This window comes from Camellia sinensis, chromosome 8 (assembly GCF_055761805.1).
Source record: "Camellia sinensis isolate YWXY chromosome 8, ASM5576180v1, whole genome shotgun sequence".
In the NCBI taxonomy this organism is placed as follows: Eukaryota; Viridiplantae; Streptophyta; class Magnoliopsida; order Ericales; family Theaceae; genus Camellia; species Camellia sinensis.
The window spans coordinates 17807004-17879092 of NC_138968.1; the positions used below are offsets into that span (position 1 = coordinate 17807004).

A 72089-nucleotide genomic window follows, 5' to 3' on the forward strand; every position below is an offset into this window, starting at 1 on the left:
CCCCAAGCCTTTATAGGAAGCATCACTGTACACTTGAAACCCATCAGTACCGTTGGGCAGAGTTAAAATTGGTGCAGTTACTAACTAGGGGTGAGCATGGTCCGGATTGGACCGGATTGAGGTAAAACCATGACCAATCCGTTATCTACGGTTCTTGAAAAATTGAAACCAATCCAATCCGTTTAAATCATGGAACCAATCCGAACCAATCCATTTAAATACGGATTGGATCGGTTTAGGACCACAGATTCACATAATTAAATAACAATATATATATATATATATAACACTTTAATTTCATAAAAATATAAACATAGCGCTATATCAGTTCCACAATAGCAACATGTTTTTCTATAATAGTGACATACTATTCTAGAATTTAAACAACCATAAGAAAATTGGTTTCACCATAAGTATTTAGACCATTACAAATTAAAACTAAAAACTAACAAACAAAAGTAATAAAAGAAGATATTATACGGTTTTAGGTTTGAGTTTAGATTTTATATAGAATAAGAGAAGATACTATGGAGGAGGATGTATAATAAAAATATAGACTATTTGTATACGGTCCGGATCGGTTCCAATCCGGAACCGTGGGGTTCAATCCGAAACCAATCCGTGGACTACGGATTTTTAATTCTTCAATCCGGAACCGAACCGCGGATTCAAAAAACCAATCCAAACCTATCGGATTGGACTGGACTGGATCAGATTACGGATTTCACGATTTCCTTACTCAACCCTATTACTAACCTAGTTTTCAACTCTTGGAAAGCTGCCTCTCTTTGTTCATTCCAGTCAAATGGCACATTTTTCTAAGTTAACTGAGTCAATGGCATGGCAAGCTTAGAAAAGTCTTTCACAAACCTCCTGTAGTAACCAGCAAGTCCCAGAAAACTTCAGACTTTTGTCACATTTGTCGGTCTAGGCCAATCCACGACTGCTTCAATTTTTTGAGGGTCAACAGAAACACCATCCTTATTGATTATATGTCCCAAAAATGCCACACTGTCAAGCCAGAATTCACACTTGGACAATTTAGCATACAGCCTCTTCTCTCTCAAAATCTACAAGGTAGTTCTCAGATGGTTCTCATGTTCTTCCCTGTCTTTAGAATAAATCAAAATGTCATCAATGAATACAACAATAAAGTCATCCAGATATGATTTAAACGCCCTGTTCATAAGATCCATGAAAGCTGCAGGTGCATTGGTCATCCCAAACGGCATTACAAAAAATTCATAATGTCCATATCTAGTTCGGAATGTAGTTTTCTCTATGTCCTCGGCTCTAACCCTTAATTGATGATACCCAGACCTGAGGTCAATTTTGGAAAACACTTGGGCACCCTGAAGTTGATCAAACAAGTCATCTATTCGAGGCAGAGGGTATTTGTTCTTGATAGTCACTTTGTTCAGTTCTTGGTAGTCTATACACAATCTCAAAGATCCATCATTCTTTTTGACAAACAAAACTGGAGCGCCCCAAGGTGAAGTGCTCGGACGGATAAATTTCTTATTTAACGGTTCCTAAAGTTGAGTTTTCAATTCTTTCAATTCAGAGGTAGACATTCTATAGGGAGTCTTCGAAATAGGTTGTGTCCCCGAAAACACTTCAACAATGAATTCAATTTCTCTATCAACTAAGTCCCCAGGTAAGTTAGTTAGAAACACATCGGGAAATTCATAAGCAACAGGGATAGTTTCTACATTAGTTCCATCAGATGATGCAGTCAGTATACAACATAGATAACCCCTACATCCCTTCCTAAGCAGTTTCTTGGCTTTCAAAGCTGAAATTAAATATGGAGGAGAAACTACCCCATTCCCAGTAAAAGTAATTTCAGGCGTACCCGGTGGTCAAAACACAACGGATTTACTTGCACAGTCAATGGTAGCACAGTATTTTGTCAACCAGTTCATTCACAAAATACAATCAAAATGATTAATGTCCAAGGGTAATAAGTCCACATATAACATCATATCGCCAATCATAATATCACATGCAGGATAAACATGAACACATATCATAGAACTTCCAGACGGCGTAGATACAAACAACACATATGTCATAAGTTCTAATGGTCTAGTCAATTTCCGAGAAAAAGCATGCGATACAAAGGAATGTGTAGAACCAGAATCTATCAGTACACATGCATTTTGAGAACATACAGAGAGTGTACCTGACACCACAGTATAGGTGTTTGGTACGTCACCGGGCACTAAGGCAAACACTCGGCCTTGTCTCAGAGGTTCTTTCCCAGTATTGGCATTTGCATTTATTTTGGTCACAGAGGCGGATCCAGCTGAACTTACCGCAGGACGGCTAGTAGTCTCAAACCTGAGCGGGCAATCTTTCACTACATGGCCTGACTGACCACATCAAAAACAAGCACCGGATACTCGGTAGCACACACCCCTGTGCCTTCTACCATAATCAGAACAGACCGGGATAGACCCACTACTCTGACTCGAGCTGCTTGTAGACCCTGTGTTTTGTTTCTTACTGACAAAGGACCGGTCTCTTTTAAAACCAAACCCGGATCTTTTTTTCTCTCCACTCAGTTGCTGTAGTTACTGGGGCTTTGCTTTGTTTCATGGCGGCTAGGGTGGCCTCTGCCATTAAGGCTCTGTCTAGAACTTCCACATAAGTAGGCAATTTCAGGACGCCTACTCGATCAAACACCTCTAAATCCAGTCCACCTTCAAACTTCCGTGCTTTCTTGTAATCAGTATCCACCATATGTGGAGCAAACCGTGCCAGTTCGGTAAATTTAGCTTCATATTCTGCCACAAACATCCTTTCCTGTTTGAGTTCCTGAAATTCAGACACTTTTCGATCCCTGAAACATTGGGGAAAATATTTATCATAGAAAATAGCATTAAACTATGCCCACGTCATATTCCCGTTGCCACTTCGGATCAGTAACCACCACCTGCGGACTTCATCTTTCAGAGTGTAGGTGGCTAGGAGGACTTTTTGGGTTTCAAAACAAGGAAACACCTCATACAGTTTCTCCATTTCAAACAACCATGTCTCAGCTTTCAAAGGTTCAATTCCACCATAGAACGTTGGCGGTTTCATTTTCATGAATTTCTGTGTCAAGTTGATGATGTCATTATTATCTGCCTCAGTTTGTGCCGGTGGAGACGGTGGGGGTAAATGTTGTTGTCTTTGCTGTTGTGTCAAAGTTTCAGTCAATGCTGCAAGCATCTGTTCCATTCGACCCATGCGAGCCTCTGAAGATTCACTTACATCACTTCCCCTTGCATTCTCTATCTTACTATACAGACATCAAATGATAATAAACACAGGCATAATTTTATTCATTCCTTTCAATTCATTTATTCATATTACATTCAATTTTCATGTTTATTTAGATTACCACACACTCACACATGCAGATAGAATGCCCCTAATTCTTACTAGGGCATCCTAAGCTCATACGGACCTGTATGTGCGGTATAACGCGTGCTCTGATACCACTCTGTCACGACCCAAACCCGCCCCTGTAAGTTAGGCATCGTAACCGACCAGTAATCTGTGGATTACCAAAGGCCTCTGAACAGATAAGCATATAATAAGGGGCTGCGAAAACAAATATATAAAATAGACAAGGTCCAATGAGCTGTGGTAACGTACATGAGACAGTAGATTTTAAAACATATATATATACATATACATGAGCATGCCAGTCAAGGACGCCAATATTTACAGAGTATTTACAGAAGTGTACATCCCAAGACCTGACTTTATAAAACAGTCACATAGACTAGCATGAATACAAAAACAGCCAAGGCATTAAACTTCGATCGGAACCTCCTCGGGAGGCACAACGGTTGGCTGACAAAAACAAAACAGAAGGCCATCAATTCTGGCCTGGGTCACACGCCGGCTCACCTACATACATAATATAAACTGTGAGCGAAAGCCTAGTGAATAATAACAGAGTAAATGGGTTTTAATGAATTAGTCCGTACAGATTCAGAAATCATAATTCAGTTTTGTATGAAATCCATAATTGGTCCAGAACATATATAGAAATAACAAGTCATGCTTGAGTTTACGTGATACATCCATTAGCAATAACAGAGCAGATACAGAACAGAGGTAGACACGTGAGGGTTACAAGTAACCATTTCCTTAAAGGAACCTCCGGATCCAGGTAACAGAACAGAAGCCGAGCCCCTATGACGGGGCCTCTGGTACAGGTAACAGAGTGCAGACGGATATAAGTTCCATAAAGGAACCTCCAATACCGGGTAACAGCTAATAGATATCACATGATGCTAAGGATGTCACGAATACATATTTCAGAAATTAGACAGTCATTCATTGTACAGAACGTAGCACTTTAGAAAAACAGATCTTATTTTATCGCACAGAAAATAAATACAGTTGAACGTAACTTTACTAAGTTATTACTCGCAGTTGGCCTTGAAATAAATAGACAGAGTAGATTAGTTAGACAGAACGCGACACTTGACCTACATAACACATAACAGATACACACTTGAAACACACGTTCTAATTGTACAAAACTTACATCGTTGGCTCTTAGTGTGTTTCTAACCTTTAATCCTCATTAAAGGGTCTTAAACATGGCCTAAGAATGCCTAGGATGGAATGAGGATGCAAAAATGTCTTGAAAACCATTTCCTAAATTTTGCTGAAGATAAGGTCCACGCTCGAGCGTGGATTACCCAGCTCGAGCGGACATGCAGACATTGAAGCTCCGCTCGAGCATGAACTTCCTCGCTCAAGCGGACTGTAAAATCGACAAAAGTACTGGATGCATGATTTTCACGCTCGACGGGCGCTCGACTCCCGCTCGAGCGTAAGCATGAGACTCAGAGTCTCGCTCGAGCGTGGGTTCCCCCGCTCGAGTGGACTGTAAAACACACAAACTTCTGCGTATATGCATTTCACGCTCGAGCGTAACTCTCAATGCTCGAGCGGAAGTGCATGTACTCAAGATTCACGCTCGAGTGTGGGTTAAATTTTTGGAAAATCCAGATTGACCTCCAAGCATGAAACTCAACATTTAAAGCTTTAAATTCAATCCTTTTGGGCTAATTTTCTGGAAAACACTTTAAAACTCATAATATGACATGTTTCAAAGATCAAGTTGCAAAATCAAAGCCCAAAGGTAGTTTAATTAAACACAAAACTTCATGATCATAATGTATATGTAACATGCAAGTGTTCAATTGAAATCAAAGCTTCAAATACTTGATCAAATGAGTCAATTCACTCAAAAACATGATGAATTCATGGATCATAGCTAGAGTATAGGCATGCATGTAAGAATTCCCATGAAAACAACCTCAAAACACACTAATGTGTACATGCATGCATGGATTACTACCCAATTCAACATTTTAAGCCATATCTTGGCTCTAGACTTCAATATTATCCTAGACCATGCAAGACACAACTTAAACTCATAATCAAGAAGATGAGTTCTTACCTTAGGTCTTGAATGTTAAGGTGTAGGAGCCTAATTTGTAAAACCTCTTCAATTCTTCAAATTTTCCTAGCCAAAACTTGTTGAAATCAATTCTCCTACTCTCCCTCTCTCACTCACTCGGTTTTGGACTTGAGGGAAAAAAAAATGGCTGAAGAGTTGTGATAATGCCAACATATATAAATCAAATAAATGGCTCATGGAATAGTCCACTAAGTGGCATTTGTGTAATTAGGCAACCTAATGCAATTCAACATTATTTAATCTAATTTACACATTCCAAATCGAATTTTAATTAAGCCTACCATAAAATCACATAAAATCTAACTAGTATAACACACTAATCAATTTCTGAATCAGTCACCGATAAGGCTTTCAATTCGCAATTCAAAGTCAACACATAAACATATCACTTTATAGCAAACAGATAGAAACACATAATTAATGCAATACATATGCAAATTAATCCCAGATTCCTTCTAAATTACTGTTAGGCATAAATAAGTGCGGATTAACATTAATCAGAGGTCGGGGTTATTACATTAGTAGTTTAAACGATATTTTTTAATTTAAAAGAAATTCTAGTTTGTTTTCCAAATTGACATGCATCACAAAATTTGTCTTTTTCAAAAACAATTTTTGGTAAACCAATGACTAACTCATTTTTTAAAAGTTTGGAAATTAAATCAAAATGAACATGCCCTAATCTTGTACGCCAAAGCCAACTATTATCATTTATAGCAGATAAACATTTAATATTAAAATAAGAAGATAAATTATGCAAATCAAACGCATATACATTCTCATGTCTATAACCTACAAATAAAGTTTTGTTTTCTAGGGTGTTCTCAATAGTGCAATGAGTTTTCTCAAATACAACTCTATACCCTTTATCACATAATTGACTAATGCTAAGTAAGTTATGTTTTAAACCTTCAACAAGTAAAACATTTTCAATAATAGAAGAAGGATTTTTACTGATACGACCTACACCTATGATTTTACCCTTGATATTATCGCCGAAAGTCACATATCCGCCATCCTTTGGTTGGAGTGTAGCGAACATTGCTTTATTTTCAGTCATGTGCCTCGAATATGTACTGTCGAGATACCATCTATCGTTACTGGATTTTGTTTTGAAACATACCTACAAAAATTTAATTTTTCTATTGGTACCAATATTTTCTTGGGTCCATAAAAGTTAGAATTTGTCACTCTTAAAATGTCTTTAAGGACCAATATCTTTTTTATTTTAGCAAACGGATTTCTTTTAACTGGACATGAAGGTGAAATATGACCTTTCGTACCACAAAAATGACATGTGAGATGAGAGTGACTAAAAGATGCATACACAAAACTATATTTGACAGTTTTTACTTTTGAAAAAGGTTTATATCCAATTCTGGCTCTACCAAAAGTACGATTTTGATTTTTAAGAATTTTATCTAAAATCTCTCTACCTTGAGTGAATTTTAAAAGAGTATTTTTCAAGTTTTCAATATTTTCTTTCAAAACAATTTGCTCCTTTTTTTAAGACTTATTTTCTTCTTGTAATACAACTATTTTTTTCTCAAAAATTGAAAACTCTTTTCGAGTTAAAATCTCGTTTTCCTTTTTCATTTTCATGGCTTCATTTTTTAAAGTATTTATCTTGGAAGTTAAGGATTCATTTTCTTTTAATAAACTTGAAATCATTTTCTTTTGACAGTTACTTCTCAAACTAAGTTTCATAAATTCAGCATATAATTCATCAAAAGCTGATTGTAATTTATCAAACGTAAAAGATTTGTCATTTACCTCATCTTCGTTTCCAAGTGCCATTAAGCATAGGTTAGCAACCTCATTTTTGTAAATTTCGGTTTCTGAGTCGCTTTCATTGCTATATTCTCCCCATGCTGCAATCATGGCTTTCTTCTTGTCTTTCTTGAATTGTTTCATAAGTTCCGGACATTCTGATTTGTAGTGTCCAGGTTTGTTGCATTCGTAGCAGGTAATTTCATATTTTTTGTGATTTTCTCCCATTTGAAAATCCCTATTGTTGAAATCTTTTCTGAAATTTTTTCGCACACCTTGTTTCTTTTTCACAAACCTTTTAAATTTCCTAGTGATGAATGTCATTTCCTCATCATCATCAGAATCATCTTCTTCATCCTCTTAATGTTTCGAGGTGGATTCGAAGGCTATTCATTTCTTCTTGTTGTTGTCCTCCTCTTCTTTTCCTTCTTGTATTGTGAGCTCATGAGTTAAGAGAGATCCCATTAACTCATCTAGACTTAGCTTTGATAAATCCTTGGCTTTGGTAATGGTAATGACTTTTGTCTCCCAACTTTTTGGCAATGACCTAAACACTTTTCTTACAATTTCAGCATTAGTGTATATTTTGCCAAGAGAAGTTAAACCATTAATAATATCAGTAAAGCAAGTAAACATTTGAGGAATAGTTTCATCAGGCTTCATTTTAAAGAGTTCATAATTATGGACTAGCAAACTTACTCTAGATTCTTTAAGTTGTTCGGTTCCCTCATAAGTCACTATAAGCTTATCCCAATTTTTTTTTGTCGTTTTACATGTGGAAATTCTATTGAATTCGTTGGCATCTAGGGCGCAATACAACATGTTTGTGACTCTGATATTAGTTTGGGTTATTCTAGTATCTAATTCATTCCACTCATCTTCAGGTTTTGGTACATTAAGGCCATCTACGATTTTGGTAGGAATTTTTGGACCATTGCATATAATTTTTCAATATTCATAATCATTAAATTGAACATGTATTGTCATCCTAATTTTCCAATAGCTAAAATTTGTGCCGCTAAATAGTGGTGGCCTATTGGATGCTTGTCTCTCAGGTAAAGAATAAGTAGGGGTTGTCATGATCTACTCTAAGATGGTTAAGTCACACAAACTAGAGTCTAGACTTTAATACCAATTTATATCTCAGGTAGGCAACCCAAGAGGGGGGTGAATTGGGTTATTAAAAAAATTTATAATATTAAAATTTATAAACACAATATTCAGAATTTTAATAAATAAAAAAAACAGAATAATAATTATTAATATAAAGGTAAGAGAGATAGGGAGAGAAAATCAAATACTGAGATTTATAGTGATTCAGCACGCCAGGCCTACATCCACTTCCCAAAGAACCTGCTTGAGAATTTCTTTATTATCAAAATGAATTAATACAACACCAAGTCTTCACCAAGCTTGTGGATTTTGCACAGGACTTACTCTTATCTATTGAGCATCACTCGACAATAAATGCCTTACCCTTACAAAAATCTCTCACAAAAATAATGAATAAAAATAAGTGATACTTAAACCCTCTTTTATAATAATTCTCTCACAAAAAGTAGTTATGAAAGTGTAAGAACAAAGGCTACACTTAGATCTGAAAGTGAAAGAGCAGAATACAATATACTTAAAATTTTGGAGTATACAGAAATTTTTTCTCTTCAAGTTCTTAATTTTTCTCCACACACAACACTTCTATTTATATCCAAAAATATACCCGTTAGAAGTAGGACGCTCCTTGCTGACGTCATGGATTACATGGGCACGCTCCTTGATTTCAAATAGACAACAAATGATAATGTTTGAAAAAATGATAAAAGTAAAACCATCTTTTTTTTTTTTTTCAAACATGGAGCCACCTTTTTTTTTAAAGGCAAATTGAACATTATAAATAACATAATACAATTATCACATCTTTGAATTCAAACAAGCGAATGATTTTGCTCAATCTTTTTCTTCTTGTTTTATTATTATTATTATTATTATTATTATTATTATTATTATATATATATGTGTGTGTGTGTGTGTGTGTGTGACATGATATAATCAATGGAGTGTAAAAAATCTAATTGCTCACGTGATGTATTCAATTTATATTATACGCATTATATATAATGTTCTAATCAAATATTTACATATACAGTCAAATCTCTTTGAGTAATATATATGATAGATCTGAATATATATACCCTTTTTAAATTTCTATATATGTTGTAGAGATTTTAAAATAAATATAACCTACTACTCCATGTGGATATATCACTTTTGTCGAAAGAAGACAACTCATCAATATCAAATTTATCAAAATAATACAACCAATCAATATCAAATTTGTCAAAATATGAATAGTGATCAACCTAATTTTTTAAAAAGTGAATAGTAGAGTTTTCAAAAATATTTTTATTTAAATAATATTTAACAAATATATATTTTAAACAGATAATATTTTGTGTCAAATAATATAAAATATGTATATCATTTACAATTTTTCAATTAATATTTTAGACATCATCAAAATTAAACAATATGATTAACATATATAATTTTATACTTTTTAAATCATAACTAAAAAAAATCATAATTAAAGAAAAAAATTCATCATAAATAAAGAAAAAAATAAAATAACTTAAACGTGCATATAATAGACAGTGTATATGGTGGAATTTCCCATTTTGGGACGAATGGAGTACATTTGCAAACAGTCATTCGTAATAGCCCATGCCACGATCCAATAAAATGCAATTTTAGCGTTGTATTTAATTGAAAGATTTGAGGAGAAATTTGAATAAATAAATAAATAAAATAAGTAAAAAAATTAAAAGATAAAAAAATATATATATTTATATTTGACCTAATTTCATATAACTTTTTTCTTTTTAGGGCAAACTTCATTTTGCCCCCTGTGGTTTGGGCTAGGTGTGATTTACCCCATGACATTTGAAAATCACCACATAACCCCTACGTGGTTTGTGGACCAAATTGCACCGTTAACTTTTCCGTTCAAGATAACACATCGTGAGAGTCACGCGCTTGTAAGGAGAGTAACACTATTTTTAAGATGAAAATGCCCCTGGCACATCTTCAAATTTATAAACAATGCCATCAATATCCACCTCTACCCAGGAAAAAGAAAGAAAACGAAGATGGAAGATGGTTTGATCTTACTGAATATCGAATCCCTCTCTCTCTCACCCAAAAAATTTCTCACAATCATCAATGGACTTCAAACCCACTTCACAATTTTGCGATATTGAATTGTTTACCGTAGCCAATTCAATGATGTTGTCAAGCCCCACTTTTTATTACTCGGAGTTATTACCAAATTCATTAACTTAATTCAATTTCAGAGATAACGTGCGGAAATAAATTCAAATGTTCAATTAAAAGGAGTGAACAACAACTCTCTCTTTTTAATGCTAATTAAGTACAACATGAGTATACTGAATAAGTTGCCCTCAGGCTTACAACATTAAATAATCAAACGAAGGGTGCAACTCTTTTTCATATATGGCATTCCGCCTACAACAAAGAGGCCCCGTGGCCAACAAATAAGAAGATCCAAATCTTGTAGCACGTCCTGCTAAACACCTAAAAAAGATTCAACAACGTGGGATGAACATGTAGTCCAGTAGGGATCTCAACATGGCCCTTAACAATAACAACATACAGATAACTATGATCATGAATGCTCAATCTCATACTAGAATAGTAATGTGACAGTTTACACAAAATATACATAAGTATGAACTTTTCTTGAAAACACCCTTTTCAATCAACGCCATAGGCGATTCAATTTTCTTTTCTTTTCATTAATCCCCGTTCCCAATCTTTCATAACATTTACAATTACTTAGGAAGTAATTTCACTAAGTCCTCTACTCTTTTCCATTTCCCAAACATACACAGATATGTCTTTTCAAAATATATTTCTTTTAAAGAAAATATCCCTTTTCCTTCACACTTTCCAAAAGACAAATATGACATTTTGGCTTCTTCCCGATACAAACAAATCTATACATGCACTGTTATAAAAGAGATAACAACTCACCAACAGGCATAAGATAAAACAATGAGGCAACTCGGCCCTCCAAAACCGTAATCAACACAATCCATGATATTCCCAAACACAGTGAAATATCAACAACAAAACTTTGCTCTACTAGCCATGTGCGTAGTAAGCCAAAGATACACCTCTCACAACAACATACCAGTTTACCAGGCGCTAGCTGGAAGGTAACGGTACCTCTGATTATTAGCGCAGGGTATAACACCAACAATCACAATACAACAAGACATAACCAACATATGTAAAACATACATATAAATTATCCGGATACCAACAGTGTGTTAAGGTATATAAACACATAGGTGTGTGGAGTCCATCCCCTATCTTCTCACACACACTGAAGTACAACCCCTTTCTCCTCCCTAACAAGTATACATATATGATGCATCTCAACATTTCATCACATAAGATGTTCAATCAACAATGGTGTAATGTATACCCGACAATTCAACACAATCACGTCATCCTCCACCGATGACCAAGGACAAAACCTCTAGATGCATGTATATTGTACATCTATTAACAAACTCAATTATCATCAAATCCCAAACCCATCAACAACCCAAGCATGGTAGTTACAAATTAAATTCCCCAAATAAGTGCAGTCGACATGCATAACACAACAACCCAATTCCCATATTTATTTTCTATGTCTCACATAGAGTTAAAGTTTCGTGCTTCACCTTTAAAGTCAACGTTCATGATTTTCCAAATCAACATGTTCCACCACTTATTTCAAAGAAAAACACTTTTCTCAATTTCCTAAAATCAATTCCATTCCTTTCATAACCTTCCAAATTAATTATGCAAATTAAGTCATAATCATTAAGTTAGGGGTTTTTTTTTTTTTTTTTTCAACATTGACCAAAAAGGTTCAATCAACAACAATAAACAACAAAGACCTCAATTGAGACCCAAAATACACAAGTATTTGCCCAAAGAACAAAACCCCTCTTTTAATTTATCAAGACACATGTAAATTAGGGCTTGTCTATGTTTCAACAACAACATGCTATTTTACGCCACAAATAGTCCAATGAACAACCAAAGACAATAAACCCATTCTTAATCAACCAACTCTAGGTTTCCTCATGATTTTCAAACAAACCCAACATAGGTATGGTTTTCATGCAATACAAAACTACCACATGTCTATCTATAGACGAAGTATTGAAAAAGAATAAGGAAATCCTTACCTCAAATGGAGAACTCAAATAGAGAAGATGACCCAAAATCAAAGTGCTCCAAATCCCAAATTTCTTGGATCACAACGAAGCCCTCGACGATCAACACACTTCTTACAAAGGCCCAAGGTGAGGAAAACACTCTAGCTAGATCAATCCTAAGAGAGAAGTTAGGTTTTAGAGTGAGGTGCTCTCCAATGGAGGTTTTGAAAAAGTAAGAGAGAGAAAGGAGATCAAAAAGTGATCAAAAAAGTGATTTCACGGACTGATATAAAAACAGGTCCGCTCGAGCGTACAACACCCCGCTCGAGCGTCAGACACAGGTTCACGCTCGAGCGTCCAAAGTCCGCTCGAGCGCCGGATGCACTCTCCCAGAATTTTCTGCATACGTCCAAAATGCTAAGAGAAGGAAATTCACACTCGAGCGTCCAAACTGCCGCTCGAGCGGAAAGGCAACAACAAAATCCCGCTCGAGCGTCAAATCACCGCTCGTGCGGAGAGACCAAAGCCTGGGCAAAAATTTCTAAGCTTTAAAACACAACCAACTTATTCCCAACTTGCCCAACACAACCCAAAACTCTAACACAAAAGAGTAAGGGATAGAAATGAGGATAAGACCACAACGAATCTACGGAACCGAGTCCGGATTACAGTTAAACAACAATAGGGAATACCGGGATCGCTATAACCTCCCCCCTTAAAGAATTTCGTCCCCGAAATTTAGAACACGCCAAAAGCACAAGGCCAACAGGTCACACAGCAACCAACACCCGAGTACTAGGAAAGAAACTATTCTCCCTACAAACCTCCGATTCACTCTTACCAAGGAAGAGACTAAGCAAGGGGACACGTTCTAAACGACAACACTGTAGGCATAAAAGCCACAATAAAATCAACCCTTCTGAAATAGTTTACTCACATCTGACCAGTATTTTAAGCTAAGTCACTACACAACAACCATAATTTCCAATAAAAGGGTAATCAATGCAAATTTCCTACATTTATATAAGGAAAACATTTTCTTGCTCGTAAGGCATTTCAAAATAAACCTGGCATTTTCAACGCAAAACTCAAAAGTTTTGTAAATATTTTTTTTTTTTTACAAATACGGTGTTGTCCAAAACACATAACCATCCACAGTTTATTTGCCAAAAAGATTCATTTGGAATTCCTCAAAACCCTTGAATTGAATCAATTTCTCAACAACGCCTTTAGATGGCCCAAATACTAGGAAAAGTTTTGTTTTCCATTTCTTTCCAAAATCACTCTATCAACAACCATCACGCACACAGTGATACCACAACCAACACAGAACATAACATTTCTATAATGATAGTTAATAGAAATAACAACAGTACTATCAACACATAAGGCATAAGAAATTCACGGTTTTGCAATTTCATTCCGCCTCCCTTTACTTAACCAATTTAAAATCATAAATATGGTTCAGAACCTGGCCAACAATTTAAATGAGATAGTAACTCATATAAAACATTTTTCACTTCACAATAGATAAGCATAAGAGCTATATCAATCTTTCAACAGATATACATTTTGGTGTTGTATCATCGGAGTCCATCCCCTATCTCCTCCCAAACAATATACATATATGATGTAAAAAAAAAATCCAATCATTCACAATGATCATTCAATACACAAATTTGCTGTATTATTATAACCGTCATATTCAATGACACAACCGGATGATTAGTTTCAGTTTTCCTTAATCAACACACATAGTCTACAACGAATGAGACTAACCCCACGGTGACCGATGTCAACCCAAAATCCGATACCAACAAGCTGACTAATCAACTCAATAAACTCCACACTCAGTAATCCACACACTGATGTGCCACTAACCCCAAACACGGAGTTCCCCACACAAACCCTCAAATTTAGGAATTTCACTGGATCTCCTAAAATCAAACCACACCAACACTGTGTCTAAGGGAATCACTATTTACCCCTCCCACAATTGATAACCAATCACACCACAAACACTACCCCAATGCAACCGATGGGGTCACCACGGACTCACTAAGTAGCAAGGCCCAAAACATGAACCAACATACAGGTATCAAGCAAGCAACAACATCAGGATCATTGATCCCTTCAACAACTCCTCAACAGAAAAAGAGGATTCGAGGTTCCAAACATACACCCCAATACATGAGGGTTAAACAAACAACAATATACATACATAAGCGATACATAAACATGGTGCCTCAGCATCCAACAGTACACCGGTCAACAACGAAATGATTCATATAATACATCACCGGCCAATAACACAAAAATCCCCTCCAGGGTAATACCAAAGGACTAACTAATAAGTCGCCCCTCGCGAGGCTCTCGAAGCCTGGCCTGCACGTTTCTGGTACCGATAACGTCCCCGACTGGACGGGCACGATTGAGTCTAACTAGGTTTTGAAACACCCGAAGAATTTACACGCAAAGGACAAAAACGTCTACCATGGCCCAGCTGACCACAAACAAAACAACCACCAGCCCCCCTATACTGAGACTGGTCTGAAACCTGCACTTCCCCGGACCTCTCAACGGAAGAGTCTGAAACCCCTGGCGAAGAAAAAGAACCAGCCCCTGACTGAGCATGTTTCCACCTCCACCCCTTACTGAGCCTAGAGCGCTTAGGAACCGTAGGACTTACCGAAACGGTCTCCTCCTTAACCCTATCATCACTCGCAACCATGGCCTCCACATGGGCCGCTGCCTCAACTAAATAATAATAATCCTTCCAAAAGGATCCAGCTACCTTCTCCCGAATATCGAAACACAACCGCCTTTCAAACTCAAAACAACGACGCTCCTCTGTTGCCACCAACTCTGGAGCGAACCTCGACAAGCTAGCAAACCGCATCTCAAACTGTGCCATAGGAGTATCATCCTGACACAACTCCAAAAACTGATCCCTCAACCTTTCCCGAGCAGAAGGAGGGAAATACTTGGCCAAAAAGGCCTCGGTAAAAGCAACCCACGTGCTACCCACCGTACTCTTAGCATACTTCCACCAATAACTCGCATCACTCTTCAACTAAAAAGTTGCCAAAGAAACCCTCAACTCCTCATCTTCGACTCTGAGCATATCAAGAGTCTTGGTGATCTGTTCTAACCAACTCTCTGCCTCCAACGGTTTAGCCTCCCCCACAAACTCTGGTGGGCCGGAGCGGAAAAACTCCTTAGTAAGCTTGAGAGCATGCCCGCTGCCGCCCTCAGTGCGAGCTAGGACGTCTTGCACTGCTCTCACAATCTCACGTGCGACATCCTCGCCGACAGCCGATGCTGCAACGGCAGGTACTAAAGGAACTGCTGTGCCCCTACCGATACTCCTACTACCCAACCGTCCTCTACTTCCTCGTGTAGACATCCTATAAAGCACAAAAGCAAATACCACGCTTAGTGCACAACACAATAGCCTTCTCCGAGGCACACTCTACTACTTGGTTACAAGACTCACTAGTCACAAGTATACATCTCTATTGCATATAAACATCTAAACATGTAAACACATAATCGAATCAAGTCCACAAAGATAGCCACTCATCCCGGAACTCTCAAGGAATTCCTATCGGAAACAACGTTGATCAGGCGTGTTTCCAAAAGGACCTCAAAGCAAGTTCACCGGCTATGAATACTATCCGAGAGACTAAATCCCATGCTCACATAAATGCAACACATAAGTCCTAATTTTCATGATATCTATATGCAACGTCCTTACTATACGTAGTAAACCCACTGTGGTAAAAACCACTTCCCACGAGCCCAAAGTATTCAAACCCGGCTCGCTCTGATACCAAGTTGTCACGCCCCACTTTTTATTACTCGGAGTCATTACCAAATTCATTAACTTAATTCAATTTCAGAGATAACGTGCGGAAATAAATTCAAATGTTCAATTAAAAGGAGTGAACAACAACTCTCTCTTTTTAATGCTAATTAAGTACAACATGAGTATACTGAATAAGTTGCCCTCAGGCTTACAACATTAAATAATCAAACGAAGGGTGCAACTCTTTTTCATATATGGCATTCCGCCTACAACAAAGAGGCCCCGTGGCCAACAAATAAGAAGATCCAAATCTTGTAACACGTCCTGCTAAACACCTGAAAAAGATTCAACAACGTGGAATGAACATATAGTCCAGTAGGGATCTCAACATGGCCCTTAACAATAACAACATACAGATAGCTATGATCATGAATGCTCAATCTCATACTAGAATAGTAATGTGACAGTTTACACAAAATATACATAAGTATGAACTTTTCTTGAAAACACCCTTTTCAATCAACGCCATAGGCGATTCAATTTTCTTTTCTTTTCATTAATCCCCGTTCCCAATCTTTCATAACATTTACAATTACTTAGGAAGTAATTTCACTAAGTCCTCTACTCTTTTCCATTTCCCAAACATACACAGATATGTCTTTTCAAAATATATTTCTTTTAAAGAAAATATCCGTTTTCCTTCACACTTTCCAAAAGACAAATATGACATTTTGGCTTCTTCCCGATACAAACAAATCTATACATGCACTGTTATAAAAGAGATAGCAACTCACCAATAGGCATAAGATAAAACAATGAGGCAACTCGGCCCTCCAAAACCGTAATCAACACAATCCATGATATTCCCAAACACAGTGAAATATCAACAACAAAACTTTGCTCTACTAGCTATGTGCGTAGTAAGCCAAAGATACACCTCTCACAACAACATACCAGTTTACCAGGCGCTAGCTGGAAGGGTGTGGTACCTTAGATTCTCAGCGCAGTCAGTTTACCAGGCGCTAGCTGGAAGGTAACGGTACCTCTGATTATCAGCGCAGGGTATAACACCAACAATCACAATACAACAAGACATAACCAACATATGTAAAACATACATATAAATTATCCGGATACCAACAGTGTGTTAAGGTATATAAACACATAGGTGTGTGGAGTCCATCCCCTATCTTCTCACACACACTGGAGTACAACCCCTCTCTCCTCCCTAACAAGTATACATATATGATGCATCTCAACATTTCATCACATAAGATGTTCAATCAACAATGGTGTAATGTATACCCGACAATTCAACACAATCACGTCATCCTCCACCGATGACCAAGGACAAAACCTCTAGATGCATGTATATTGTACATCTATTAACAAACTCAATTATCATCAAATCCCAAACCCATTAACAACCCAAGCATGGTAGTTACAAATTAAATTCCCCAAATAAGTGCACTTGACATGCATAACACAACAACCCAATTCCCATATTTATTTTCTATGTCTCACATAGAGTTAAAGTTTCGTGCTTCACCTTCAAAGTCAACTTTCATGATTTTCCAAATCAACATGTTCCACCACTTATTTCAAAGAAAAACACTTTTCTTAATTTCCCAAAATCAATTCCATTCCTTTCATAACCTTCCAAATTAATTATGCAAATTAAGTCATAATCATTAAGTTAGGGTTTTTTTTTTTTTTTTTTTTCAACATTGACCAAAAAGGTTCAATCAACAACAATAAACAACAAAGACCTCAATTGAGACCCAAAATACACAAGTATTTGCCCAAAGAACAAAACCCCTCTTTTAATTTATCAAGACACATGTAAATTAGGGCTTGTCTATGTTTCAACAACAACATGCTATTTTACGCCACAAATAGTCCAATGAACAACCAAAGACAATAAACCCATTCTTAATCAACCAACTCTAGGTTTCCTCATGATTTTCAAACAAACCCAACATAGGTATGGTTTTCATGCAATACAAAACTACCACATGTCTATCTATAGACGAAGTATTGAAAAAGGACAAGGAAATCCCTACCTCAAATGGAGAACTCAAATAGAGAAGATGACCCGAAATCAAAGTGCTCCAAATCCCAAATTTCTTGGATCACAACGAAGCCCTCGACGATCAACACACTTCTTACAAAGGCCCAAGGTGAGGAAAACACTCTAGCTAGATCAATCCTAAGAGAGAAGTTAGGTTTTAGAGTGAGGTGCTCTCCAATGGAGGTTTTGAAAAAGTAAGAGAGAGAAAGGAGATCAAAAAGTGATCAAAAAAGTGATTTCACGGACTGATATAAAAACAGGTCCGCTCGAGCGTACAACACCCCGCTCGAGCGTCAGACGCAGGTTCACGCTCGAGCGTCCAAGGATCCGCTCAAGCGCCGGATGCACTCTCCCAGAATTTTCTGCAGACGTCCAAAATGCTGAGAGAAGGAAATTCACGCTTGAGCGTCCAAACTGCCGCTCGAGCGGAAAGGCAACAACAAAATCCTGTTCGAGCGTCAAATCACCGCTTGAGCGGAGAGACCAAAGCCTGGGCAAAAATTTCTAAGCTTTAAAACACAACCAACTTATTCCCAACTTGCCCAACACAACCCAAAACTCTAACACAAAAGAGTAAGGGATAGAAATGAGGATAAGACCACAACGAATCTACGGAACCGAGTCCGGATTACAGTTAAACAACAACAGGGAATACCGGGATCGCTATAGATGTGGTTAGAGGAACTGGATATCAATTATCCTCGCAATATTTTGGGATCGGGTTTCGAAATGCAGCACCTAAACATTGATGAATTGGGTGTGACTAATTATGAGATTGAGTTGTTGTTATTGAAATTAAGCATCTGAATAGATTTTAGGAATACATATATAGATTATATATATGCAATTTGTAGGTTTATATATATATATGTTAGAGTTGGTAGCATGAAGCTAAATCAAGTGTTTTGTTGAATGGAAGTGGAAATTTGTTTAATGCGAAATTGGGTTTCGAACAAGGTGGAATTGGGTATGTGGGTGGCTCTGAATTGGAAGAGAGAATTGTTGAAATTCAAACAATGGCAAGGGATGCGCGAGAGAGTGAGGGATTGAAATCGAAGGCGAATGGTTTGAATAATGATGGAATTGATATGTATATATGTATATGTATGTATAAAATATGGGTAGGGAAGAAGAAGAAGAGAAGAAAGAGAGAGAGCGAATAAGGGTATAACACTTTTGGGTATGATGGAGAAGAAGAGAAGGAAGAGAGAGAAAAGAAAGGTATAACCAAAGTTTTCAAAGGCATATATGATGCGCGACTTGAGGCGAGGCGTACGGAAAACGTACAGATGCATTATTTTTTGGGTGAGACACCAGCTATGCGTACGTATCAAACACAGAGGCGTAAGCATCTGCTGCGCTTTATACGATTTTCATGCTTTCAACAACGAGGCACAAGCCTTTGAGGAGTTTGATTTCAAAAATCAAAAAACGGAAACGATAGTATTTGGTGAAAACTTGCTATATACGACTTCGATTGAAACAAAAATTGCTCAAGAATAAGATATAAATACCTTGCAAGTCGATATTCTTCAAATCAGAGTCCCAACAAGTTCGAATCAGTCTTCTAATCTTCTCCAACGAACTAGGGTTTTCCAGGTACGAAGTCTCTCTCTTTCTCTCGAGTTGAGTTGAGTCTCTCCCTCTATCTCATTCTGTTTTCTGCATCGTCTCTCTCTCTCTCTTTCTCTGTTCTCGTTACTTCTCTCTGTTTCTCCATCCGACTGAGATGTATAAATGTTTTTTTGTTTTTGATCAAGGGCTGATGTATCTATATCTCTGCTTTTGTGCACACTCAAATATCTCTGTTTTTGTCTAATATATTATTATTATTATTATAACTGAGCTTCTTTCTCTTTAATGTATTATTAGTCTAATATATGATTATTATTATAACTGAGCTTCTTTCACTTTAATTTATTATTAGTTTAATATATTATCATTATTATAACTGAGCTTCTTCTTCTTTAATTTATTATTATTATTATTATTTTTATAGATTTTAATTTATTATTATTATTATTAATATTCTATCCTTTTTTTTTTGCCATCCCATCCCACCTAACCAGTATGTTTTTTGTTTTATTTTTTTTATTTGTTTATTTTTATATAGTAACGGTGCTACTGTTGATAAGTTTGTGGGGATAACAAAAAAAAAATATGACTGAACCCAAAGGCCAAAAAAAAAGATTTTGCCTGGAAGTATGTAAAAGAAATTGATGGGGAAAAATATTTTAGATGTAAATTTTGTGATCAAACTTGTAGTGGTACTGTAAGTCGATTTAAAAATCATCTAACCGATACGCATAAAGGCATTAAACCGTGTTCAAAAGGTCCTGAAGATGTAAAGTTGGAATGCCAACAAGCATTAAAAAATTTCTTTGAGCAAAAAAGTGCCCGTAATGAAATGCTGTATGAAATTGGGATGGGTGCTGGAGCAAAGGGCGATAGTAGTGCTTCTCAATCTATTGAAGGTGATACTAGTAGTATGACACAACCACCAAAACCGAGGGGTCCAAAGGATAAATTTGCTAGTTCTCAAGCACGACAATCTATACTGAACTCCAAATAGAAACAAGAAGAAAGAAAAGATGTGTGTCGAAAGATTGTGCATTTTATATATTGTAAAGCTCTTTCATTTAATTTAGTGAATGATCGGGTAACTGCAGTTGATGGAATTGCAAATTATGGACCTGGATTCAAACCCCCTTCTATGCATGAATTGAGGACTTGGATTCTTAAAGCAGAAGTAGAAAATATAAATGTCATGATGGAGGAACATAAGAAAGCATGGAAACAATATGGATGCTCAATTATGTGTGATGGCTGGACAGATGAGAAAAATAGAGGTCTTATTAATTTTCTTGTGAATAGCCCTACTGGAACTTGGTTTTTAAAATCAATTGATGCATTTGATACTATAAAAAACGGGGAGTTAATGTTTAACAATCTTGATAGTGTCGTAGATGATATTTGGGAAGATAATGTTGTTCAGGTTATTACTGATAATGCTTCAAACTATGTCAATGCCGGGTCGAGACTTATGGAGAAGAGGAAGAAGTTGTACTGGACTCCATGTGCTGCGCATTGTATTGATTTAATGTTAGAGGACATTGGAAAATTGAAAGTCTATGATCAAACTCTCTCGTTAGCTAGGCAAGTGGTCAAGTTTATATATGGACATTGTTGGGTTCTTTCAATGATAAGATCATTTACAAAGAACAATGAATTATTTTGTCCAGCAGTAACACGGTTTGCCACTGCTTATCTTACTCTCCAAAGTCTTTACAAACAATAGAAACCACTCCAAGCTATGTTTTCTTCAGAAAAGTGGGCTTCTAGTAGTTGGGAAAGAAAGGCTGAAGGGGTAAAAGCTCGTGCAACTGTGTTGTTTGATCCAAAATTTTGGCCTAATGTTGCTTTTTGTATCAAAAGCACAATACCTTTGGTTAGTGTTTTGCGAGAAGTTGATTCAGAGGGAGAGGCTTGCTATGGGTTACATTTATGAGTTAATGGATCCAGCTAAAGAAAAAATTTGCTTTCAATTGTGGAGGAAATGTTAGGAAGTACGGACCAATTTGAAATAAGATAGATGCAAGGTGGACACCACAACTTCGTAGACCTTTACATGCTACTGGTTATTATCTAAACCCCCAGTTGTGCTATCGAGATTCCTTCTCCAATGTTGAGAAGGTGAAGCAAGGATTGTATCAGTGCATGGATAGAATGTTGAGTTATGATGAGCATCTCGAGGTTGATATCCAATTGGACTATTATGACCAAGCAAAAAGGGAATTCAGAAGTCGTGTTGCAATTGATTCCAGAGCGATACTCTCTCTCGGTAAGAAACTAATATGAAAATAATTTTTCAATTACATTCTTTAAAATTTAAATACGAGATTGAAATCATTTGTGCATTTTTCAAATTATGTAGCTAATTGGTGGATTCGTTTTGGGAGCAAAACACCAGAGTTAACAAATTTTGCTATTCAAATACTTAGGCCAAGTTTGGGAAGGCCTCGTTTGGGAACAGGCTAATTTAGTAACTTTTTGGCTATTTGGCTAAAAAGGTAGGTAAAAAAAACTTGTATGTTTGGGATGACTTTTTGGCTAATTACGAAAAGATGTGCAAAAAGTAGAGAGAAAAGAGAATCTTTGACTTTTTGGCATGGGTTGTTGGCTTTTTGGCTAATTTAGTAACTTTTTGGCTAATTGGCTAAAATAGCCTCTTGCCAAACGGTGTGCACTTTTTGACTTTTTTTGTATTATGTGTAGAAAAAGTAGAGATGAGATGTTGATTGATGTGACCCCAAAAAGATAAAAGATGAAATAAGTGCACTTTTTTAGGTTAGCCAAACTTGGCCTTAGTCTAACTTGTAGTGCTTCGGGATGTGAGAGGAATTGGAGCACCTTTGAGTCAGTAATATATCTTTCTTTCCTAAACACTCTTATGCATAAGATAAAATATTTATGTTTTTAACTTGTTATATTTCATATCTTATATTATTATATTAGATTCATACAAAAAAAAAAGGAATAGGCTTGAGCACAAACGTTTGAATGCTTTGGTCTATGTGAAGTACAACACTAAACTAAGAGAGATGAGTATCAGAAGAAGACAAAACATCGATTTAATACTAATTGATGAAATTGATTCGGATGATGAATGGATTGCTAAAAGGATGATCATGTCCTCTCACTTGATGCTTCTTGGCTTGATGCAGAAGAATTGTTCGATACTGAAGCAATTAGGATTGTGCCTATCACTATCTATGATAGAAGTGCGGAGAATCGATCAACTACGACTACGATTAATGTTGACTCATCTTCGAATGCAAAGAAAAGAAAAGTTGGTGAAGGTTCAAGTAAGTTATTAAACAATTATGGACTAGTTGCATGTATATTATTATATATGCCTATTTAATTAATTTGAAATCCTATTTCTAAAAAGACAAGGCAACAAGATGCACCTTGTGGATGAAGATATGGAGTTGGAAGAAGTTGGTGGAATAGATAATGGAACATATCCCAGATATAGCGAACGAAAATGATGACAATATTAATGAGGATGACTTAGAGTGACATATTATTTATTTATTACTTTGTTTATAAAGTATTAGAGTTTAAGGTATTTTGTTTATTGAACAACTGAAATTTAAGTTATTTTTTACCATCACTTAAGTTATTTTTTTATTATAATATTAATGAGAATGACTTAGAAAGCTCTTACGATTATTGAAATTATTAATTAATTTTGGTTTTATGCTTAGAATTGCTTTTAAGAATTTTATTTAGTAATTCTTATTTTTTTTACTCTTTTTATGTTATATTTAATTAATTTTGTATTTTATAAAAATAAAAAATTCAAAATTCAAAAGGCTTACCCCTCACCTCAACAAGGATAAAACACCTCACCTTACACTTTCACCTTTAAAAATACTAGATATAATTGTTGTCAATTTATAATTTCTATTAACAGAAGTTAATATACGTTTCGATCTACAAACTATGTGAAAATTATGTAATGATTTTTAAATATCAAGAGATAAATCACACTTAACTCAAACTTTTTTATTTCTATCTCCGAACCAAACTCGGCCTCTATTCACAGGTCACACTAACTTGTATTTGTATCAGAGAAACTTCTCAGAAAGAAAGAAAAAAAAACTTACCCCCCAACCCAATCACCCCCAAATGGCTGCATGAGCATTGCCACGTTGGTCCTTCTCTTCGGTGCCAAGCCACGAACGACCCTCTCTCTCTCTCTCTCCCTCCCCTAAGGGCCTCTGATTCTCTTCCAATCTCTCACAGAGAGAGAAAAAGTTTTCTTTCTTTATCAATTATGCTGGATTCAACTTGATTTTCTCACTTCACTCGTATCTCATATTCGGATCTTCTACGATATTGACAGTTTTGTTACTTTTTGTCTTTCGATCCGATTCCATCCGGAGCTGAACCTGGAAGATTTCAAGCACCGATCTGTAATAGCTTGAACTCATCTTCAATTGAATCAGCTTCGATTTCGTTAATTGTCGAGTAATTTTTCGTAATCATGATTATGGATTAATTTGATATTTGAGAGTAATTAATTTGATATTTGTTTCTCTCACGTATTTCTATGTGTTTCTCTTTTTAAGTGTTAATCAGATGTAGGTGAAGAAAAAGAGATTTAGAATTACAGATTCAAGAGTTTATGTTAATTGAAAGCAAGAAAAGTTTTGAAAATGAGCAAATGTAAGTGCTTGGTATAGAGGCTTTTTGTTTTTTGTTTTTGTTTTTTTTTTTTTTTTGCTTTTTTTGCAGAAGCAGAAGCAACATAAAATGAAAGTTCTTTGAAATTTTATATTATTTAATTTTCCATTAGTTATGTGAAGTGAGGCTAACACAATTATTGCACAATCTGAATTAGAAGTTTGCATTTTTAAGAAATGAATCGAACATAATTGTGCGAACAAAAGTGTTATTTCATGCCCTTTTTCTTTACTTTCTCAGCAACTAAACATAGATATAATTGTGTGATTTGACAGCCTCGAATATCCAATTATTGTGAATTTTATGACAATAGTTAGAAATTGTTTTGGTTTGTCAGGGTGGAAATCCGGAAATTGGTTGTGGATTTAATGGTATGCAACAGTAGCTTAAGGTCTGTGATTCTTCAAGCTGGGTATATTGGGAGATTCGCCAAGGGAAGGGTGCAATTGTGCAACTTTGGAAGAGATTTGAATGCTTCTAGCGGCTTACCTTATTCGTTGAATCGTAAATTTACAAAGACAGTAGAGATGATGGTAGATACCGGTGCAACTGCCAACCGAGCACCCATTGTCGATATGTTACCAGAGAAACATGATGATGGTGGCTATACTGGTGGAGGGTGGAAAAGGTGATTGGTTTTTTAAAATTTCCATCTCATCATTTGTTTGTTAGTATATTGTAAGATTTTTCCCGTCACAGCAGCAGATTGATATATTTAAAGCCTGTGCAGTTTGTAGTCCTTTTTAGAACGTATTTTTATGGCCACTTGGAAATGAATATGCACAGATTGGATGTGAACTCAGCCTGGTCATTCTAGAGTCAACTTCTGAATCACCGTCTTTTATGCCTTGTGTTACTTGAGAGGTTGGGGCATGTTTGTCACTCCAGGATGATAGAATTGCTCATATTGTGTTTAAAGATAATTTTCTACGTAATCCATAGTCTTGAAGAAGGGTATTAGAAGTAGGAAAATGATATTCATACATAATTTGTCACCAAAATAATGTGGCGGTGACATTTCTATAGTTAAATGTCATTTAAATGGGAAATTTGTTTTAAAATGATTAGTCACAATGTAGGCACATCATTCTGTTTACAAATGCTGTGTATTTTATTTTGTTTGTATAATGTCACTATTCTTAGAAGTATGTGGCTGCCACCATTCTGGATGATGATCAGTTTAATAACATCAGGTCATGGGATCCTAAAGTTGACTCTATTGTTTAAAACTAAGGCTATTATTCTATCTCTAGTAAGCTGCGGTTACTTACTTTTGTTTCTCTTCTGATTTGACAGTGAAGACGGAAAACTGAGCAGTGGATATTCAAGTTTTAGGGGAAAGAGAGCAAGCATGGAGGATTTCTTTGATGTTAAAACTTGTGAGATTGATGGGAAAAGAGTCTGCATGTTTGGAGTATTTGATGGTTAGATTTTTTCTGATAATCTTTTACGTCAGAGTTCTTCACCACATTTGTACCTTCAAGCGTGAATTATGACATGAGATGCTATATTTTCTCTCCTTTTTTTAATTTTTAATTTTTTTTTTTTACCTTTTGAGCATACAAGTTCTAGCTATGTAAGAAGGTTACTGCTCAAGTGTCTGTGACTGACATAGAAACAGGGATTCCAATATGTGAAACACAAGAATGTTGAATTGCACATATGTTATTCTTACAGAATAAAATAATTGGAGTAGGAATATCCTTGTCTTTTAGGTTTTACCAATTTATGGTAAGATACCTGGACATGTGTTGTTATGTATTTGCATTGCATTGCATCCCCTTTTGATGGTCTTCTAATAAATATTTTTTTATCGACAAAAAAAAAAAAAAAACTGGACGTGTTGAGACGGATATATTTATATTTAATAGCTCACACATGGCAGGTTGCATAAGTAAACAGAACAATAAAACTTTGTAGTCATTGCATCCGTTCATCACATTTGTGTTGGTTTATTTATGATCTTTCAGAGAAGGAATATTATTAATTGAATGATTACAGTTAGATAGGCCCTTCTTTTATTGTAGAGCTCTGAATTGCCACGTCATAGATGACTTGAGCTCCTAGTCTGTCGGCATGGGTCAATTCTCCAGACAGTTCGGCTACTTTTGTGAACATCTGTCAGGGACTAAATCCTTGCTTATAAGTAATGTTTGAGGTTTTTATGAATTTTTTTTGTAAATTTTTAAATTTTATGATCTATTTTTATGAATACGATGAGTTGCAACAGGTCATGGTGGTTCTCGTGCGGCTGAGTTTTTGAAGCGACATCTCTTTGAGAATCTGATGAAGCATCCACAATTTATAACAAACACCAAATTGGCTATTAGTGAGTCAAGTTTCTAAGGTTCCGTTGCAAGCATTAATTTTTTTTCCCCCTAGATCAGATTATGCAGCCATAGTGCGGGATCCCATACTGGCAAAAAATCGTTAAGCCGGTAAAAGTTTACATAGGAGGACAGGCTGTAAATGTTAAAATGGCAATCAAGTCTATGTCATATTCTGTTTGCAGGGTGTGGATCCTGGACTGGTCACTTTTTTACCTATTAAGACATCTGGCCTGGTATCTTGTGTAAACTTGCAGAGGAAAAAAATATGTACCATACAGACCCTAATGTTAAAATGGCATTCAAGTCAATCTCATGTACTGTTTGCAGGGTGTGGGATCCTGGACAAATCACTTCTTCAATTATGCAGAGATTTTTCACCTAGTAACTTGTATAAATTGCAGGTGAAACTTATCAACAAACAGACATGGATTTTTTAGAGTCCGAAAAAAATACTTTTCGTGATGATGGTTCTACTGCTTCAACAGCAGTTCTGGTTGGTAACCATTTATATGTTGCGAATGTTGGAGATTCACGGACTGTAATATCAAAGGCTGGCAAAGGTACATCTCACATTATGTATTGTCTTTTAAGTTTAAGGTTGGTAATTATTGAGTCAAAAAAGACTCCTATATCTCTGGTGAAGCATAACATGTTTGATCTTGACGCATTGGTTGAAATTGAGGATAGCTTGCTCATTTTTAAGTGAAACATTGAAAGGGGGACTATTAGTGGAAATTCTGTTATCAGAATCTTACGATTCGCGATTCGATACACAATTTTTGCAAAATCGATACGAATCTATGAATGAATCTATTTTGGAAGTGAATCTCTAGTAAATCGCACGATTCACAATCAATTCACGATTCGATTCACTTTTTACGATTCATGTAATTTTTGAAATTATTATGTTCGACATATTTTCGACTCATTTTTTCCATCTTTTTAGTGAAAATAACATAATACACCTTCTAATAGCATTTAATACCAAAATAACCAACATATATATATGATTTGTTGTTATTTTAGTGATCATGGAGTTTTTTATAGGATCCAAATCCAATCAGATTCAGTCAGACCTAACATATTTTTAACATTTCTTCTCATTTTTTTTCCCTTCAAAAAATTGTAATATATCTTCTAAAGATGTTTAAGATTAAAGTTACACTATGAATTATCTATTACTATTTTATTAAATTGAATATTACATGTGTGAGGTCAGTTATACCTTTTAAAATGTTTTAGACTTTAAAATAAAATATCCTAAATAATTCTTTCTTATTATTTGCTTACTCTTACTTAGAAAAGTATATGTGCTTATTGTCCAAATACCAATATCGTTGTTAACTATTGTTGCTTTAGAAATTAATAGTTTGTCTATTTGGTTATTATCTTTATTAAGAATGGTTGATAAAAAATATCTATAAAAAAAAAAAAGAAAAAAAAAGTAAGATGGTGATTTTACATAGGAATCTTTGTTAACTTCTTACCTATTAAATTACGTGATTATCATTCAAAATAACATTTTTGTTGATTTAAGTCTAAATATTTTATATTCATAAGATATATTTAACATTTAAATGTGTAGATATATGTTTTTAAGTTATTTAAAAAAAGTGACCGAATCTTTACGATTCACGATTCGATTCGATTCGATTCGCGATTCAGTACGAGGCCATTTCGATTCACGATACGAATCCCGATTTGACAACTATGAGTGGAATAACCATAAAACAGATACCATGATTGAAATTGCATGGCATGGATATCCCTTACTGTTAAACTTAAATTACTTGTTGCATAGTAAACTTAAATTATCAAACATCCTTTTTTGGTGCCTGCCCAACTAGACATGTCAAATGTGTATCCCTTACCCTTTGCCCAAGCGTCGTGTGGTCAACAAGGGTAATTGACATTATTCAGAAGAGTCCACTTAACAGAAGGAATACTTGATACATCCAGAATCATTCTTGTAGTGGCTGGCTTTTGATCTGGTATTGATTTATATCCCTATACAGGCTATGCTACTTGTGTTATTGAGTTATTTTTACTTGTTTTCTTCATGATGCACATTTTAACAGAGAAGAGAACTAATAATAAAAGAATCATAGTGGAGTTGTGGCTGTAATTTCTTAAAAGTAGTTTATTTCTTCCTGCTTGACAGCAATTGCTCTTTCGGAGGATCATAAACCTAATAGAAGTGATGAGCGGAAGAGAATTGAAAGTGCTGGAGGTGTTGTAACGTGGGCAGGTAAGACTTCCATTTTTATATAACCTGTCTTTTGATTAGAGAATCTGCAAATTCATGTCATGATGACTGCAATGACATTCCTTTTTATCAAACAAAAGTAATGTGGTGCTGGGTGAATATTTGATGGGTTTTAGCTCATAATTTTAGCTTGTTTAATAAAGGGGATATATTCATTTATACCTTCTTTCTTTATTTATTTTAGAGGTCATAGAAGTTTGGACTTCTGAGTTGAAGCTTTTTTATATTATTATTATCACGAATTCTGATTGGGTTGACTTTTGTACACGTGGGTGGAATCCAAATCCTGACCTTTCTTCTCTAGCCATGCAATCATTTAGTTGTGTAGATATTCTCATGCTCCAAAGGATCAAGTTTTTGTTTTGTAATCAATGCAATCCCTGAGAGTTTGAAAGTGTGACGATTTGGAGCATGAGCCTAGAAATGGACATAGAATGTTTGGGATGGGGTGAACAAATTTGCACTGTGACTGATTGGAGTGTATCCCAGCTGAAATCAACTCAAATTCTAAGGCATCCAGGCTTGAGAATCTTATGCATACCATCCGAAACTTGATTATATTCTTGTTGATGCTGCATCCATGAGTATGTTTGTTAGAAATTATTCATATATAGGACAAGGTCAATAGATAATTTCTTATATAAGAACCCGAGTTTGTACATGCCTCACAAGATAATAAAGTAATAAGATAATCATCGCTCAAGGATATTTGAGGCCTTATGTTTGGCAGTCTAAGAATCTTGTGTTGGTCTGCTGTCAGGCACTTGGAGAGTTGGAGGTGTCTTAGCAATGTCTCGTGCTTTTGGTAACCGCATGTTGAAGCAATTTGTTGTGGCAGAACCTGAGATCCAGGTAATCCTTGAAATTATAAGTTGATTCATTTTGTGGTTTTTATGTGCTTAGAGATGAAGTTTCTTTGTAATTCCATTTATTTCTTATTTCCCTTTTTGTTGCTTATCAATGAGCAATAGCCCAAGTCAATGAAGACAAAAATAGAAACTACGCCCTTTTATGTTTCCTTTAATATTTTATATTTTCCAGGTATTTCTCCTAAGAATTCCAGGTATTTCTCCTAAGAAATCTTCAAAACTCTTCTAAAACACAGGAAGTATAAAAATGAAATTTTCTCCAAGTATTTACTGAAGTTCTTATTTTAGCAAGTATTGATGGGATTACATCTTTTATAAAAAAAAGTATTCGTGGGATTAAGTCAACGAGAACATTGAAAAACTTTACCTTTATGCTTTGACAATATAACATCGTATGTTCAAATAACTTGATTAGTAACAGTAGTTCCAATGTACATTTATTGAATAAGGACTAGGGTATTAGGAAATAGATGTAGGTTGGTTGTATTTAGCCAAGATATTAATTGAAAAAATAGTAAAATTGGTATTGCAGTAATGGGGTTTTTATTTTCTATAGAGTTGGGTATCACAGTAGTGAGGTTTTTATTCTTTTTTTAACAGGCATATATTAGACACTTGTACTTGAGTCCATTTATGACATCAGTTATTTTCTTTCCTTGTTTTCAAGTTTGCAGTCATGAATTTCCTCAAATTTTATACTATTTTTCAGGATCAAGAGATTTATGAAGAATTTGAATTGCTTGTGCTTGCCAGTGATGGGCTATGGGATGTGGTACCCAATGAGGTAAGCTATTTGATAAATGATGACCATAACGTTTTCTTTACTTGTCATCAGGAAACTCTTTACACAGTCGTAATCATAGTTCTAAAACTCGGCCGGTTCGTAGCAAACCGGTTGATACGTAACAGAAAATGGCCTCACCGATCCAGTTACAGACTGGTTTAATGGTGTGAATAAAAATCTCAAGCAAAACGGGCAGTTCACAGGCCCGTAACCGATAAACAAACCAATTTTGAGCAAACCGGCTGTTACACACTGCCTCAAAAAAATTTCTTTGGAGCTGCACACGAGTCCTTGTGGAAACCAGCGGCTCTTTAGCTTAGCTGCTGCTGGGCTATGGTTTTAAAGCCTGTTGATGCCACAAGCTTTGTTCTACAACTGATGTGGGACACCCAGCAAATCTCATGTTTCAAGCTCAATTGTTTTATAGTCTAACTTATGCCTCAAATGCTATTACACTACAGATGTGGGATTCATCAAACTTCTACTTTTTATTTTTTCTGTGACTCAACTGAGCTGCACATCCCAAAAAAGAAAAGAAAATGTTAATTAAATGTGATAAAAATATCATATATAAATGATTTATATATCAATTTATAAATTAAAATGTGAGAAATTAAGTTTAAGATAGCAAAAATTGTGTATAATTAACTTTTAAAAGGGTTGTGAATGATTTTTGAAATTTCACGACCAAATTTCCTAATTCCCGATATGTATCGCTTGAAACACCCAATACCGTTACACTGCGACCGATATCGATACGTGTCCCAATACTGCTATTTAGAACCATGCTCGTGGTCCAACAACTGTTGGGACTGCTAGTTCGTCCCCATCCCAGCTACGATATGAACATGCAAGATTATTCCATTTTATTGAAGTTTTTATTTTTTTCTTTTTATTTTATCTTAGAATGTGTAAACAGTAAAAAGTTACAGACACCCCTACCCCCACACAAAAAGAAAAAGAAAAAGTTAAAAAGGAAAATTCCCAGTAAGTCCCACTTTACTAATGAAATATTCATATTGAGTCTTCTTAATACATGAATCATCCCTCTCAACATGCTGTTAATAGGACTCAACTGAAATTTCATAAAAAAGTAGGACTTATTTGATAGTTTCTCCCAAAATAAAAATAAAAAATTCTTATTACTAAGACTATCTGCTGATGTATTTATGCACCTTGTTATTAGGATGCTGTCTCGCTTGCACGAACGGAAGAAGGGGCTGAGGCAGCAGCTCGGAAATTAGCTGAGACTGCTTACACTCGTGGCAGCGCTGACAATATCACCTGCATTGTGGTAAAGTTTCACCATGACAAGGCGGATCCAGCTGATCCCCAACCATGATTAGAGAAAATTAGCTGTCATTTCACACAGAATATCATAGAACATTTGGGTACTGCAAGCTTGAAATCTGCACATGCAACGCCACTGCGTGCTCAAGGCAATTTGTTTATTCATTGGTTTGTTTCTTTCTAGTTTTGCTTTGTATTGGATGAAAATGGACCAGTAACTTTGTTAATTCTTAGTGTTTCCTGCCGCTCTCTCCTTGCCGACTGTTTGTATAGCTATAATCTTTCTTGAAATGATCTTACAAAGATGTGGAAACTTCATATGGGTTGTGCATTCGATCAGCTAACTTGTTTTGGTTTCAGAAGTGCAGTTGTTTGGCATGCATTTTCATATGCCTAGAAATAACCCGAACAATCGTGAGGTACATTAGGGACCTGACATTTTCATGTGGTTTTCATTCGTGTGAAAGTAATTTTTTATTATTTTATTTTTAATGATTCTTTAATTATGTTTAGGCAGGCTGACATTAGTAATTATGCTTTCTTTGAGCTGAGTAGTAAGCTTGTTTAAGTTTGATTTAAAACTTAACGAATTTTAAAATGTGTTCAAATTTGATTTAGTTTTTGTTGAGTTGATCTCATGAGTTTTAATTGAGCTGATAAGGAAGTTAGCTCGAGTAAGTTGATTTTTTATAGTTGGTATAAAGTTATCGAGGCAAATCATAAGTTGTTCAAACTTGATTTCAAAACTTAACGATTTTTAAAATGTGTTTAGTATATACTTATGTACATAATAAATTGATTTTAAACGAGATGTTAACAAATCAAATATAGATCTTACTCATAAGCAAATTCAAACTCAAATTCATATTAGAAAAAGCTAATCTCAATCTGATATCAAAGTTTTTCATCTTTCATAGTAGCAAGATAAGCTTGCAATTAGAGTTAATCTAGACTTCATTTATATATCATTCAAGTGATCTAGGCAAAATTTTAACTTGTATAACTTTTTTCTCCGCTCAAGTTGCAAATGGGTAGAGATTCTTAAAAATAGGTAAAGAGTACTATCAAAGCATACAAAGGAGATTGCTAAACTAGAGGTTCCATCTAAAACCCTTTCTACCTTGTGAGAATTTAAAAAGTTGTAAAAGCAATCTCCAATAAAGAAATTTGGATCTCTATTTGGATATATTTTAACTAATTCATATTATTGAACCAACACAATCATTTATGCACACAAAAAATTGGTATAAAATGATGTGAAAATGACTTTTGAGAGTTAAAAATTAAAATGACAAATATTTTATTTCAATTAAGAAAATTTAAACCAACCGCATTAATTTGCAAATTTTTTTATTTATATTACACTATTCTCATTAAAATAATAATAGCATGACTTAGGAATGGCAATGGGGGGCAATGGGATGGATATTAATTCCCCATCCCCATTCCCCTATAATAAATTTTCCCCATTCCCCATTCCCCATTGCCCATGGGTACTACCCTCCCCATTTTTTAATGGGTATGGATTTTCCCCAACCCACTTTAATCCCCATTTTTATTTTTTATATTTAATGTTAACAATTGTTTTTTTTTTTTTTTTTTTTTTTTTTTTTTTTTAAGGTTCACAACAAAAACTAAATATACCTTCAATCTTTTTTCTTTCTTTTTAAATATATTTAATGTTAACAATTTTTTTTTATTTTTTATTTTTTATTTTTTTTTAAGGTTCACAACAAAAGTTAATTATACCTTCAATCTTTTTTCTTTTTTTTTTAATATATTTAATGTTAACAATTTTTATTTATTTATTTATTTATTATTTATTTATTATTTTTTTTTAAGGTTCACAACAAAAGTTAAATATACCTTCAATCTTTTTTCTTTCTTTTTTAATATATTTAATGTTAACAATTTTTTTTTATTTTTTATTTTTTATTTAAGGTTCACAACAAAAGTTAAATATACCTTCAATCTTTTTTCTTTCTTTTTTAATATATTTAATGTTAACAACCTTCTTGTTTTTCTTTTGTCTTTTTTTTTATAAAGGTTTTAGCTAAATATACCTTCAATCTTTTTTCTTTCTTTTTTAATATATTTAATGTTAACAACTTATTTTTTTATTTTATTTTTTATTTTTTTAAGGTTCACAACAAAAGCTAAATATACATTCAATCTTATTTTATTTTATTTGGTTCAACAACAAAATCAAATACACATTAATTAATAATTAAAAAGTTTGTTTTATAATAATCAAATATATAATTTTGAGAAAATCAAAAAGTTTGTTTGAAGAAAGTGTTATAAGACTCATATTAAATTGCATCAGGACATAAACAAGGAATTGTTAGCCACGGACAATTTAGACATTAAACCATATTTCTCTTAGCAAATTTGAACAATTCATTTTAATTTATCCAAAATCTAATTATACCTTTAACAAATCTGAACCACTCATTTTAAGATATCTATGCATTACCACACCCAATCCATCCTCCATCTTCTTCCTTTAGTCCCCCACGAATTTTGTTGTTTGTTACTTTTGAAAAATAAAAAATATTTTTTCAATTAAATTTTTACTAATTTCACAACACCATCACCACTATTCTCACTTTCACTGTCACACTACCATCACCATAGCCACTACCATCATCACTGCCGCCATCACCCCACCACTATGTAACAATTTCTACTTTCACCTTCGTTCCATCACCACCACCACCAAATATAAAAAAATATATTTTGAATTTTTTTTATAAAAAATATTTTTCATTAAAAAATATTTTCTATCTAAATAAATGAAGCATAACATTGGGAAACAAGCTGATTTCAGTTAAATCTGTTCATAACTAAGAAAAATTCTTTTAATTTAAAAAAAATTATTTAGTATGACTTTGTATCCCCTTTTTGTTTTTCTAGCAAATAAATCTATGTACCCATCATTTCTAACCAATCACAACTCATGCTTGTTTTGATTCTCTACAATTTCTTTATTTTCAAATACATTCATATATATATATATATATATATATATGTTGTATAAATTGTGTGATAACATAAAACAAATATATTCATACTCGTTAATTGAAATTTCAGAACAAGCAAACCATTCTGAAAATTACAATACACAACAAAATAAAATAACATAGAAAAGCAAACCGAAACCTACACTAGACAATGTCCTTAATTTTTTTTAAATAAATTAAAAAAATTCTAGATATGCATAAAATTTGACAAGAATAATGTGGCAATGTTAATTAATGTGTATTTGATTTTATTGTTGAGCCAAATAAAATAAAATAAGATTGAATGTATAGCTTTGGTTGTGAATCTTAAAAAAAAAAAAAATGGTTGTGAACCTTAAAAAAAATTAAAAAAAGGAAAAAAATTAAATGTATATTTAGATTTTGTTGTGAATCTTAAAAATTAAAAAAAAAATGGTTGTGGACCTTAAAAATAAAATAAAAAAAGATTGGAGGTATATTTAGATTTGGTTGTGGATCTTAAAAAAAAAAAAAAAAAAAAAAAAATGGTTGTGAACCTGAAAAAATAAATAAATAAATAAAAGAAAAAAGATTGAATGTATATTTAGTTTTAGTTGTGAATCTTAAAAAAAAAAAAAAAAAAAAAAAAAAAAAAAAAAAAAAAAAAAAAAAACATATGGGGAAATTAGTGGGTACCCATCCCCAACCCATCCCCTATGGATATTTAAAGAATATCACCTACCCTACCCAATGGATAAGAAAAAGAGGGAAAAACCCATGTATTTGGGTTGGGTCTCCATGGATACCCACAGGGTAGGTTATCTATTGCCATCCCTAGCATGACTTTTAATATTTGAGTCCTACAAGTATGATTCATTTTGTGTCACATGGGTTTTTGTTATGTGCTGTGACAATGGTTTATTGAAAGAAAATTTTAAATTCTCATGTAATTTTTATATGATAATATGACAATGATATTTTTTTAATTCATTTCATTGAGCATTTTGTTTTAAAAGTAAAGGTTCTAATTCAACTCATTTCTTATATAATTTTCATATATTTGTTTGACTTGAGTATTAGTTTCCAAAATATGAGATTTGTGTTATTTTAATTCTTAATATTTAAATGGTGTCAATTCAATCTTTAATGTATAAAAAAAAATTTAATTTAGTTTCCCAGCTTAATTTTGTTAATATATGCCATTACAACTGAGGTCAATGTGTAATTTTAAAGACCAAAGTAATACATACACATATTTTGAGAAAAGTGCAAGATTTTAAATAAATTTTCACATTTATTCTTAACTTTAACGGCATTTTACTGATGAAGTCAAGTTAGAGATCAAATTAAAATATTTTTTTATACTTTAAAAGTTAAATTAACACAATTTAGACGTTAAAAATCAAAATGACACGAATAATTTATTTTATAAGTTAAAAATATAACTTTTAAAGTAGTTCGAAAAAATATCATCACAATATAAAATATACATTGACATAAATTCAAACTTATAACTTATTTGGGAATTGATTATTTTAATAATTTTTTACAAAAGAACGTATAAAAATAAAGAAAATGATATGATAATTTGTAATAACTTTTTAACTAAAATAATTTATTGACAAACAAGACTTTAGTGTAATATCAGTCATATTTTACTATCAAAAATATTAGAGATTCTAAAAGTTTTACTAAATTTTTTATCAAATGTCTTACATGATGTGTGGGACTCACATGAGACACAAATGATATGGGTCTCACACCCAAATGAAACATTTGATAAAAATTTTGATAATACTTTTAGGTATTTAGCATTACTCTTTTACTTTTATTTTGATAACTTTTCAAATAACTTTTTCGAACAACGTAACATTTATTAAAACAAGAATACCAAACTCAAGAGTTAAAAAGTAACCCTAGTTAAGAAAGAAAGTTGGAAGCTAAAAAAAAAAACATATAAAACAAGCCCATCCCCACTTTCTTTTGCCCAATTTTTTTTTTTGATATTTTAAGCATTTGGAGTTGAATTGGGTTGTGTTCTTAGGCTTTCTCAGGGGTTTCGACCAAGGGGTTCATTTCTCTTTGGGCCTTTTTGGTGGGAAAACAAACAAATGTCATCACAACTCTTCATCATCAAATACATGGTTGATTCAAATTTGCTCATCATCATATAGGTAATTTCTCGATTACCTTCACTTCGCTCTCTAATTTGAACATTGTATTTGAAGAACATGGTGTCACTGATTCTAGGGTTTCAGTTTTTGGTACTGGTTGTGAGAATTCGGATCCGTTACTGAGTCGTTTTGGCACTTCAATTTTGATAGATCCATGCTGAGTTTTGTTGTTCGAATCTCAATGTTGTGAAATTTGATCTTACGTATGATCTTTGTTCTTTTTGCTTCAACTTCATTGTAGCTGAAGAGTTTTGTTAATTGGGTGTTTTTTTTTTTTTTTTTGTTGGGTGTTAATTCGAAGTTGCATTTCCATGGTGGTGAACACTTGTAATCTGAATTTACCAGATTGACATAACGAAAGGTTGCATTTTGTGACTTTTTTCTTTTTCCCTTTTCACTATTGTAATTAGGTGATGTGTATGTTGAAACACACAGTGATTGTCTTGCTAATGAAGCTATACAAGTTGCTTTTTTCATGGACATGAATTTTGGGTTCCCTGAACAATGATAAATTCACACACAGATAGCTTAGTATAGATCTGGCCTATAGTTACGGGTTTTTTTTTTTATTTTTATAAATGAAATTTGGTGTCCCTATACAATGATAAATGTTGTATAGACCTGGTCAGTAGTTATGGTAAATTGTCACATTTCTAGTCATAGAAGGTTTATGAAGCACGGATATTTCTAAAAAGAAGTCATATCTGTACCATATCTGTATTGGATACTGGTACTCTTCGGATGCTTGCTGATATATATCTGATAATTGAGATTAATATTCTTTAATTTTGATAAGTATTAGATACTTTGGGGCACGTTTGAGGTATTTTAGAGGGGATTGAATGTAGAGGGAACATGTGAGTTCACCGGATTATTAATCTGGTGTTTGATGGTGGGATAAGGAAGATGGATTGGAAGTGGGGAACACGTGGGTCCCACCAGATAGTCCAATTCGGAGTTTGTTTTGCATAGTATTAAACTCTGGATAATTTTACTGGTGGTATAGAGGCTTAAATAGAAGAAAATGGGGGGGATTAAATAATAACATAGGTAGTGTTGTATTAGAAGAATGAGGCCTCTCTGGAGTATTTTTGTTCTTCATCCAACAATAAAAAATAATTATATATTTTCATTTTATTCTAACCAAACATAATGCTTCACTCATTCTATCCAATCATTTATCCCATCTATTATCCCATGGTATAATTCTATCCCCCATAATCCTATCATATATCCAATCCCTCATTCCATCTAATCTCATGGTATAATTTTTATCCCTCACAATCCTATCAATAATCCCATTGTATCAAATCCCATAAAAATAGTCTTGCAATGAAATGTGGCCTTGGGATATTCTAAGTCACATATTCAAATTATTTGAAATAATTCTTGCTTAACATTGGAGAAGCATAAACTAGTGAAATTAACATAGTACCCTAATTTTTCAAAATTTATCAAATTTACATATATCATTATAAAATTTTTAATATATGTACTTCATATCCATATCTATGACTTTTTAGAAAGTAAAGATAAATTAGAAAATATGATGATACTAAAATCGGATTTCAATAGTTAAAGCGAGTGAACTTGCATACAACACTAGAAGTATAGACATAGATACGTGACATGGCATGGACACTCCAACACACAAATTCCAAAATATGTTAGACACACGACACGTGAGGGACATGTGCAAAATATATAATTTTAAATATTTATTATGTCATTTATAATGATAAATAATTATTATATGTCGTTTATATGAATATTTGAGTCAAAGACAATAATTTTTAAAGTCTAAAAGAGGAGAATATGTATAAATTTATATTGTTTTTGTTTTATTATTAGATTTCAAGTTATTTTACTCAAGCTTATAATATGTTTCATGTGTCTAAGTATTGAGAAGTGTCCGGTGAGTGTTGGACACAATACGTTACCTTCTTAGAAATGTTTGCGTTTCTTAGATACAACATTTTTGTATATAACCAATGTTTCGAAAAGCGGTTGTGAGGTGTAAAGGCTGTAATGTAATAGTTGCGGTAACTGGATGATGTAGGACAAGTAGGGATTACTTTCTCACAAGTAGTAAGCCCTGGTTAAGTATACTTGTTGTAAAAACAATAGACTTATAGGGTTAGATTTAGTGGGATTTTGTAGTTACAAAAGTATTAAAAATATTTGGGTTTAAGGGGTTCTAAAATGGTAGGGTTCTGGAAATGAAAACACAAGTGCTTTGGGGCTGTTGGGTAGCTATTCTAAGCACTGTGAACGGTGACATGAATAGTAACCTTGTTGGATAGAAGAAGAAGAAGAAGAAGAAGAAGAAGAAGAAGAAAGAGAGAGAGAGAGAGAGAAGTGCTTCTCCCTCACAAGGGATAGGCCAATCATACAAGCACAACCACAAATTTTCATAATATTAACTCTTCTCCTTGATCATTGAGATTACACATTTATTTATAGGCTAAAGTCTCTCCTAATTCTATAAGGACTATAGGCCGACTATGACTTTTAATTCTATTTCAATCATAATAGGAAATTTTAATGACTAATTCTACTTCAATATTAAAATAGGAAATTTGGACTTTTGACCAATAAGACTATTTTAGACATAATAAAATCTATGTATCACCCATTTAATAACTTGATCCAAAATAAACTCATGGGTGACCCCTACAACTTATGTACAACAATTATTGAAATTACCATTATACCCTTAAATACTAAAACCTACTATAATCTACGTTACACGGACTTGTTAGATCTGGCAAAGTACCCGTATCGACACGACACGACACGACATGGGTACGGGTATGGAATCTGGCCGGGATACGGCATGGAGAAAGTGGATACGGCAAACAAAGAAGAAAGATGGCATATCTACGATTAGGGCTATAAAAAATGAAGATTAGGGGTTCGATCTTCATCTCCGGTGCGATCTTTATCTTCTTTGATCTCCCTCTCTTTCTCTCTCACTCGATTTTGCTCCGTCTCGATCTCCTCTTCTTGTTTTACTCTCAAATCTTGATTTGTCTTCTTTTGTTTGTCTCTCTCCCTCTCTCTCTCGATCATTCTCTTTGTCTCTCACTTCTCTCACGCTCAATGTCTTCGTCTCACTCCTCTCTGTTTGCTTCTCTCTGTCTCTGTCTCTCTCTTCTTTTTAATATAATTTATTTTATATAATACAATTTATCATATATAATATATCGTAAATAATATAATATAATTTATATAATTTATATTTTTTATTTCTTTTAACAGAATCTATTATTTCTTAACTTTTTTTAACTCATCTTCGTATAATAAATATATTAAAAAATAACTATTTAACGTATCCCCGTATCCGTATCCAATTTGGATTCATATCCATGTGTCCTCAATTTTTAATTTTTAAGTGTCCGACACCTGGATACACACCCACACCCACACCCACACCCACACCTGAGTCCGTGTAATGTAGACTATAATGACATGAAGACTCAAAATTATTCCAAATCTTTAATTCTTGATGCCCTAAATGTGCTTCATGTGAAATTTCAGATTTGTTTTTTTTCTTCTTTTCATGATCATCATTTTTCCTTGCATTAAAAAAAACGTGACCTCGAGTTTTATTATGTTGAAACATAAGGATTATGGAACCTTGCAGTTGCAACTATTCAAATTGATTGTTTTGAACGAATGATGAGAAAATAAAAAAGTTCAATATTGTCATCACTCCATTGACCACATCAAATTTATTGGGAATAATAAACTCAACGTGAACTTCATTTTTCTTGTGAAGAGCAGAAAGTTTAGTTGCATTCGCATCATTTTCTTTTGGTTTCCTTGACTTTAGAACCTTGATCATGATAATCTTTTATGTTTTCTTTAGTAAGCAAATTAATTTTCGCTTTCGTTTCTTCAACATTCTAAATATTAGCAACATGTTATCTTGTTCTTTCATAGTTTCTTCAAAATCTTCAACACTATCATCCTTTGCTCCTGGATAGTAGTCTTCTCTAGAACAACTAACAATCTTTCCATGGAAGCTTTCAATCCATTCAAAGTTGTTTTGATAGTATGCACATCACTCTTTATTGTTGTAACATCTTCCTTAATCATCGCAAAATCCTCTTTTAACATCGCATCATCATTCTTAGTAGCTCTATTATTTGTAGACAAGGCTTCAAACTTCCCTTGTTTGGGGTATACTAAAAGAGTATACTTTTCATCTTTTTATCTTTTTTGGGTACATCACTTCTCAACTTTTCTACACATCTTTTCATAAAAAGTCAAAAAGTACACTTATTTACATCATTCCAAACAATCGTATTTCACACAATTTGAAAAAAACTTACTGATACGCTTACTTTTATTTTAGAATCACATTTATTGGGGTTTGAAATAGATTTTGATCGATTTTTGTTAGTTTTTAAGTATGATCCAATATATTTCATATTTTTAAATCACTATAAATGGAGTTTTTTATATTTTATTTCAATAATTAATGACTTTATATATCATATAAATCCATATTGCACTTCTTATTTTTATTTATGTTATTAATTATTATATAATATAGAGTTCATGACTTATAATATTGTGTAAGTTTTTTATTTTGGTAAGCATTTGATTTTTTGTAAACTTTTGGTATATATATATATATATATTTGGAAAATGATCTGTGCAGAATGTGTAATGGTGTGTAATGGTCCATTACGGCTATGGCTGTTACGTAAACCACAACAGCCATTACATATGTGAAGTTTTGTCATACCGCAAAAGCAGGTGTAACAGGTAGCGCTTACTGCCACAACTGTTACGCAACATTATTTTTTAAAACCTTGCAACACATTCAAGTATGAAAGGGAAAAGTACAAGGGTAATAAAACAATCTAGACTTGATATTAAACTATTTTTTGTTGAACTTTTGTATAATACTGTATCCATATTCTACTTTTTATGATTTTGTTGTATTGCCATATCTAGATTGTATTTACCTATATCCATATCCTTGTCCATGCTTCACATTGGAAGATCTGAATTTAAAGTTTTTTTTCTCACCGCCATAAATTGTTAGGGGTGCAACTTGGGCGGACTCAATCTGAGCAACCCATCCCCAGCTAGAATATTTTTAGGGCTTGGGCAACATTTTTTCTAACTCGGTCTGGGCCTGGGCTGCATTTTAGAAGCCTGAATTAAATTCAGGCAGGTCTTGGGCAGAGGCCATGGGAAACCATAGCAACTTAAGCCCGATTTGTATATATTTAATAATATATAAAAAACTAAATAAATCCATAATTATTAGCCATTAGATTCGGAGTAATTGATTTGAAACATTAGATGAAATGATGTATATGTATCACTCAACTCTGATAGAAACCCTATTTCTTAGTTCTCATGTCTAACTTAGACACAGTGGTGGAAAGGAAAACTTCTTGACTCTCCGTTAGATGGCGACGAAGGCAGCAACAGTGATGCAGTGGTGACACCACATCCATCCACCGCAGTCCCCTTCTCTGCTATCATGGCTTGTATGAGTTGTCTCTTTCTCTACTCTCTCTACAGCCATTTTCAGATCTCGACACCACTGCAGTGACACCATCACTGTCTCTCGGCCTACGACACCACCACCGTTCGATTGTGACTCAAAAGATGTAAATATCTGTGTGAATAACAATGGACACTGTTTATGTGAATAGATCTACGAAGTATGTTTGTGTTTGTGGTCTCTGGAAAAGTGACTTTAGTGTTTCTGTTTCTTCAAATAAAGCTTTGTGTTTAATTTGTTCGAAGCTTTTTCTGGATCATAACGTATAATCAAAGCAATTTGACCTGTGTTTTTACCTTATAATTGCTTTGTTTAATTTAGTTTTATATAACTAGGTCAAAACTTGTCCTTAAATATTTTCAAGTTTAAGAAGATATGATGGTCTATTTTCTTATCTAAATTCAGGCAATTTGAGCTAACCTGAGCTCAAAATATTGAGCCTGGGCCGAGCTTGGCTGGCTGGGACACCTCTCAGCGCAACTTGGTCCTGGCTTGGGTAACTCCTCAACTCGACTGAACCCTACCAAGTTGCACCCCTATGAATTGTTAGTGAATACACATTTTAAGTGGTTGTGTTTTCAAGAAAGAGTCTAATATGCATTCAAAACAGAGAGATTTGTTTCCAAATCAATTCAATGGATTGATGGAATTGAAGAGCCCAATGGATATGTGATTTTTATCAGAAATTTAAAGGTTGTCTAACTGTAATTATTGCTCCAGATTCATTTGGCTTTAGTTAGGTTCAACATGAATTTATTGTTACCGTTTTTAAGTTTGGCCAGAATGCTAAACCTTTTTTTTCCCCCATTCTAATTTTCTCATTCCACAAATTTGTTGCTTTTTTTTCTTCTTCTTTCTGATTTAATTGTGTTTCTGTGAATGTCTTTGTTCTATCTTTGTTTTGAATCAGGAAATCTGGCACTGGACTATCGAAAGGGCCACTTTGTTTAAAACGTGGGAGGCCCTTGGTTGTAGCATCTGATACTTGTGCTTGAGTTCCAGCTAACTTTTTAACGTCAATATTGTTGTTCGTGCCAAATAGAGAAGACAAATAGTGAGGTGAACATTGAGATTCACACTACAAATTATGGAATGCAATAAAGATGAGGCCATCAGGGCAAAAGTAATTGCTGAGAGAAAGCTAACAGAGAAGGATTTTGTTGGTGCAAAGAAATTTGTGTTGAAGGCCCAAGCTTTGTATCCTGGGCTTGAGGGTCTTTCCCAGATGTTGATGACGCTCGATGTGTACATCTCTGCAGAGAATAAGATTAGCGGAGAAGTGGATTGGTATGGTGTACTTGGGGTAAACCCCTCTGCTGATGATGAGACAGTAAGGAAACAGTACAGGAAGTTGGCTCTCATGCTTCACCCTGATAAAAACAAAGCTGTCGGCGCAGATGGCGCATTTAAGCTTCTTTCAGAGGCATGGAGTTTGTTATCTGACAAGCCTAAGAGGTTAGCATATAACCAAAGGAGGAGTTTAAAAGGATTCCAACAGAAAGTTCCAACCAAGAGTGGGGGTCAATCTGCACCAGCCAATGCAAATGGTTTTCATAATTTCCCAAACAGTGCAACTTCAAATGTAAAGGCACAGAACAATACTGCCCGGGTGCGTCCCACTTCGGTTCCACCTCCATCCAATCCAAGAACTGATACCTTTTGGACTATTTGTCACCGATGCAAGATGCATTATGAGTATCTTAGGATATATCTCAACCATACTCTCCTTTGCCCCAATTGCCAACAGCCTTTTCTGGCTTCAGAGACGGCTCCACCTATGAATTATTCAAAGCCATCTAGTTCATCGGCTCACCAAAGGTATCAGAATCCAGGTCATCATGGTGCCAATGGTAATCCATTTGATCCGGGAAGATATGCTGGAGCTGCTCAAAATTCAGGACCAGGAGGATTGGCAGGTCTTAATTCGTTTAATCACACACAAGTCCAGCAGGGCCCATTTGCTAGACCAGCTGGTGCTGGTACCAGTGTTTCATCATCTTCTGTAGCTGCAAAAGCTGCAAATGTTGTTCAGCAGGCAAATGAGAAACTGAAGAGAGAGCGTGAGGAAACACAGGCTGCTGGTGGCTGGGAGAGTCTCTTGAAAAGGAGAAAAGGACTTGATGATGATGGTAATGCTTATGGTAGAACTCACATGGGAAATTTATATGGATTAAGAAAGGGTGGTTTTGATATAGATAGGGTCCATAGTAGGGTGCTTAACAGCACCTCAGAGTTGACGCCTCTTGAGCTTCGGAACATGCTGATGGCAAAGGCTCGGATTGAGATTTTCAAAAAGTTAAAGGATTGGAGGGCAGAGACTGTAACCAAGGCTGTAGATTCAGCGAAAGACAAGGGGAAGGAAAGCAAAAAAGAAAAAGATAGAAGTTTTGTAAAAGGCAACACCGGTGAACTGAATGGGTGTGGAGTGTCTCGTGCTATGGAAGGAGACCAAGCCAAGAAGCCTTTCAGTAGCACTTCTGCTGATGGGGATAAAAAGGACCTTGCTCCAATGTCAATTAATGTACCAGATCCTGATTTTCATGATTTTGACCAGGACCGGACAGAAAGTTCTTTCGAAGATAACCAAGTTTGGGCAGCATATGATGATGATGATGGCATGCCACGTTTTTATGCTATGATTCATAAGGTAATATCCTTGACGCCGTTTAAGATGCGGGTAAGTTGGCTTAACTCAAAAACCACCAGTGAATTTGGTACAACAGACTGGGTAGGGTCTGGTTTCTATAAAACTTGTGGGGATTTTAGGGCCGGCAAACATGAATTCACTGAGTCTCTAAATTCATTTTCCCACAAAGTTAAGTGGGCAAAAGGTCCGCGTGGGACTGTTGGCATATATCCCAAGAAGGGGGATGTGTGGGCTCTTTACAGAAACTGGTCCCCTGATTGGAATGAGCATACCCCAGATGAAGTGATACACAAGTATGAAATGGTGGAAGTGCTTGCAGACTATAATGAGGATCAAGGCTTGTACGTTGCTCCTCTTATCAAGGTTGCTGGTTTCAGGACTGTATTTTGTCCAAATACAGACCCCGAGAAAGTAAGGAGAATACCAAAAGAAGAGATGTTTCAATTCTCTCATCAGGTCCCAAACTATTTGCTCACAGGTCAAGAAGCTCAAAATGCTCCAAAGGGCTGCCAAGAGCTGGACCCAGCAGCTTCCCCTTTGGAACTTCTTCAAGCAATTACAGAAGCTAAGGATGGGAAAGCTGGAAAAGAGATGTTGCAGAGTGGCCCAGAAATTAGGGTAGATGAGTTTGTGACTAATACCACACAGGCCAAGGAAGAACAAATGGTAGAGAGCGGTGAAGAAACCAAGGAAGGAGAGACAGTAGGCATCACAAAGTAGCCAAGGAAGGAGCTTTGGTGGAAAATGCCAAAAAAAGCTGAAGCAGAATATTAAGTTTGCTGGAGATTCACTGGTAATTTGTTTTTTTGGTTATATGGTGTAGAATTTTGATAAGGATGACATTTTGGTGCAAAAGTGAACAATGATAGAACTTGCATTGCCGTTCCCAAATCAAAGTCTAACCGCAGTTTTGTCTGCAAATTGAATATTTGCTTACAGGATCAGAAGAATACACGGTTCCTGTTTCATTTTTATTTCTTCTAAGATTAGGGTTTTCTACTTTATCTTTTTGCTCATCGTAAAATAGTTTCTACTGACAAGAAACCATTTGTTGGTTGTTTTCTTGTCGATCAAGTATAGTAATGCGCAGCCTATCTTTTGCTTGTACCTCACATTGATTTGTTCAATCGATTTACCTGCTCTAAGACTTTGTTATATTGTATCCTCAGCTTTTCTATATCCATCTCAGGGTAGTTGCTATTATATGGTTGTAGAGCTCAGAATGTGTTTTCAAGGAGTTGTTTGTTCTGTGGGAAGAAACTAAACTTGGGATAATGATGACCTTTTTAGATTTACATGTGCCCCTTGTTCCGTGGTATTAATAATTATTCTGTTTTGTTCTGTTAGCCGACACAGTCAGATGCAAAAATTCTGGCACGGAAATTAGCACCTAATCTGACTTTGGTTTGCAGAACTTGATTCAATTGTAAAATTTTGGAATTGATTTTGGATCTTGTTTTGTTCTGCTGTTTCAGCAGAAGCTGCTATGTTTTTAGGGTGGAGTGGTCGTTTATTTATTTTTTGAACTCAAAGAAACAACAGAATACTCTGCATGAGGAGTAAAAACCATCCAATTTGCAGGTAAAGATTGTTGGTACATGCAGAGGTTCTGCTGTGAGCCAAAAACGGTTTTGTTTTGTTTTTGTGTGCATGTGCGGATGATATTATAACGTAGTGTATTTATTTGTAATGATATTTTGTGGATTAGGATGTCCTATTGGCCACAATTGATAAATTATTACGGGTACAATTCTCTTATGTGCATGATATTAATTATGCATAACTAGGGCCGAGTAAGGAATTCGAAAATTTGTAAATTGAATCAGTCCAGTCCAATTCTGTAGGTTTGGTTTGATTTTTTTAATCTGTAGTTCGGTTCTGGTTTGCAAAATTGAAGAACCGGTCTTCATGGATCAATTTCGGATTTAAATTTACGGTTTCAAATTGGAATTGAACCAAATAGGAGGAATTCATATCGTTTCAGTGTTCTCTTCTGTTTTCTATGCTGTTAGAACTGATTTTTTAAATTATTTAGCATAGTTTTGTAATTGTTGTTGACAAAACAATGTTTATTTGATAGGAGTTTCATGGTTATTACATTTTGAATAATATGTTTATTTATTAGATATTATGTTTGTTTAAGTTAATGGTATAAAAATATGTTTATGTTTCGAAAAATCATGAGTAGATTAATATTGAACAATATTTGCTAAATACTAGTTTGTTTGGTAAATGTTATATGATTTTTCTTGTGAATATATTATGTGAAATTGCAATTTTAAACTGAACCGAACTGTGTTTAAATGGTTTAGTTTAGATTGATTTTATGATTTAAATGAATTGATTTGGTTCTAATTTTTAGGGCAAATTACAAACACTCTCTCGAGGTTTGGTAAAAATATAGATTCTCCTCTGAGGTTTGATAAATTACAAATTGCTCCCTAAGGGTCAAATTTTCCTAACAAATTAGGGGAAATTAGGAGGAATCTGTATGAAAATAAAAACTTCTGGAGGCAATTTATTATGGAAATATAAACCTCAGGGAGTGATGTAATTTCTCAAACCTCAGAAGGAATTTGTATTTTCACCAAATCTCGAGGGAGTGTTTGTAATTTAACCTAATTTTTATGAAACCGTAAATAACAGACTAACTATGATTTTATCTCAAATCAAATCAAATCAATTGGGACCATATTTACCCTTATACATAACCACTTTTCTTCTCAAGTATAAGTCTACAAATTTCTAGGCGAAAAATTTATTAAAATATATAATATTTATTTGTATAAATAATATTTCAAATATATATATATATATATATGTTCATGTAAAGCGTTTTATTCAATGGGATACTTTCGAATGGGATTGAGTCATTCTTTGGTAGCGATTGTTTTGTTTTATTTTTGAGAATACTTTTTTTTGGTTTTATTTGTGAGAATTCACGTGAGCAGGAGGATTTAAAGTGTATTTATTGATTATTTTATTTTTTTGCATTTATGAAAGTCAAATGAAAATAGTTCTGAAACATAGGGTTGGTAAGTAACTCTGATACAAAAGAGAATCCCAAGAAAGAACCAATTCTGAAACACAGAGAGTTTGACAGTCAGAGAAATACCCCTTTCTCACAACCAACCTGACTGAGCCCAAGTACATGGGACTTAGATCAAGTAGGGTACAGTCAGTTAGAAAAAAAAGAAATTAATTAATATACAAAATTCATAAAATTGAATTATAATATCAAGGGATTTTTTTTGTAAGAAATTTATTCAATATATATATATATATATTTTTTTTTGTGTGTGTAAAAAATTTACTCATTTTGTTGTTGTAAAAATGGGCTCCATCATCTTTGTTTATTCTCTCAAATCACCAAAGCAATTATGGACACAACAAAGCAACTAAAGGCAGCTTGCACTTGGCCATGTGGAGTGAAAACCAATGGTTGCACAGTGCACATGCAAAGAAAACTTTAAATGGAGGAGCAATGTTAAGGATCCTTAAAAAAAATTATTATAATATTCACATGTAGTTACTAGGAGTGTGAAATAAACTTTGGCGAATCTGTCACCTTGCACCAACCATGTGGTTTGAGAAAGTGAGCGGGTTGAATTGAATAAGTTGGGTGATAAAAATTAGTACATCAATAGGGTTGTAGGTTAAAATTTATCAATCCACTAAAAAATCGAACCCACTAATATACCGATTTAACTGGCTTACATGCATATGTAAAATTAATAATTTTTATCACTGATCTACTAATCCTATTAACCAATCCATGATATTAGTACATTATTGGTTGTTCAGTTGAATTAGTAAAATAAAGGGTAAATTATAAATATACCTTCTGAAATTTATTTAAAATACAAATTATTCCCTGTAGTTCGGAAAATTACAAATATCTCATTGTCAGAATTTTTTATTTAACAAAATTAATTGAAAAAATGAAATTTCTAACTATTTATCTATACAATAATAAAATTATCTGAATTATTAATTGAAATAAAATTTTAACATTATTAAAAACTGTTAATTAACTTGATGATTTATTAATAAAATGACCTATTTGTTATGAAATTAGAAATCTTAAGGGACATAATGTAATTTTTAGAGCCACAGGAGATAATTTGTAATTTAAGTAAACCTCAAGGGGTGTGTTTGTAATTTACCCTAAAATAAATAATTCTTTTTATCCACATTTGTTTTGCAATGAATATAAAAATATATAATCCAAATCATATGTTTGTTTTGTATTATTAGTTGTAGGATTAAAAAATTCGTAAATTTTGTTGGATAAAATGTCTATCGAAATCTAATATGAATAACAAAAATTACAACCAAACAATAAAATACAAATCTTATGAATTAATAATCTCAATCTTATGCTACAATTTGTCTAATCAGACATGCCCTAAGTACTTGAATCTGTTATAACTATGACAATAGTGATAACATGGATTTAAGGATATCAGGAGCCTTGCAGCTTAGTTCTCTATTTCATTTTCATGGCTAGGTACATCATCTAACTTTGTTGCACATTGGGTATGCTATGCATTTAGAGATGGCAAAACACAGTCAGAAATCATAAATCCGTTCAATTTTACCCGTTTTAACCCGTCCAAATCCATAAACAAGGTTAAATTAGTTGCATCCAGTGAGCCCATCTACGGTTGGGTTTGATTTGATGTGAATACCCGTTAAATTGGATAAAAAACAAACAATGGAATTTACCACCAACACCACCAATCCTTACCTGCAAATTGGATTATTTTTCCACTACACTAAAAACATGAGACAACAGAAGAACAGAATTCAGAATCAATTCCCAGATTTTCACGTAGTTTTTTTTAAGTCGGTGTCAGATTAGGTGCTAGTTCCATGCCAGAATTTTGCATCTGATGTATTCCGCGGGCAAACAGAACAAAGCAGAAACGACAATGCTACGTAGCTCAAATTTTGTGGCTCAAAAGTGGTTCAAATGGCCAAAACGACGTCGTTTTGAGTACAGAACAAAATAAAAATGGCCAAAACGACGTCGTTTTGGCCATTTGAGCCACTTTTGAGCCACAAAATTTGAGCTACGAGACATTTTCCAAGCAGAACGACAATGCTACGTAGCTCAAATTTTGTGGCTCAAAAGTGGTTCAAATGGCCAAAACGACGTCGTTTTGAAAGGTCACCATTATCCCAACCTTTGTTTCTTCCACAAAAAACTACTCCTTGAAAACACTCCTGAGCTCTACAACCATATAATAGCAAGAACACAACTACCTGAGATGGATATAGACAAGCCGATGATACAATATAATTCATCTTAGAATAGGTAAATCGATTGAACAAATCAATGTGAGGTACAAGAAAAAGATAGGTTGCTCATTAGTATACTTGATTGATCATAAGGCAACCAACGAATGGTCCCTTGAGTATAAACTATTTACGATGAGCAGGAAGATAAGTAGAAAACCCTATTCTTAAGAGGCAAATCCAATAGGTAAGAGAGCATTCACATTTGACCAATAAAAATTAAACAAGAATCATGTATTTCGATCCTATAAGCTAGTATTCAATTTGCAGACAAAACTGCGGTTAGACTTGACTTCGTGAAAGCCAATGCATAAGTTCTATCATTGTCACCAAAACTTCGTGAAAGCCAATGCATAAGTTCTATCATTGTCACCAAAACGTCCTCCTCTTTTAATTCTAAACCATATAACTAAAAACCAAACTCACACTGTATCTCCAGCAAACTTCATGTTCTGCTTCAGCATTTTTCGGCATTATCTACCACGGCAGCTTCCTTGGCTACTTCATGGTGTCTACCATCTCTCCTTCCTTGGTTTATACACCATTCTCAACCATCTGTTCTTCCTTGGCCTCTGTGGTATTAGTCACAATCTCATCTACCCCAATTTCTGAGACACTCTGTGACATCTCTTTTCCAGCTTTCCCATCATTAGCTTCTGTAATTGCCTGAAGAAGTTCCAAAGGGGAAGCTGCTGGGTCCAGTTCCAGGCAGCCCTTTGGAGCATTTTGAGCTTCTTGACCTGTGAGCAAATAGTGTGGGACTTGATGAGAGAATTGAAACATCTCCTCTTTTGGTATTCTCCTTACTTTCTCGGGGTCTGTATTTGGACAAAAGACAGTCCTGAAACCAGCGACCTTGATAAGAGGAGCAACATACACGCCTTGATCCTCATTATAGTCAGCAAGCACTTCCACCATCTCATACTTATGTATCACTTCATCTGGAGTATGCTCATTCCAGTCAGGGGACCAGTTTCTGTAGACAGCCCACACATCCCCCTTCTTGGGATATATGCCAACAGTCCCACGTGGACCTTTTTCCCACTTAACTTTGTGGGAAAATGAATTTAGAGACTCGGTGAATTCATGCTTGCCAACCCTCAAAAACCCACAAGTTTTAGAGAAACCAGAACCTACCCAGTCTGTTGTACCAAATTCACTGGTGTTTTTTGAGTTAAGCCAACTTATCTGCATCTTAAATGGCTTAAAGGATATCACCTTATGAATCATAGCATAAAAACGAGGCATGCCATCATCATCATCATACGCAGCCCAAACTTGGTTATCTTCAAAAGACCTTTCTGTCCGGTCCTGGTCAAAATCATGAAAATCAGGATCAGGTACATTAATTGACATAAGTGCAACGCCCTTTTTATCCACATCATCAGCAGAAGTGCTAGCAAAACACTTCATGGATTGGTCTCTTTCCATAGAACGAGACACTCCATTCCCATTCAGTTCACGGGTGTCGCCTTTTACAAAACTTTTCTCTTTTTCTTTTTTTCTGTCTACAGCCTTGGTTATAGTCTCTGCGCTCCATTCTTTTAACTTAGTAGAAATCTCAATCCGAGCCTTCGCCATCAGCATGTTCCTAAGTTCAAGTGGCGTCAACTCTCTGGTACCAAGACCACCCTTTCTTAATCCGAATAAGCTTCCCATGCCAGTTCCACCATAACCATTATCATCTAGCCCTTTTCTCTTTTTCAAGAGACTCTCCCAGCCACCAACAGTCTGTGTTTCCTCACGCTCTCTCTTCATTTTCTCATTTGCCATCTGAACAACATTTGCAGCTACAGAAGATGAGAAGACTGTGGTACCAACACCAGCAGTTCTAGCATATGGACCCTGCTGAACTTTAGTGTGGTTAAATGAATTAAAACCTGACGACCCTCCTGGTTCTGATCTTCCTGGATCAAATGTATTACCATTGGTAGCATGATGACCTGGATTCTGATACCTTTGGCGAACCGACGAACTAGATGGCTTGGAAAAATTAGTAGGTGGAGCCGTCTCTGATGCTAAAAAAGGCTGATGACAATTGGGGCAAAGGAGAGTATGGTTGAGATATATCCTAAGATACTCATAATGCATCTTGCATCGGTGGCAAATAGTCCAAAAAGTATCAGTTCTTGGATAGGATGGAGGCGGAACAGAAGTGGGACGCATCCGGGCAGTATTGTTCTGTGCCTTTACATTTGAAGTTGCACTGTTTGGGAAATTATGAAAACCATTTGCATTGGAGGGTGCAGATTGTCCCCCACTCTTGGTTGGAACTTTCTGTTGGAATCCTTTTAAACTCCTCCTTTGGTTATATGCTAACCTCTTAGGCTTGTCAGATAACAAACTCCACGCCTCCGAAAGAAGCTTAAATGCCCCATCTGCACCAACAGCTTTGTTTTTATCAGGGTGAAGCATGAGAGCCAACTTCCTGTACTGTTTCCTTATTGTCTCATCATCAGCAGAGGGGCTTACCCCAAGTACACCATACCAATCCACTTCTCCGCTAATCTTATTCTCGGCAGAGATGTACACATCAAGTGTCATCAACATCTGGGAAAGACCCTCAAGCCCAGGATACAAAGCTTGGGCCTTCAACACAAATTTCTTTGCACCAACAAAATCCTTCTCTGCTAACTTTCTCCCAGCAATTACTTTTGCTCTGATGGCCTCATCTTTATTGCATTCCATAATTTGTAGTATCAATCTCAATGTTCACCTAACTATTTATCTTCCCTGTTTGGTAGGAACAACAATATTGATGTCAAAAAGTTAGCTGGAACTCAAGCACAAGTATCAGATGCTACATACAACCTAAGGGCCTCCAACATTTTAAACAAAGAGGCCCTTTTCATAGTCCAATACCCAATTACCTGATTCAAAACAAAGATAGAACAAACTCATTCTCAGAAAAATTAATAAATTAGAAAAAAAAGTAACAACTTTTTCAAATGAGAAATTAAAAAACTAAAAAGAACAAACATTCTTGCCAAACTTAGAAACAGTAAGAGCACATTCATGTCAAACCTAACTAAAGCCAAATGAATCTCAAGTGACAATTACTGTTTGAAAACCTTTTAATTTTTTTTATTCAAAATCACATTTCCATTGGGCTCCTAATTCCATCAATCCGGTGAACTGATTTGGAAACAAATCTCACTGGTTTGAATTCATATTAGACTCTTTCTTAAAAACAAAACCACTTCAAATGTGTCTTAGATTTATATTTCATGTTGGCGAAAAGACAACTTTAAATTCAGATCTTCCAGCCTTCTGCGACTAGAAATGTGGCAATCTACCATAATTATTGGCCAAGTCTATACAACGCTATCAGAGTGTGTGTGCATATTTATCATTGATACTGACTCCAAATTTAATCAAATTTTTAATTTTTTTTAAAATTTTTTTTATACCATTACCAGATCTAGGGAGCCCAAAATTCATGTGCACAAAAAGCAACTTGATTAGTTTCATTACCAAGACAATCTTTGTACGATTCAATGCAAAACTTATGTGCCTTATTCGCGATTTAAAATCCAAATCCCGGTATTCGTGAAAAAAAGTTCATTTTGAATCACAATAGTGAAAAAGGGAAACCTTTCGTTATAGCAGTCCTATAAATTCGGATTACAAGTGTTCACCACCATGGAAATGTAACTTCGAATTAACACCAAAAACAACCCAATTAACGAAACTCTTCAGCTACAACAAACTTGAATAAAAAAAACAACAAACATCATATACAAGGTCAAAATTCACAAAATTGAGATTCGAACAACAAAACTCAACACGGATCTATCAAAATTGAAGTGCCAAAACGACTCAGCAACGGATCCGAATTCTCACAATCAGTACCACAAACTGAAACCCTAGAATCAGTGACACCATGTTCTTCAAATACAATGTTCAAATTAGAGAGAGAAGTGACAGTAATCGAGAAATTACCTATATGATGATGAGCAAATTTGAATCAACCATGTATTTGTTGATGTAGAGGTGTGTTGACCATGTGTGTTTTCCCACCAAATTGAATGGGGAAAAGGCCCAAAGAGAAGTGAACCCTTTGGTTGAAACCCCTGAGACAGCCTAAGAACACAACCCAATTCAACTCCAAAATGCTTTAAAATATCATAAATTGGGTAAAAGAAAGTAGGCATGGGCTTGTTTTATATATATTTTTTGCTTCCAACCTTTTTTAACCTTAACCCAAGACCTTAACTAGGGTTACTTTTTAACTCTTGAGTTTAGAAATGTGTTTTTGTTAAAAAAGAAATATCTACATTCGTCACGCAGTCTCAAAAAATTACTTAAAAAGTTATCTGAAATAAATTATGTAGACCATATTCATTACATGGACTTAAAATTAAAAACGTTGATTATATTGATCTCTTTTAAAATTTAAAGAAAACACAATAAATTATATAAGTTACGTTTGATTTTTTTAAAATTTCAATTCATATAACACATAATTTCATTTAATAAGCAAATGTTAGTCACATAAATGAAATAATGATATTTTTCTAGTGAAATGCATATTTCACATTGTTTATCTTTCTGTCTTTACTCCATTTGCATTAATTTCGATCTTCTTAAATTTACTAAAAGAGAAATTGGTATAATTATACCAAAATTGTAAAACTTACTATATTTTGGTTAAATCTTTAAGGCAAGTCAGTTGATGGGGTCAATATTATACAAGTTTGAATTTAGATCATGATATACTTAATTTTTAGATAATTTGTTTAGCTGCCCATTCTGACTCTATAACTTTTTTGGAAGTGAAAAAAATAGACAAATTTTATTTTATACAGAATGAATTGATTTAGAATTTTTAATTATAAAAATGCCACTTTTACATCTTGAAGTTACAACACTATGAATATATAAAAAAAAAAAAAAAAAATTCTTTGATAAATCTATAATTTAATCACATGATACAAATTTTTTCAAATCAATTGTTGGACTCACATATTTTGACACGTTTATTACTTTAATTAAAGTAAAGCAAGTTAAATAAAACAAAATTATATAAAATGTCTATTATTGTAGTTTATAATTTTGAAAATGTCATTTACACATCCTTATATTTCAATTTTTATATAAAAATTATGATTGTGATCTCATTTTTCATATGGTTGCAAAATAACTCTAAGAAATTTTACCTACTAATGAACAATAAATTAAGACAGTGATTGCTTTGATTCAATGATATGAATTAGTTAGAGTGAATCCAATCTACATAAATTTTTTTGAGTCAAGTACTAGATATCCAAAGTAAATTCTCTATTGATGATTGCTAAATTTTTAACTTTTTACTCTCTCACAAGGTAGAAAGGCTTGTGAGTGGAACCACTAATATAGCAATTTCTTTTGTATATGTTTTCATATTATCCTATCCATTCTTCACTAAACAAAAGTTAAGTCCCATCCACCTGGTAGAAAGTTGATCCATCTATGTAAAAATCTAAGAAGCACAGATATGTATCCGATATACACTGTTTTGGGTTCCGAAAATTGGGCACAAAAAATTAAAAAAAAAAAAACCTTAATTTTTTATAGCAATTATACTAGTTGACATAAAAAAAAAATCCACTTGAAATTGAAAAAATCCAGATAAAGTTTGATGAAAATTTAAAACTAATAGTTAGTTAATGTGATGAATTATTTAAACTAAATGGATGATTGTTTTTAGGGCAAATTACATATACCTCCCTCGAGATTTAGCTAAATTACAGATATCCCCTGAGGTTTCGGAAATTACAAATACCCCCATGAGGTTTATATTTTCATAACAAATTGTTCCATGAGGTTTATATTTTCATAACAAATTGTCCCTAATTTGTTATGAAAATATAACTTTCAAGGGGGTATCTGTAATTTCTCAAACCTCAGGGGGGTATCTGTAATTTTGCTAAATATCAAGGGGGATATATGTAATTTGGAAAAAACAAAAAAGTCAATTGATATGATGAATTATTTTAAGTTAAGGATAAATTACACTTTGCACCAAATCTCATTTTGGTCCTCACACATAAAATTGAAATAGGCAACCCCTGCACTTTTGGTTAAATCTCACTTTGGTCCCTACACATAAAACCGTGACAGTTAACCCCTTACACTTCTGGTCAAGTGTCAATTTTCTCCTTATGTTATTCCATTATTTAAATTTTTAATAAAATCCAGCTATGTAACAACTATGTGACTACAAAATGAAGGTAAGAGAGGAAAATCATTCTCATTTTCCATCAATATATACTTTGTGAAAAACAAAGTTTCATTATTCCAATTTTTACAAAACCCTAATTTATCTCCTTAATCGTTCACAATTTGCGTTTTGTTTTAGCTGAATACAATCAAAATTTGATGTAAATTTTAGGACGAAACGTGTATAGACGGGAAATTTGGGTGATTTTTATCTTTTCATCTCATTTTATAGTCATATGTTTGTCATACTACTGACTTTTGTTAAAGACTTATATGATGGAATAACAAAAGGGAGACATTGACACTTGAATGGAAGTGCAGCGAGTTGATTGTCACGATTTCATAAGTGTAGGGAGTTAACTGTCACGATTTTATGTGTAAGGACCAAAGTGAGATTTGATCAGAAGTATAAGGATTGACTGTCACGATTTCATATGTAGGGATCAAAGTGAAATTTGGTACAAAGTGTAGGGGTGCAAAATGTAATTTACCCTTAAATTAATGGAGGTTGTTTATCAAATATATGGATTACTCATAGAATACGATTAATTATACCAATTACATTTGTTTTTGGGAAATGAAACTTTTTAAATTTAAAATTGATTGAATTTTATCTTGGTCAACTATGTCACAAAAAAGAATGAACATATTAGCAATTTAATTAATTAAAAATGATTAGTTAATAAGTTGAATTATGCAAGTTTGATTAGGAATTTTGTAGTTAAAAATATAAGAAGGGAGATGTGTAAGTATATTATGTTCACTTTTTATTTTGTAACGCCCCCAAAATATGATATCAATAAACCATTCATAAGATCTATGAACAAAATGAAAAAAAAGGTTATATTTTCATTCACCAGAGTCCGTATTACAGAAGATATTATATGCATTACACTTTCATAAATGTTCATTTTGAAATTACAGCATGTAACACTAATTAATGACAACAAAATAAACGCCCTACAGGCTTTGTAACACCCAAAAAATACAAATTATAATTATTTGAATTATCCATGTGTTAATTGCGGATTATATGATTTAATTTGTGTGTATTTGTCCAAATTGGAAAATTATTTGTTGAGAATACAACTTTGGAATTGAAATTGATGACCTTACTGGGTTCAGAAACTGAAATTGAGTACATGGATATTGATTGGAATTTTTAGAATCATCTGGGAATTTAATTAAAAATTAATTTTTGTCTGATTCGTTAATTTTAATAGGTTGGAATTAAATAATTGGATAGGAATTAGAGCCTAATTCACCATAGTATAATTTAATTCAGTGTAATTGAGACGATAATATGTTGGGAATTAATTTAATTTTGTTGTAATTTAATTTAATTAGAAATAATTTATTAGCCTTAGTTGAATTAATTAAAATCCTACTCATCTATTCATCCATTTAATTGGTATAAAATTGGTATAAAGGAAGACAGTGGGTTTGGTTGAACCCTTTACTCACGCGTTGAGAGAGAGTGAGAGTAGGCAGTTGAGAGTTCAACTAAGATTGGAAGAGAAGAAGAAATTGAAGAGAAGGTTAGGGAAACAATTGAATACAACTCAAATTGGTTACACTAGGTAAGAACTTCTCTCTTTAACCTTATGGATTTAAAGTAATGTACTCACAACTTAAGAAATTCAAGAGTGTTTAAGGAACTCAAAAGTTTAGTTGTAAGATTTGTTGATATAGATGGAAATTGATACATGCATGGCAAGATTATTACATATTTATGCTTATACATTCATGTTCTTGCATAAACCCATGGAATCTAAGTTCAATTAAGAAGAATTCAAGTTTAATTGGTGGCTTTATAGAGTGAATTGAAGCAAAATATATGTATGAACAAGATAAGCAAAGAAGTGTAGGAATTAGTTTAAGAGCACGACATGCATGTATTTAATTCTTGTGGAATCCTTACATGTTCATGAGTTTTGAAGTTAAGATCATGAAAATAGAGTTATGAAATTACATGTTTTTGTTAACTTGAGAATAGGAGAAATTGAGCAGGAAATCTACATGCATGGCATGATTTCTATGGAAATTTGTTTTTATCCATTTGATTTCTTGCATAGTTCTTCAAATTGGAGGAGGAGACTCCATGAATTTTTAATTTAGAGCTCAAAATAGACATGTTTTGTAATGTTCCAAATTAATTAAAATTTTGATCTTTCAATTGAACACTTGAGTTTTGTTTTAAAGTTTTAATTGTGTTTCATGTTGGAAATTCATGTCCATGTTTTTATGTTTCCTTGCATAGCTTAAAGGAATTCAAAAGAATGGTCCATGAAAGATGAATTTGGAACTCAAATTTGCATGTTTTATGATTTTACACTTAAATCCTAGATTTTGATATTTTAAGTGGAAATTGAGTTTACATTGAAGGTTTGATCTTTATTTCAAGTTAAATATTAAATTTCAACAAGATCTTAATCAACATGTTTTTAAGAGTTTCGGGCTTTGAATTGGAGTTGAAATTTCAAAATGTACATATCTATGAGTTTCTGATTCAGTAATTTAAACATGACTGAATAATTATAATTTAATGTGTATGTGCTTAATTTAAGTTTGATTGTGTAATTAGTGAACTTAATAAGGGTTGGTATATGATTATTATTTATATTTAATTAGCTAAACATATTTTAATTGGAGGTTAATAATCTAATTTATTCCTAATACTAGTAATCCATATTTAAAAGGAATGGAAGAAAAATAAATAGGAATAATTGAATGAAAATTAGAATCAAATGAGAGAAACCGAAAAACAAACAAGTAACTGAATTAAATAGATTGTGAGAGTGTAATTGTAATTGTGTTGTGCTTGACTTATTTGTTTAGGTCGGACGCCGAACGATTAGCACGTGTTTTTCGGGAGCCCACTGTGAGTAACATTTCTGTAAAGATATGTTGATATAAATTATGTTTTAATTGTTGTCAATAAGCTATGGTTTCTTGAAATGCTATCTTGATTATGTGAACGAATGTCCTATTTGTGAATCTATTATGGCATCCACATATAGTCCCAAGTCATAGGGGACGGCATGTAAATGCGGGTTCATGACATATATGTGATACGAGATCTCGTTAGCCGCTTTACTGTGGTGATATGTGTTTAATCGGTATCCGGAACCGATTACTCTAGTCGGAAGACGATATGTGATATGTTCTATGAGATATACTATTATGTTATGTTCTGATATGAGACTGATATGAATGATCGTGTCATGATTTGTTTTACGGATATGATATATTTGGAATTCGTTCACTAACTCCTTTACTTTGATGTTATTCACTAGGCCTTAGTTCACTGTTTTTATATATATGTATAGGTGAGCGTTATGGGGGGCAAGCCTAGAAGGGGTCTTTAGCTGAGCCACTGTTTTGAAGCCTACCGTTGTTTTGTGTGCCTCTGAGTTGGGGCTAGGCCTGGAAGGCCGTTGTCAGGCTTTTGATCTTGAAGTACACTTTTGTTATGTACATATGTTATGTATAAGATGCTAAGTTATAAGTTATGTATTGAATGTAGGTAAATTAACGTTTTTGTATGTAAATATTTGTTTGTATAGATGCACAGCTCATTGGACTATTGGTGTTTTTGTATATTGCTTCCGTTAGCCCCGATCATTTTTGATTATACAGGAAGGCCTTTGGTAATCTTGGATTACTAGCCGGTTACGATGCCAAACTTATAGGGGCGAGTTTGGATCGTGACAGGCTTACATCTTTCCAAGATATAACAAAAATGGAGCCTTCAGCTCCAAATCCTCCCAAGTTATGTTCTTGGAAGTGGCATGTCACCTGTACTTGAAAATGGTTTCCCAAGTAGGATGAGCCAAAATCCAATAGAGATATGCTAAAACAATATATGAGATTTAATTAAGATATAAGCATCAGATAAATGTTCAATAATCATAACTAACACACATTCTTTCCCAAGTCCATTCAATACAGATATCCATACCTCAATCCATTCCCATTCATCCATTTCGGGTTAATTTATTAACCAAATTCATTATTATCCAATCAACCAAAATGAGATTACACTCAATGGTTCACAATTCAATACATCCATCAATCCAACACTTCTATTTTCTTGCCATTTTACAGAATTCACATTCAAGGGAATCGGCACCCATATACATAAGATTTCGGGACTTTCACCCTGGACACTTCGGCTAACTTAGTTTTCAATGGAGTCCATCCCCTATCTCCTCCGAAACAATGGAGTACATCTCCTATCTCCTCTCAAACAATGATACATATACAATGTATTTAAAAGCGTTGTCATATACAATGACTAACCAAGTCACAAATTCAATAGTTTAATCAAACCGTTATATTGAATGACTTAATTCAAATGATTAGTTTCAATTCACCTAATCTTCATGCAGTCTCTACAACAATAATAGCTATCCTCCATCGATAGCCTAAAACAGATATTTCTAAACAGATATACAATCCACCAAACAGATAATTTATCAAATTTCCATAGGTGAGTGATTTAACAAATCCAACTACATCATTCAATTTTATACCCTTCCAATTTCATTTTTCCCACATCAATTTCATTATTTATTCAAAATAGTTCTTTAACATAAATAAGGGCAAAACCTTCCCCTTTTTCCAATATCATCCCCAAGGCCCAATCTCACCATTTATTTTCATATAACATCATAATCAAGTCCTCACCTACATACATGGAGCCAAATATAGAAAAACCCTCCTTCAAAATTCAAACCCAAACCCTAGCCTCATCCAAAACCTCTCAACTCCACCATTTATACAAAATGACCAATACCTAGGTTAAAAACCATATCAAAGAGTAGAATATTTCTATCTCAACATTAGGAGAGCAAAGAAGAAGATGGAGACACTTCAAACAAGTCGACACCATGATCTATTCGGATCAACACAGCCTTCAAGGTGCTCTACCTTTTTAACAAAGGAATTAGGGTTGAGAGACCCCCAAATCAAGGCGTATTTATAGAGAGAGAGAGAGAGAGAGAGAGAGAGAGAGAGTTTTAGAGAGAGAAAGAGAGAGTCCGGTTAGGGTTCTTAGGGAAAAAGAAGATCAAAAGTGATATAAAATCACCCTGCTACGCGACCTTTGCTCGAGTGAAGGAATTGTCGCTTGAGCGACCAGACACAACAAGTGACCTCGCTCGAGCACAAGAAACGTCGCTCGAGCGTAAAATGCAAAGCTTCAGAAGTTTTATAGACGCACACGCTCGCTTGAGCGCAAGAAACCTTGCTCGAGCGAAGCACTTCACTTTTCCAGCAATTATACGTCTGGGAAAGAAACCTGAAGACTCTCAATTCTCACTCGAGCGAAGAAGCAAATTATAAAAAGCTCGCTCGAGCGCAAGAAGCCTTGCTCGATCTAAGAGGCCAAAATCTGGGCTAACAACAATCTAAATCAACCAACAACCAACCTGTTCCAAACTCACCCAACAAGCTCCAAAACTCAAGTACAAAGGGTCAAAGGGGAAAAACAAGACACGGACACAATATACAACCACAGAACTCGAGTCCAAAACATAATAAAGGTCGGGTCAAAAACCGGGATCACTATAATTTAGTATTTCAGTTTGAATTATTTTAGTTTTTTTATTTATTTCTTGTAAAGTTATATATATATATATATATATATATATATATATATTTAAATAAATTTAATAATTATATGTACGACTAAAATTTAAATACATAATCTTTTGATCACAAATTTATTTTTAATATATGAGAGGCCCCATATCAAGAGTTCGCTTTGGACTCTCAAAATGTCAAAGCTGGCCCTAACGATATGGACACATCACAACACTGACACGTCAATGTAGAATAATTGTAGGACTACGTACAAGTGGGAGATATGTGCAAATATATAATGTTATATATTTATTACATGTCATATATAAGGAAAATAATTATTATATGTCATATATATGAATATATATAAATCAAATATAATAAGTTTAAAGTCCAAATGAGTGTAGAATATATATAAATTACACTCTGTTTTGTTTTATTATTAGATTTTAAGTTATTTTATTCCAATTTATAATATGTTTCTTATGTATCCAAGTATTAAGAAGTGTCCGACGAGTGTCGTGTAGTATTGACATCCAATATCACATGTTACCTTCTTAGAAGAATCCGAACTTCGTAAGTGAAAATTATTCTTCACCACCAATTTAAATTGAAAAAAAAAAGAAGTGAAAAGCTTTTATAACAACAATTGTGTTACATGCACAAAAGCCATGTACACCCACTCTGGTATCTTGTCCAAAACCCATCATCTTGTATCTTCTGTGTGAATCATTCTGTGAATGGAATCTATACAAATAGTTTTACTCTTGTAGCAAGCTTCATAAAGTTAGCCAACAATGACCAAATGGTCATTTTATTGGTGGCTATAATAGCAGGGGAAGTTGCATTAAATTCCAGATTTTATTTAAATTGTATGAAATTAAAGACAAATAGTGTTGTGCTTAAAGGATGTAAATTGTAATGCAAGTTTTGAAAGTGATTGTAAACTTAATAAAATTTCTTAGGTCATTCCCTAATTTTGAGTGAACAAAAAGAGCTGAAGAAATCGAGATATGACTTAATATCAGTAAAATGTTACCTCCAATTCTATGTACAGACTAATATACAAACAATCTCCTAAAACTAATGTGTTCCACAAAATGTATAATTTTTTTTTTTTGGTATTGCTTCACGTCGATTTATCCAAATGCGTGTTAGACTACAAATTTTTTTTTTTTTGCCTTCCACACTAGTTTTAAAACTCGTATTGATTTCATAACTTTTTAAGTTGAAAAAAGTAGAACACATTTTAGTTGAGCAAAAATCGTACTTTTTGGATTTTTCAAGCATGTTTACATTTTCTCCGTCATCATCTTGTGCTTGTTTTGTGTTGATTTATTTAAGTGCATACATGATTACTGTAATTTTGCTTGCTTTCCACGCCAATTTTAAACCCATATTGTTTTCACAACTTTTTAAGCCAAAAAAATTGGAAACATTTAATTGACCAAAATCGTACTTTTTGAAATTTTCAAGCATATTTAGTTTTTCTTAATCTTGTGCTTGCTTTGTATTGATTGATCCACATATGTGTTAGATTATTATAATTTTACTTGCTTTCCGCACCAATTTTAAAAATTGTATGTTTTCATAACTTTTTAAGCTAATTCAACACTAGTTTTACAAAGTTAAAAAAAAAATTGGATTTTTCAATCATGTTACTTTTTTCTTTGTTTTGCACATGCTTTGTATTGATCTATCCAAATGTGTGTTATGTAATTTTACTTGCCTTGCACACTAATTTTAAAATCCATTTGTTTTCCTAACTTTTCAAGCTAATAAACTCAAAAAAGTTAATGTTTAGTTGATAAAAAATTATGCTTGCTGAATTTTTTAAGCATGTATCATTTCATTTCGCTTCGTCTTGTGCTTATTTTGTGTTAATTTATCCAAGCATGTTCTAGATTAATGTAAATTTACTTGCCTTCCTCACCAATTTTAAAATCTATATTGTTTTCATAACTTTTTTAAGCTAGTAAGTTCAAAAAAGTTAGCCAATTAATTGACCAAAAATCATGTTTTTTCATTTTTTTTTCATACATCCAAGAAACAATGAAGAGTAAAATAGTAATTTTATTAGATACTAAATGAGCCTCTCACAAATTCATAATAGTTATGAAAACCCACAAGCTAATTGCATTGCCAAATACTTGTGCTTTTTGAGCTTTCCGTTGGGAACAAGTGGTCATTTTAATGGTGGCTATAATAGTAGAGGTGGTTGCATTAAATTTTAGATTTTTTTTTATAAATTTTATGCCTAAACAATGCAATGCATGTTTTGAAAGTGATGATAGATTCTAATAAAGTGTCTTACCTCATTCCTTAACTAGAAGTCAACACATAGTGAAAGGCTGGAAAAATCCGTCCATGTTATTACAATGCTATACCTCAAATTCTCAATATATTTGAAGTCTCTTTAAGGCCATATATATGTTAGCACGTTACGAAATACAGACATCTTTTTAGAGGTCACATATGAGTATTCGACATATTAGAACACGTTACGGACATGCTGAGGCTAAGTAGAGACACATTGAGAGCATGTTAAGAACACGTTGATGACTATTTTTTTTTTTAAATTTTTTTTTAAAATTTTTTACTAAAAAAATATACCTAAAGTTGATAAATTTGGTAAAATTAAATATTTGACATAAAATAAATATTAAATATTTAAAAATATGACATATAATAAATATATAAAATTATAATTTTTACACGTGTCCTCAACATGTTGTGTCACGTATTTTTTAAAATTTATATGTCGTGTCACATGTCCATACTTCTTAGTTGGCATGTACACTTTTTCTTTATTTGTGCTTGCTTTGTATTGATATATTTAAACATGCGTGCTAGATTACAATAATTTTGTTTGCCTTCCTAATCGATTTAAAAATTTATTTCTTTTAATAACTTTTTAAGCTTATGAAGTTCAAAAAATTTAGACACATTCTGTTTGTTTGTTTTTGTTTTGTTTTTTTTCCCGAGTTTTTCACACATCCACAAGATAACAAAAGTAAAACAGTAATTTTATTAGATACTAAGTTGGTTTGAGAATTGATTTTTTTAATAATTTTTTAAATTTTTATAAAATGACAGACAAAAAATTATACAAAAATGTTATAATTTTGACTTTTTTGCTAATACATCGTTTTCCAAAACGAGGCCTAAATGGGGCATTCAGAAATTCATGAAGCGTAAAATATTTTATTATGAAAAAAGAATTGTATTGCCAAATACCTCACCTTTTTTAGCTTTAAAAACATATTGTAGATTACTTGAATTTTGTTACTATATAAATAAGAATTTTTTAACTTCTATTTATATACTAACAAAATTCAAATAATGTATAATGATTTTTTTTTTCGTAATAAAAATATGAAAAATATTATAAATTCCAAATATTTTACCAATATTTCTACCAATAAAGAATCACATACAAACAGTTATGAGGTGGCTCTTAGCTGAAATTGCAATAATAGAGAATACTACAAAATGTTTTCAAATTGCTTTTCTATCCTTGGCCAATGGATTAATGAGGAACTATTTCCCCTTAGGAGGGTTATTAATTAATGTAAATATATCAATCACAAAATAAAACACATCTCACAATACAATGTTGTATCTGAATCACACTTTTTATAACTCTAAATGAAATTATAGACAAAGCTTTTGGATATGTAACTTTACACCATTAACAAACCACACCCCCCCCCCCCCCCCACATTTCATGTATCATAAAATTAGTCATGTTTCATAAACTTAGTCAGTAAAGAATAAGTGGTCATTTCAATCAATAATATTGCATCCACACTTTTTTTTGGTGTTGACCCCATATCAATTTGTATTAGCCACACACTAATAGACAGCGTAGATGCAATGTGTGCACTAAATAATTTTAAATTTTGCGATGAGTTATGTTAGGGACTCTAAATATTCTATTAAATATTTTACTAAATTTTTTACATGAGTGTGGAACCCACACACATGTAGATTTGTGTGAATCTCACCCTATGTGAGAGGTTTAGTAAAATATTTGATAAAATATTTAAAATACATAACATTTCTCTTTTGCGATAGGAATGAATTAAATAAGAGTAGTTAATCCCACTAATATAGAAAGTAACAAAAATAATAAATGTATCATGTTAAGGAAAAAATTTCTTTTCAAACTACCCTTTTTTCGTGTGCATTTTCTTTCATGTTTTTCCTTAGTCCCAAGACTATATATATCACTATTTCAAAAATTAGATTAATTAAATTTTTAAATACACCCTTAAAGGATTACCGTGTGTATTATATTGTATGTATCATAATAATGAGTCACGTCATTATATATGAAAATTATGATTGTACAAAATATCATCCATTCTGTTAAAATCGCTCAATCCGCACCAATATAGTTATATCATTTATGTATTCATGTATTGATCAATACATAAGATGGTGTGAGTATCTATATTATGCTTAGAACGTGGCGAGCCTTACGGTCCTCATGTCATCACTATCACACATCCATGTGTCAAACTTCTGAGGCATCATGATGAGTTGGGGTTATATGCCTAACCTAAAGGGGGATATGCACACCATTGAGTATTAGGGTTAGGCATAGGGTTATCCGACCCGTGAAAATCACCTAATCTGAACCGCTCGTACCCATTTGGGTGGTTTTGCAAAATTGTTAGGGTTGGATGCAGTTTAGGATTTTCTTGTTTTGCAGGTTGTGGGCGGGTTGCGGGTTTTACCCGCACTCGCACTCACCCACCCGCATCTGTAAATAATTTTTTTTTTTTTAATGTAGACCATCAGATTTTCTTGAAAGTTTTGTAAGTGTGTAACCCTAATATTCTCTTCTCTTCTCTCACTCACTTTAATCTGATTATCAAACCCTTGGGCTCTAACATTATACATTATAATAATATCACATATTGCCTTGTTTGAAATACTTATTATTCAATTAGAATTTTTTCAATTTTTTGCAAATTTAGTTCTGTGATTTTTTTTTTCTATGTTAGTTTTTATTTAATTTTCATTCTAATTTTTTGTAATCCAATTTTAATGGAGGATAGTGTTGAATCTCCCGCAATCAAAAATATTTAAAAAATGGGAAAAAATAAATCAAAAAATAATTTTTTAAAGGAAAAAGTTTAATCCGCAAATCTCTCGCAACCACTCGCAGATCCGCGAACCTTATTCACACAAATTGCAACTCGTATTGCGGGCGGTTGCGGGTTCAATTTTTCATAAGCCACAGACATGTGGGTAGGTTCAAACCCCTATCAAGTATGAAATAGGACCACGGCTCACCTTGATAGAGCTGGCTCCCCTAGAGCTCTCTATGGTTCTTTATGACTCATAAGAAATAATTCTCTACCCACTCACCCTAGCTCCATAGCAATATATAGTTAGACCCTTGGCTCACCTATGTTCACTTAGCTGTTTAGGATGAGCCCTTGGCTCACCTATGCACTCATTCCCTTGGTTGCCTAGGTTAGGAGCAGGACTTAGACACTCCTGTTTCGGATCATTGGATAATTGTGGATTGGAGGCTAAGAATTCGAGATCGTCAAGATCATGTAAATATCTCCCTACAGTGACAGTTCCTTCTTGACCTAGCTTAGAGAAAAAGGACGTTGACCTTACACTTACACCTGTTGCATATATGATACGCCTCTCAAGATATCATACCTACACTTGCAGCTCCTACGAAAGAAGAAAGCCGAAATTGAGGAGATGAAGAAGAAGCTAGAGGGTGCTGAGACCCGCAGTTTTAAGGAAGGTGAAGCCCTTTATATTAAGCAATGTGAAGCAGCGAAGGACCTTTTCTTCAAGTGTGGTTGGAAGGCGGCCGTGACTCAGCTCGGTCATCAACCAGAGACCGAGGTCTACAATCCTCCACCATATTTCATACCGGGCTCAATGGCGGAGTATGCTGCGACCGTTCAACAACAATTTCTTGAAGAATCAGATGAGGAAGAAGAAACCGTGCCCAATGATACCTCGGTTGTCAATGATCAGTCAGGTCGGTTGGAGCCAGTGGTGGAGAACCTGACTGATGAGCTGCCTACTGAAACCGTGCTCCCAACCGAGACTGTGCTGCCAGTTGAATTCGGTCTTAGAGTTAATCTTGATGCCGATCTTGACGATCTATTTGCCTGACTTCGCTTTTCTTCTTTTTGGAAACAAATTGTAACCGGGCTGAGGCCCCACCCCTCGTACTTTTTTTCAATGAAGTCTGCTTTTGCTCCAACTGTTATCTTGGTTTACTTTCCTATTTGTGCTTGCTTTCTTACTACAATTTGAACGAAACACAATATTTCCCGACCGGGATACTTTACCCCGGTCATACCTACCAACCTCTTTAGCCTTGATTCTTATCTGGGCTAAAGAACAATAAGTGTTGGTTTTTCCAGCCAACCACTCTTTAGCCGATATTCTTACTTCGGTTGAAGAGTATTAAGAGTAGGTTTAATCCTGTCAACCACTCTTTAGCCGAAATCCTTACATCGGTTGAAGAGTACTAAGAGTTGGTTTAATCCAGCCAACCACTCTATAGCCGATATCCTTACTTCGGCTGAAGAGTAGAGTACTAAGTTGGTTTAATCCAGTCAACCTACTCCTTAACCGATATCCTCACTTCAGCTGAAGATTACGAAGAGTTAGTTTAATCCGGCCAACCTCTAGATTGGTTAATTCTGCCAATTTAGAAAAATGTTTTGGTTATTCCTGCCAAACGTCCTGCAGCCTGGATCTTTATCCTGGGCTTAGGAAAGGTGTTGGTTTTTCTAGCCAACCTGTAGATTGGTTTTTCCAGCCAACCTAGGGTATAGTGTTTGGTTATTCCGACCAAACGTCCTGCAGCCTGGATCCTTATCCTGGGCTTAGGAGGGGTGTTGGTTTAATCCAGCCAACCTCTAAGTTGGTTTTTTCCAGCCAATCTTAGAGTAAAATGTTTGGGTATTCCGATCAAACGTCCTGCAGCCTGGATCCTTATCCTAGGCTTAGGAAGGGTGTTGGTTTTTCCAGCCAACCTCTAAGTTAGTTTTTTCCAGCCAACCTAGAGTAAAGTGTTTGGTTATTCCGACCAAACGTCCTGCAGCCTAGATCTTTATCCTAGGCTTAGGAAGGGTGTTGGTTTTTCCAGCCAACCATGTTTTCAATGCCCCTAACTTACTAAAACAATTTTTACAGAATAAAACACTTATGCTGAAAAAACTACTTGTTTTATTGGGGAAAAAAAAAAGTTACAAGTATTTTGAAGAAAAGCTAAAAATAAAATAGTTTGAGATTGACAGTGTTCAATGGCCTGGGAATTGCTTTGTCGTCCTCATCTTTTAAGTGGTATGCCCCCTTGCCTGCTAATCCAACCACTTTGTAAGGTCCTTCCCAATTGGGCCCTAACTTGCCATTTCCTGGAACCATGGTGTTTCCCATCACTTTGCGCCGTACCCAATCTCCGATCTTGAAGTGCCTTGGATGCACTGTTTTGTTGTATTTCCTGGATAACTCTTGTTGGTATGAGGCGATGTGAACCAGTGCTCTTTCTCTTCTTTCTTCCGCAAGGTCGAGCTCCAATGTTATGGCTTCGCCATTCAAGTCTGGATAAAAAATTCTCGCTTCGAATTGTGGGAAGGCCAACTTCTAGTGGGATTACTGCCTCCATATCATAGGCTAAGGAAAATGGAGTTTCTCCTGTTGACCGCCGAGGTGTGGTGCGGTAAGCCCATAAAACATGAGGGAGCTCTTCTGCCCACTTGCCTTTGGCTTTCTCTAGCCTTTTTTTCAATCCATCCAAGATGACCTTGTTTGATACTTCTGCTTGGCCATTTGTTTGGGGATATGCCGGTGTAGAATTGTAGAACTCTAACTTGTATTCTTCACAAAAGCCTCTAAAGATTCTGCCGTTGAACTGAGTGCCATTGTCTGATATTAGGGCTTTAGGTATGCCGAACCGAGTGATGATATTCTGCCAGACGAACTTCTTCACATCTTTTTCCTTAATTGATGCTAATGCTTTTACTTCCACCCACTTTGTGAAGTAATCTGTTGCTGCGAGAAAGAATTTCCTATTTCCGGGTGCTGTTGGAAGTGGTCCTACTATGTCCAAGCCCCACATTGCAAAGGGCCATGGGCTGGACATTGGTAGGAGTTTTCTGGCCGACTGATGTATTTGGTGTGCGAACTTCTGACATTTCTCGCACTTCTTCACATACTTCTCCGAGCCTGCCTACATGTATGGCCACCAGTATCCTTGTGAAATGGCTCTGTAAGCTAACGATCTTCCTCCTTGGTGGCTTCTGCACACCCCTTCATGTATTTCGAACAAGAATGCTTCTACTTTACTGGGGTGGACACACTTTAGATAAGGTCCTGAGAATGACTTTTTGTACAATGCCATAGATGGGGAGAGCCAAAATCGCTGCAACTTTGCTCTAATTTTGTTGGCTTCTTTTTTTTTTTTCGGTAAGACGCCGTCTTTTAAGAACAGTATGATGGGATCCATTCATGAGGGGCCTAGTTCGGTGCAACATACCTCTTCTACTTCGGGGTCCTCAATGATTGGTCTCGGTAGGTAGTAAATTAGTAGTGGGTGAGGGATGGATGTATCTGCCATTGATGCAAAGCCTGTTAGTTCGTCTGCTCTGCTGTTTTCCTCCCTGCCAATCTGTTCTATTCTTACTACTTCAAATTTCTTGATCTCTGTTCTGACCAATTCTTAGTACTTGGCCATCCTGTCATCCTTTGCTTCATAGTCGCCAGAAATTTGGTTTACCACCAGTTGTGAGTCACTGTAGACCATTAGTTCGGTGGCCTTCATGTAGAATGTTGATTTGAGTCCTGCAAGAAGTGCTTCATACTCCGCTTCGTTGTTTGATGCTGGGAAGCCAAGGTTGATTGTTTGCTCCACAACCAGGCCGTCTGGTGAGATGAGGACTATGCCAAGTCCTGCACCATGTCGGTTGGATGCTCCATCTACAAAGAGCTTCCACATCTCTCCAACGAACAGCTTCCAGCAAGTGGAGGGGTCAGATGATGTCGTGGGGTCAAGAATGTTGCTGGTGTTTTCTTCAAGGTCCATGCTTGCTGTCTGCCCCTCGCTATCTGATTGTACCAAGTCTTTATTTGTTGGTGAGTCTTGGCTCGGTGTAGCTTGGTTCGCTTCTTCCTTACTGTCTTTACTTTGGTCTGTCATGGGGTCTGACTAAGTATCCTACACCTGGGGTTGCGCTATTCCGGCGTCAACTTTAATCTCTAGTTCGGTTGTGTTAGTCAGGTCGACTGGGCAGATACGATGACTTCCTGGGGTAAATTCTGCGACAAAGTCTGCCAAAGCTTGGGCCTTTATCGCGATTTTGGGTTGGAACTTGATGTCGAATTGTCCCAACTCTACTGCCCACTTTAAGATTCTCCTAGAAAAGTTCGCTCTTTCAAACAGAGCTTTTGATGGGAAAGCTGTGAGGACAACTATAGTGTGGGCGTGAAAGTAGTGTGACAACTTCCTTGATG

The 72089-nt window shown here is 34.4% G+C and overlaps 3 protein-coding genes across 10 annotated transcripts; 2 read left to right on the top strand and 1 right to left on the bottom strand.

Annotated features, from left to right (window-relative positions):
* The first annotated feature begins 23937 nt into the window (after nt 1–23937).
* LOC114298095 (Protein phosphatase 2C family protein) lies at nt 23938–32483 on the top strand. 7 transcript variants are annotated; one of them, XM_028242897.2, is made up of 10 exons: nt 23954–24355; nt 24512–24608; nt 24964–25254; nt 25923–26050; nt 26857–26955; nt 27358–27516; nt 29118–29204; nt 29983–30074; nt 30801–30875; nt 32062–32483. In XM_028242897.2, the coding sequence occupies exons 2-10, from the start codon at nt 24568–24570 to the stop codon at nt 32215–32217; spliced, it is 1128 nt and encodes a 375-aa protein (XP_028098698.2). In that variant the 5' UTR covers nt 23954–24355; nt 24512–24567; the 3' UTR covers nt 32218–32483. The 7 variants fall into 7 exon arrangements, with proteins under 7 accessions (XP_082738270.1, XP_028098698.2, XP_082738271.1 ...); XM_082882140.1 differs by having other exon boundaries at nt 23989–24410; XM_082882143.1 differs by having other exon boundaries at nt 24005–24355; nt 24522–24608.
* A 3501-nt stretch (nt 32484–35984) lies between these two features.
* On the top strand, nt 35985–46652 carry LOC114298835 (uncharacterized). 2 transcript variants are annotated; one of them, XM_082882147.1, is made up of 3 exons: nt 37138–37320; nt 43256–43346; nt 43761–46652. In XM_082882147.1, the coding sequence occupies exon 3, from the start codon at nt 43938–43940 to the stop codon at nt 46215–46217; it is 2280 nt and encodes a 759-aa protein (XP_082738273.1). In that variant the 5' UTR covers nt 37138–37320; nt 43256–43346; nt 43761–43937; the 3' UTR covers nt 46218–46652. The 2 variants fall into 2 exon arrangements, with proteins under 2 accessions (XP_082738272.1, XP_082738273.1); XM_082882146.1 differs by lacking the exon at nt 43256–43346 and having other exon boundaries at nt 35985–37320.
* A 4294-nt stretch (nt 46653–50946) lies between these two features.
* On the bottom strand, nt 50947–54936 carry LOC114299612 (uncharacterized). Its single transcript, XM_082882148.1, has 2 exons — nt 54741–54936; nt 50947–53668 (listed from the first exon to the last, which is right to left on the bottom strand). The coding sequence occupies exon 2, from the start codon at nt 53484–53486 to the stop codon at nt 51333–51335; it is 2154 nt and encodes a 717-aa protein (XP_082738274.1). The 5' UTR covers nt 53487–53668; nt 54741–54936; the 3' UTR covers nt 50947–51332.
* Between the last annotated feature and the right edge of the window lie 17153 nt (nt 54937–72089).

What these genes read in the sequence shown, in the direction of transcription:
- LOC114298835 (XM_082882146.1), top strand. Translation starts at nt 43,938, where the DNA reads ATGGAATGCAATAAAGATGAGGCCATCAGGGCAAAAGTAATTGCTGAG.
- LOC114298095 (XM_028242897.2), top strand. Translation starts at nt 24,568, where the DNA reads ATGTTAATTGAAAGCAAGAAAAGTTTTGAAAATGAGCAAAT. An exon ending in AAACACCAAATTGGCTATTA is followed by an intron (nt 26,956 to 27,357) that starts GTGAGTCAAGTT and finishes TATAAATTGCAG; the next exon opens with GTGAAACTTATCAACAAACA. An exon ending in GGGATGTGGTACCCAATGAG is followed by an intron (nt 30,876 to 32,061) that starts GTAAGCTATTTG and finishes CCTTGTTATTAG; the next exon opens with GATGCTGTCTCGCTTGCACG.
- LOC114299612 (XM_082882148.1), bottom strand. Translation starts at nt 53,486, where the DNA reads ATGGAATGCAATAAAGATGAGGCCATCAGAGCAAAAGTAATTGCTGGG.